This window comes from Humulus lupulus, chromosome X (assembly GCF_963169125.1).
Source record: "Humulus lupulus chromosome X, drHumLupu1.1, whole genome shotgun sequence".
Taxonomy (NCBI): Eukaryota; Viridiplantae; Streptophyta; class Magnoliopsida; order Rosales; family Cannabaceae; genus Humulus; species Humulus lupulus.
In genome coordinates, this window is record NC_084802.1 from 198,417,221 (window position 1) to 198,489,022 (window position 71,802).

At 37.7% G+C, this 71,802-nt stretch overlaps 4 protein-coding genes across 7 annotated transcripts; 3 read left to right on the forward strand and 1 right to left on the reverse strand.

The window, feature by feature from the left end:
- The first annotated feature begins 2,497 nt into the window (after window positions 1–2,497).
- LOC133803884 (uncharacterized) lies at window positions 2,498–5,676 on the forward strand. Of its 2 annotated transcripts, XM_062242026.1 has the most exons (9): window positions 2,498–2,521; window positions 2,815–2,926; window positions 3,036–3,080; window positions 3,947–4,088; window positions 4,225–4,372; window positions 4,449–4,524; window positions 4,608–4,737; window positions 4,821–4,912; window positions 4,990–5,676. In XM_062242026.1, the coding sequence occupies exons 3-9, from the start codon at window positions 3,048–3,050 to the stop codon at window positions 5,032–5,034; spliced, it is 666 nt and encodes a 221-aa protein (XP_062098010.1). In that variant the 5' UTR covers window positions 2,498–2,521; window positions 2,815–2,926; window positions 3,036–3,047; the 3' UTR covers window positions 5,035–5,676. The 2 variants fall into 2 exon arrangements, with proteins under 2 accessions (XP_062098010.1, XP_062098011.1); XM_062242027.1 differs by lacking the exon at window positions 2,498–2,521 and having other exon boundaries at window positions 4,608–4,719.
- A 4,897-nt stretch (window positions 5,677–10,573) lies between these two features.
- On the forward strand, window positions 10,574–36,108 carry LOC133805130 (probable GTP-binding protein OBGC2). Of its 3 annotated transcripts, none has more exons than XM_062243227.1 (10): window positions 10,574–10,763; window positions 11,176–11,651; window positions 11,798–11,889; window positions 12,249–12,332; window positions 12,723–12,800; window positions 13,419–13,619; window positions 13,695–13,802; window positions 13,882–13,956; window positions 14,073–14,293; window positions 32,197–32,660. In XM_062243227.1, the coding sequence occupies exons 1-10, from the start codon at window positions 10,678–10,680 to the stop codon at window positions 32,225–32,227; spliced, it is 1,452 nt and encodes a 483-aa protein (XP_062099211.1). In that variant the 5' UTR covers window positions 10,574–10,677; the 3' UTR covers window positions 32,228–32,660. The 3 variants fall into 3 exon arrangements, with proteins under 3 accessions (XP_062099211.1, XP_062099212.1, XP_062099210.1); XM_062243226.1 differs by lacking the exon at window positions 32,197–32,660 and adding an exon at window positions 35,553–36,108 and having other exon boundaries at window positions 10,576–10,763; XM_062243228.1 differs by lacking the exons at window positions 12,723–12,800; window positions 32,197–32,660 and adding an exon at window positions 35,553–36,108 and having other exon boundaries at window positions 10,575–10,763.
- A 940-nt stretch (window positions 36,109–37,048) lies between these two features.
- On the forward strand, window positions 37,049–39,179 carry LOC133805132 (dehydration-responsive element-binding protein 2D-like). The gene is made up of 2 exons (XM_062243231.1): window positions 37,049–37,837; window positions 38,121–39,179. Exons 1-2 carry the CDS (start codon window positions 37,796–37,798, stop codon window positions 38,811–38,813), a joined length of 735 nt encoding a protein of 244 aa, XP_062099215.1. The 5' UTR covers window positions 37,049–37,795; the 3' UTR covers window positions 38,814–39,179.
- A 363-nt stretch (window positions 39,180–39,542) lies between these two features.
- LOC133805131 (purple acid phosphatase 2-like) lies at window positions 39,543–42,366 on the reverse strand. Its single transcript, XM_062243230.1, has 8 exons — window positions 42,020–42,366; window positions 41,673–41,873; window positions 41,466–41,577; window positions 41,115–41,344; window positions 40,874–41,012; window positions 40,334–40,554; window positions 40,116–40,237; window positions 39,543–39,966 (listed from the first exon to the last, which is right to left on the reverse strand). The coding sequence occupies exons 1-8, from the start codon at window positions 42,209–42,211 to the stop codon at window positions 39,765–39,767; spliced, it is 1,419 nt and encodes a 472-aa protein (XP_062099214.1). The 5' UTR covers window positions 42,212–42,366; the 3' UTR covers window positions 39,543–39,764.
- Between the last annotated feature and the right edge of the window lie 29,436 nt (window positions 42,367–71,802).

Here is a 71,802-nt window from a genome sequence, read left to right on the forward strand (position 1 = left end):
ATATGATGCCCTTCGTGTCTTCGGTTGTCTTTATTTTGTTAAGAATCAACCTCGTATAAAGGATAAGTTTGGCACTCGCTCTCGTCGATGTGCGTTTGTGGGGTATCCATCTGGTAAAAAGGGATGGCATTTGTATGACTTAGAGAAAAAGGTGTTTTTTTATCTCTCGCGATGTTATTTTTTGTGAACAACAATTTCCTTTTTCTAGTGAAGTCTCTTTGCATAATACTGATGATGTGTTCCAAAATAAGGAGTATTATGACCTTGTGACTCCGTTTGAGGATACTCCTTTACCAAGGGGGTGTGAGGAGCATTCAGTTGTAGTAGATGATATTGATGATAATGGGATTGAACAACCCATCACACCACCTGCGGGTGCTGGTAGTGAGGATGTGATTCGTAAACTTCGGCTACTGGGGAGGTTGTGATTAATGAAGAAATTGTTCCGCAATAAACTGGGCGTGGTCATCGAATAAAGAAACCTTCTAGTAAACTCAAGGACTTCATCACCAACATAGTTCGGGTTATAAACCCTGTCACATCACCTACCAATGCTCCATCAAAGTCCTCAGGTACTCCTTTTCCCATTGCTTATTATGTAAATTGTGATAAGTTTTCTATGAGACACACCCAGTTTTTGGCAGCAATTACTGTAGGCACTGAACCCACCTTCTTTAAAGAGGTTGTTAAGGATCCTGGTTGGCAGAAAGCAATGTAGGAAGAAATAGATGCACTTTAGAGAAACAAAACTTGGACTTTATAGGACCTACCTCCTGGGAAGATAACGATCGGGTGTAAGTGGGTCTATAAAGTTAAGTATCGATTTGATGGTACAGTTGAATGATTAAAGGGGCGCCTAGTCATGTACGGGATTCGACAAGTTGTCGGTATTGACTTCAATGAAACATTTTCCCCTGTAGCTAAAACGCTCACAGTACTCACATTTTTTGCTATAACAGTGGCACGAAAGTGGGAACTACACCTGATGGATGTGCATAATGCCTTTCTACATGGTGATCCTGATGAGGAAGTACACATGCAACTTCCTCCTGGTTTTAACTCTATAACTTCGGGTAAGGTGTGTTGATTATGTAAGTCATTGTATGGACTTCGACAAGCACCTCAGAATTGGTTTGCTAAGCTTTCAAATGCTTTGAAGAATATTGGTTTTCAACAATCTTATGTTGATTACTCATTGTTTAGCTATTCCAAGGGAGATGTTGCTTTACATGTTCTTGTGTATGTGGACGACATTATAATCACTGGTTCTTCTTCTTTGGCAATCAGGAAACTCAAGCAACAAATCAGTGAGATATTTCATATGAAAGACTTAGGCATTCTCAAGTATTTTCTCGGCATCGAAGTGGCACGTGGGAATGATGGTTTGTTTCTTTCACAACGCAAATACATTCTTGACATTATAAGTGAGGCTGGTTTACTTGGAGCTCGCCCTGTTTCTACACCCATGGAATAGAACCACCATCTTGCCACCATCAATGGCGTTGTCTTTGAGGATCCAGAGAAGTATCAGCGCTTTGTTGGGCGTCAAATCTACTCAACGATTACACGACCTGAATTGTATTACTCTGTACATATCTTAGCTCAGTTTATGCGAGATCCTCGTGTTGAACATTGGGACGCAACTTTGAGAGTTTTGCAGTATTTAAAAGGTTGTATTGGACAAGATATTCTGCTACTCGGGGATAGTGATTTTCAACTCTATGCCTTTTGTGATAGAGATTGGGCAAGTTGTCTTCTGACTCGAAAATCATTTACTGGTTACTTTGTTTTATTAGGTTTTTTTCTATCTCTTAGAAAACAAAAAAAACAGCCAATCGTTTCTCAATCTTTAGCGGAGGCCGAGTATCTGCCTATGGCCACTACTACATGTGAGTTAAAATGGTTGAAATCCCTTTTGGCTTGTTTTGGGATACAACATGTGCGTCCCATGCGATTGTTTTGTGATAGTCAAGCTGTTCTTTATATAGCGGCTAATCCAGTTTTCCATGAAAGAACGAAACATATAGAAATGGATTATCACTTTGTTCGTGATACTTTGCAAGATGGAACGATTTCTACATCTCATATTCAGACTGGTGCACAACTAGCTGATATTTTAACCAAAGCTCTCGGTACAACACAATTTTCTTTACTTCTTCACAAGTTGGGCATTTGCAATCTTCATGCTCCAACTTAAGGGGGAATATTAGTGGCATATCTCTTTAATTACTCCGTAATATTCTCTAGGCCTTGACCTCTCCAACTTAGCTTATTTATTTTCTAGATTAACTCTGTCATTTATGTAATTATTCTTGATGTACAAAGAATGATAGAATTAGTTTCTGTATAAATCTGAGGCTATACGGCCATATTCAATAACAGAATATACTTTCCACAAATCTCTATGGAGCGTTTGATGGCTTTTTCGTTAAAAGGTGTTTTTACACCAAGAGCATAAATCTTGGCTCTTTCCTTCAACCTGCTTTGAGCTCCTGATCTTAATATAGAAAGTGATGTTAAGGTAATAGTGTTTTTAGTTCTGTCACAGCACTTTGTATTTTCTTGATGAATTTTTTTTTGAAGATATATTTTTGAGACTTATTAGTTATCCTTCCATGTGTTGCTCTTGTTCATGCTTGTATTATTGTGACAATGTTGTTCACATAGACTAGCAAAACACACATTTACATAGAGATTGAGTTTACAAAGTCACTATGTATTTTGTGTACTTTCCTGTTTTTTTTTTACTTAATACTATTAATAGCAAATGCACATTTATACGAGAGAAGTAAGTACACTTTTTTTTTCATCAAGATATGGGGGGATAAAGAATACTCCAGGTGACGTGTACGACAATCACAGAAACAGCTGCGGTTACAATTCGAGACAGATCCCAAACTACCCACAACTCCATTTTCGATTACAGGTAAGAAATTTCAAAATCCCATCCCCAAACCCTAGAATCCTTCCACTTTTCAGTCTCATAATTACTTTTCGTTCATTTCTTCTTCTTCTTCTTCTTCTTCTTCTTCTAGTGGTGCTGAATCATGGACGTCGATCCTCGTCACTACGATCACGTTGTGAGTTTTGATAATTCTCTTTCTCAATTGCTAATTGATTAAGTATTTCTTAGGGTATAGCAATAGTACACATTGTATGAACTTGTTGACTTTTTTTTTTTGATGTAATTATTATCAGTCATTACAGCCCTAATTCAATTTTGCCATTTTTTTTTATTTCATTGTGAATTATTATGTATTGTTGGTTTCGATTCTCATTGTGGTTTCTGGACATCATTTATGGTTGTGAAATGCATCCCATTATCTTCAATTTAGGTAACAGAGAATACTAATTAGTAATTTCAAGTGTCAGTTTGGGGAACAAGTTTAGTTGACCTGATATTGAACTAAACCATGCCAGAAAATTGGGCTGTATTTTGAAGAATTAATTGTTTATCAGTTGACATGTCAATGCAATTTGTACTCGTGGTGATAATTGGGCTGTATTTTGAAGAATTAATTGGTTTTATATAAAGGTGAACAGATTACTCGGATTTGCTCAGTCTACTTGATGTAGGAAGATTATCTAGTTATTTGTTATTTACTTGCTATTTGGTTGGTTGTTATTGTCTTGTTGTTTGGTTTTTTCTTTGTTGTGATAAAATTTTAGTCTGTGTGCGTCTGGCTGTATAAGCCTAAGAAAGAGAATGTAATGGGAGAGACTTGGATATTGAAGAGAGACAGAGATTGTCTGTCTCTCCCAATCTTCTACTTCATTATTACACTCAAGTTTTCCTGGTCGTGTTTAGCCAATATTATTAATCAATATGTTTACGAGTTATTTATTATGTGTCTAGACCTCACATTAGAAGACGAAGACCATTCATTTCAATTTTATTTTTTTTAATGCTCCAAGTCCAGTTGGATTGATAATGTGTTATTAACAGGTAATCAGTGAAAATGATATTCACAACATTGTTATATCATACCTTGTTCATAACTGCCACAAAGAAACTGCAGAGTCATTTATTGCTTGCACCGGGATGAAGCAGTCTCCTGATTACATTGAGGACATGGAGAAAAGAAAAAGTAGGCATTAGTTGTAATCCGAAGAACTATAGTTTATCTAACAGCTCATTTTCATATTTCATTGTAGCTTAACTTGACGTATATGGTTAATTGCCTGTGCTTATTGATTGCCTTTTTTTCTTTTTTTTTTCCTCAGGAATTATAAATTTTATAATGGAGGGTGATGCACTCAAGGCCATTGAACTGACAGAACAGTATGCCCATGACTTACTGGAGAAGAATATTGAGTTGCATTTTGATCTTTTGAGCCTTCATTTTGTTAATCTTGTAATCTCTAGAAAATGGTGAGCAATATAAACATGACATCTCTAGAAGCATGTTGTATGCATTTCCTATTTTAAATTCTTTCTTTTTTGGCAGCACAGAAGCTTTGGAATTTGCTCAGACTAAGTTGACCCCCTTCGGAAAGATGGAAAAATATGTTAACAAGCTTGAAGTATGCTTCAAGTTCTTGTGCTTTGTCACACTCCATACATCTTGTTCTCTATCAATATCAAACACAATTTTTCTGTGATGCAGGATTTTCTTGCTCTGCTTGCTTATGATGAACCGGAAAAATCTCCAATGTTTCATTTTCTCAACCCCGAGTATCGACAGGAAGTTGCAGATAGCTTAAACCAGGCAATTCTTGGTTTGTTTGCTGACTCAGGTCCCTGTTTTATATTAACTGTCATTTAGATATTTGTATTGTTAAATTTGTTCCTTATTTTTTCTGTTCCTAATGATTGTCAGCACATGCAAATCTTCCTAGCTATACTGCAATGGAGAGGCTCATAAAGCAAACAACAGTTGTCAGGCAGTGCATAAGTCCAGAGACTGAAAAGGTTATTTGCACTCTGTTGTCCACTAATATTTACTCTGTCGGGCAGTGGTCCTTATTATTCACTTGTTGGTTTTATAGGATGGGCTTCCACCATTTTCTTTGAAAGATTTTCTAAGAAGCTAATGGAGGAAATGTATGCAAGTATTACTGGCATTGGGCAGTTGTGGCGTTGGTACGTAACGTAGTAGTCATTGTGCTTGGTCACCAGTAAAAGTTGCTGAGATTACCTTCTCATGTATCTCAGTTGTCCTTGCTTCTTTTGCTTTGTGATACAGAACTGTAAATGTGATTGGCTCAAACTCCATGCTAATTGGTTTAGCCTATATGGTTTTTGATTCAATTCCAGTCCAAGGGTTGTATATGTTGCCTGCTTAAACTCTATGCTAATTAATCGTTCTATGAAACTCTCATCCATCTGTTGTTCTACGTTCCCTTTGCTCTCCCCATTCTGTTGAAAAGTTAGCATGCCAAAATGGGGAAAAATAAAAATTCCCAACAATTTGTGCTATTCGGATTTCTTAATGAGAGACACAAGGACTTCGGATGGCTAGTGTTCGAAAGGTTCCCAACTATGTAGTCTCTGGTTTTTGGTCTACTTTGGTGTGTTTATATGGTTGGTTTTTATATGTTTATTTGACAATTGCTGTAATAAGTATTTGATAAATTAATTTCGACTTATCTTTATAAAATTAGAACTAATTACAAGTCGTACTTGTATTGTAACCTTCGGTCTTAGAGAAAGAACTTTCATCAAGGTCACTTTGATATAGCCGTTACTTTAATACTTTGGTAAGAAACTGTATGTGTTTGGTAAATTATAATTTAAAAATGTTGTGAGAAGCAAAATTAATATTATTATAGTATTTTGTTGATATATATTACTAAAATAAAAAAAAATTATAAAAAATAAATAAGTAAATACATAAAATAATTATAGGTACTTTATTGCACTAAAATTTTAAGTTGAGTTGTTCTAAGTTTAGATTCTAGTTTTAGATTTTGTAAATTCTTTAATAAGTTTCATTCTATTTGTTTAGCAAACAATTTTAGGGGAATTTTCCTATTGGAGTTTAACTTTAAGCCTTACCGGTAGGGTTTTCAGTCTTTACAACTCGTGAATAGTTTTCAGCGCGATTTTTTTTATGACCGTGCATATTGTAGCTATTTAGAGCATCCTGCAAATTTTCAGAAAATTCTGAATAGTTTACAGTACCGAAAACTAGGTTCAAACATGTTGCACACGTGATTAATTTTTTTTATGTGAGTGGAAAACATGTTTGAATCTAGATTTCGGTACTGTAAACTATTCGAAATTTCCTGAAAATTTGCAGGATGCTTTAAATAGCTACAATATATACGGTCATTAAAAAAAGTCACGCTGAAAACTGTTCATAGGTCGAGAAACATTGAAAGCTCTACCGGTAGGGCTTAAAGTGAAGCCCCTATAGAAGAATTGTCCAACAATTTTATTGTAGAACTTTTTCCAAAAGTAACCTTAAACTTTTTTAAAAGTTGTAATTAAATTTAGCCAACTTTATTTGATTAGCATTTAAAGTTTATTAGACTATTTCAAAATATTTTTTTTGTCAGGAATAACTTTATTATTATTCAGACTAGAAAGATAAAATGTACAAATTGGAGGAGGATAATCCTCTAACCAACATAAACTCTTCCTCTAGCCAAATAGCATGTAAAAATACTCTAAAAAATTTAGACAAAGAAGTTTACATATGGTAATCAAACATAACTGTTTTAGAGCAACTGCAAAAATTGATTTAAACTAAAGGCAACATAAAAAGTAATCTCAATCATCTGCCCTGATAATACCAATGCTTCAATTTGGAAGGTCATTAAAGTACATCCATCACAAAAATAAACGAAAGATAAGAAAATATTAATGAAATCAAGTTGAGAATTCTTTTGGGGATTGTTTATCCAGTCAAATGACCAAACCTAAGAATAGACCTGAATAAAATTTTCTCTGTAATTGAATTCTAAATTGTTTAGAGAGAATTATAACACGACACAAAGAGGGGGAGAAATTTCCTCAAACCAACAAATCTCGTCATCTAGCCCTAGGTCGTGCTTAGCCAATTTATGAGCTGCAGTATTAAACTGACGACTAATATGAGAAATAGTAGCCCTTAGAAAATAGGCAATAAGACTCTAATATCAGCAAAGATAAAGCCTAGTTATTGTTTAAGGACATAACAAGTGAAAGAGAGTCAAAAGAAACTACAACAAGAGAAAGGCCAAGTCTTTGAGCCTAATCCAGTCCCACTAGTAATGCTAGTGCTTCGGATTGAAATGCTGATAATGCCCCTACAAATAAACCAACCAATATTAATTAAAGAATTAAAATTAAATTAATAATTATATAAAAGTGATTAGAAAATGATTCTTATATTTATATAAGAATTAGATACAAGCATTGTACAATGCATGTTTGCTTAGTTTTATTTATATAATTTATTAAATTTTTATCATTGTCAAATAAATTTTAAATAAATAAATAATATTATATGTAAAAAATGGCATAAACATATTACTTGAAGAATTAAACCAAAACATTGTTTATAATTTTTTTAATTTATAACATTTGAATTTAAATTTATATTAATATAATTATTATATGTGTAATCTTATATTAAATATTATTATGATAATGATATTTTATAATATTTGAATCATATTAATATAATTGATAAATATATAGTCTTAAGTTAGTTTTATTGGTATATTTAATTAAATATTTAGAATATTTCATTAAAGTTAACAAAACAAACTGTTAAAATTAAGAATTTTCGTTATCAATACACTTTTTATATGGAAGAGATATGTGTATTTCTTATTTATATTTATATATATATTATTTAAAATGATTGTGCATTTATTTTTTTATTTTTGATAATTATAATGAGAAATTACATAGCATTATTAATTGTTTTTTATATTTTTCCAAAACTTAAAAAAGAGTGCCTTAAGTAAATTTTATATGAAAAGAAGAGGTTCCAAGTTTTTCCTCTTCCAAGTTCAAATTGCCATTAAGTCTAAAAAAGAAGAAAAAGAAATTTGTTCAAACAACAGCAAAATTAATAAGATTCTAATTTATCTCTTTTATAAACAAAATGTGTAGATATTTTAACGTAATATTCTACATATTTAACGAAAGAATATACTTTTAAAACAAATTAAAAAAATATATTGATTAATTATAATAATATAAATTCAAATATTATAAAATATCATTATTATAACTAAATATTTATTAATTATATTAATATAAATTTAAATGTTATAAAATATCATTATTATAATAATATATAATACAAAACTAAATATTTAATAATTATATTAATATAAATTCAAATGTTATAAATATTATTATTATTATAATAATATAACATCTAATATATAATCTTAATTTTTATAAAATTTTGCTAGAATAAATATTTAGTAATTATAATAATATAAAATTAAATATTATAAAATATCATTATTATAATGGTTTTTTTCTCCAGCAGTCTTTATTATTTATATTTTGTAACACTTAGGTTCTAAAAATTTATTTTGTATTAGTTAGGTCCCCAATTTTTTCAAATCGTATCATTTAGGTCCATAAATGCTATTTTTATTTATTTTTTCTTTCAAAATACATAAATAAAATATAAAAAAGTGAAATAGTCTTAAAAAAAATTAGACCAGTTAATTTTTGACAATACCAAATATGACATTGAAAAAAAATATATTTTCACGACATTTAAAAAAATATTTAATAGTTTTAAAAATTAAATTAATTTTTTTTAATATTAATAACTAAACTATCACGAGATTATCAATATTTATCATGTACATATTTATTTTTATTTTGTAATTTTTTTTCTATAATGCAACTTATAACAAATCATATATATATATATATATATGCACATAAATAATTTTATATACACTATTAAGTTTAAAAAAATGTATGAAATAAACAAGCATAAACATAATAAAAATTGATAATATCAATATAATATAGCTATTAGTATTAATTATATAAACAACAATGTAGGTAATAATATTTTTTTAATGAAACATTAATTTAATTTAAAAAAATATTATGTATTTTTCTAAAATGTCATGAAAATATTTTTTTTCTCATGTTATGTTTATTATTATCATAAATTAAATGTCAAAATATTTTAAGAATAATTCACCATTTATTTTGTATTTTTTAATGTATTTTAAAAGAAAAAATAAATAAAAATAGCATTTAGGTACCTAGATGATACAAATTGAAAAACTTGAGGACCTAATTGATACAAAATCAACTTTTGAGACCTAAGTGTTACAATGTGTAAAGAATGATGACTGCAGCTGAAAAAAAACTCTTATTATAATAATTTTTACTATAAAACTAAATATTTAATAATTATCTTCTATAAAAAATAAACAAGTTTCTTCTCCAATCTTTGCTATGTGATTTGAATAATATCATGAATGTTATATACCTTAAATAGAGTAGTTTGTGATCTAAAAAGTTATCATATTATTTATAAAAAAAACATAAATAATTTTTTGGTTTAATTTTTCTTTTAATATGTTTATGTCATTCTTTTGGTTTAATTTTTCTTTTAATTTTTTATGTCATTCTTTTGTATATAATATTGTTTATTTATTTAAAATTTATATTATAATCACAAAAACTTAATAAAAATAATTAGTAATTTTTTTAAATAAAACTAAATAAACGTACATTGCGCGCTATTTGCACTTAATATTTATAAATGCTCAAAAACCATATATCCGTATATATTTTAAATAGGATTGGTTTTTAGTCCTTTACCTCCCATTTATTTTCTATCAACAACAAAATTAAAAGTTTTGTATATCTCCCATTTATTTCACATTTATTTATGATGTGATAATTTTTTTCTTCAATTAATCAAATTTATTTAAAATAAGAGTTTTTATATATATTTATATATTTTTACATTATATTTTAATTAATACTTATAAAATATTATTAAGAGTAGTTCCAATTGGTGATCTAAAATAACTAAATAGGTAAAATTATATCAAAATGTACCAAAATGAGTCTCCAATGGATGCTTTATCCTTAAAAGAAAATTTACTTTCATCTATAGTACATAACTATATTTGTAACACACTATTTATCTATATAAAAATATAATATTAATTTTTCATATTCTCTAAAATCACACACACAAATATATATATATGCTCTTTTTTTTATTTTCTCTTTTTATATATTTTTATATATATAGTTATATACTTAGTAAATGATTTTTATTTATATTTTATAATATTATTATATTTCATTTTTTATAAAATTTTTATTGTTAGTTTTTTATGGGTAGTATTTTAATATAATTACGTGATATGATATATGAGTAGATTTTATAAATGTTAAAAGATACTATGATATTATTGATAATTAAAGAAAATATTTAAAAATATAGTATTTAAATGATAATGAGAAAAAAAATAGAAAAAGTATAATGTAAAAGTTATATGTAAAATAAAATAAAATGTATTTTTTTTTTGGATTGGTATTTCAAAGAATGTGCTATACTATTTATTTTATGTTGTATGATTGCAGCTTTAAGCTGGGCCGGCTCTATAAATAGTCCACTTTGAGTAAAGACTGATCCAGACCCAATCAGATCAGATTAGGGCTGGGTCTTTGGATAGGACTCGTCAAACCCGCCCAACCCAAGCGAGCTCCTTTCCTTGCTCACTACTTTTCGGTATTCGGATATGGCGTCCCTCCTCTCATTGCCGCCATTAACTTCGTATTTTTCCCGTGATCATTCCTTCTTCTCCACCGTCTTCATCCACAAAAGGTACCTGCTTGGTTCATGAGAAAACTTAAAACCACTATATTGTTTTGGTTTCCGTTGCTCAAACCTTTCTCTCTTTCTGCTATTTGTCTCCCCAATTTCTGCGAGCCTTTGCAGTTATGTTGTTCCTTCCTTTTTTTTTTCTTGACATAGAACAAAATATATAACTTAATTAATTTGGTTAGAATTTTCCTGCGACTTCCCTTGCATTTTTCTCATCTTGATAAAACTTGCAATTTAGAAGTGAATAAATACACTGATAATGCAGATTTCTTAGTCTAATTGTGAGAAATACACATGAGGATTGACTTCATAATTAGTCACTGTGTTGTTGACATGAATATTTGGGTAAATTTTCTCGTTTGCCATTGTTATTTCACTTCATATTTCAGTAACATTCCATATGTCTCTTTAGGTGTGACAAACTGTCAAGGAATTGCGAAAATGTTCGATACTACACGATCAAGTGCAGACTTGCTCGAGCCAAAGAGCCTTCTTCTTCGAAACCAGACATGGTGATAAGAGAACCTCACAAGTATTTTGATCAAGTCATAATTACAGTTCGTTCAGGAGATGGAGGCCATGGTGCTGTCCTCAATATGCCCAACCAGCAGGGAGGTGGTAAGTCGCAAGGAAAACGCGACAAGGAAAATGCCAGAAAGAAAGGTTCGTACAAAAGGGACTTTGATGGGTCTCTTATCCTTCCTGCGGGCGGGCATGGAGGAGATGTAGTAATTTATGCAGACGAGGGTAAAGATTCATTGTTGGAACTTCATATGAAAAGCCGGTCTAATGCAAAACGTGGCGGAAATGTCAATGCCATGGGTGTTTTGAACTCACAATTGCGGGATGGACTCCCTGCGCCTACTTTGCGGATTCCTGTGCCTGTAGGTTTGTATGTCAGTTATGTCTTCATTATCTTTTTACGACGTCTATGTTTTATGTAAAGAGTTTTAGGAATCAATAAAGTACTAAAATGCAATTTCAATTCCGGTCTGCCCTTTTGCCTTATTATTTTTTGTTGATAAACTTGACAGGCACAGTAGTGAAGCATAAACGAGGGAAGTTGTTAGCTGATCTAGCTCGTCCGGGTGATGAAATCCTCGTGGCAAGGGGTGGACAAGGAGGGGTGAGACACAAAACATTGCATTTTAATTGTAGTGGAATTTTAGTGAAGATTGGTTTAGTTTGTTTTTATAATTTTCTCAATGTAGGTAATTGTGAGGGCTTACTTATTTAATCTCGCTTCTTCTATTGTATAGTCTCATGTTTTCATCAGATTTTTGGTCGTAATGAGTGAACACAACTGATTGAACACTCAAAGCAATACAATTGACAAATGCCCTTTAATATAATTAATGAACACATAAATGTATAAACATGAAAAATGTGTGATTAGTAATTTTTGCCTGTTCAATAGCATGTTTTGGTATTATTTGGTCATTATCATTTTGCAATTCAGATATAAGTTTTGTTGGTTTGTGGCAGATTAGCTTGTTAGACATGCCTCAACATAGAAAGCAGAAGATGATGGCTTTAACCACAAATGTGATGAGAGATGATAGTGACAAGGTAAAGTTTGTCCCCTTTTTTTCCCTTCTAGTTGGTGAACAAGTATTTTCTGGTAAAATGTCCATGAAGATTCAAGGCAAAGTTAAAGCCCAAAGTGAATGTAATATTGATACAAAATGGGTTTATTTGCCATACCTCTTTCTTTCAGATATCAATAATCATGATTCACGATGCTTACATTGAGGTGACAATTGTCATTATTATTATTTTCATAATGTTTTTGAAGTCAAATCATGTAATTTGATTGATGATTCCTTGTCTAATTACATAATTAGATTTTGCACACTCCAAAAATGCATGGTACAGGCATTTACTAGCTTACTATCTGTTCTTAGTTTATAAATGTTTTTTTAATATATATAAATATATATTTATTATACTTTATTATAGATTTTAGTTCTTGGTCAACCTGGAGAAGAGGTTAGTTTGGAGTTGATTCTACGAGTTGTCGCTGATGTTGGTTTGGTTGTAAGTATCACTTTACTTTTCATTATTAAAGCTTTTTTTTTTTTTAAATAAATAAATAAACTTCATGGGGATTTTTTTTGAATCTTGGTCGGGATCAAAGAATTGATCTTTAGGTTTCATTAATTACAAATTACAAAATTTTAATAATGTCATAAAAGAATGTTTGAGGTAATATGAGATACCTGGATACACCTGCTTGGTCACATTCTAGACTCTGTTCCATTTTCATGTTAATTTGCCGACTTGGTTTCATTTCTTCATAAACCTAATAGGGACTCCTTCCTGTAGATAGTATAACAATTTTGTGGCTAGTTGCCTATGGTGATAAGTAAAATCTAATCTGATACTTTTCGTAGAAGTCTTGCCATTTAGAATTTGTGTTCCATGAAAGTAAAAGGTTTGAACCTGTTGAAAAAGATAAACGAGACAATTATATACATAAATACTGTTGATTCAGTTTTGACTGATTATTTGTTTTTAATGCAATCTTGCAGATTTTGTTTATTAAATCTGTCTTTCTGTGAGTGTGATTTTCAAACTTCCTTAATAGATCTTAACTCTGAATAAGGTAATATTGAGATATTAGATGCTGAAGTTTTCTACTTTTTATTACTTTAGGGTCTTCCAAATGCTGGGAAGTCAACTCTTTTGGCAGCCATAACACTTGCAAAGCCAGATATTGCTGATTATCCCTTCACAACCTTAATGCCAAACCTTGGACATCTTGATGGTGACCCAAGTTTAGGGGCAGATATGTATTCTTCTGAAGCAACGTTGGCAGATTTACCTGGTCTTATAGAAGGTGCTCATCTTGGAAAGGTAATTTCCGATTATTATCTTGCTTGCTTGCTAATTAAAATTCCACAAGTTGCTTTATAATCGTGTTACCTTCAGGGTCTTGGTCGCAATTTTTTAAGGCACTTGAGGAGAACTCGAGTATTAGTGCATGTTGTTGATGCAGCAACTGAAGATCCTGTACAAGATTACAGAACTGTTAAAGAAGTATGTATATAATAACTTTTGCTATTTATATATTTGTCGCTAAAAGCTGTGCTAAAATTGTTGTTTGTATAATTTTCAGGAATTGCGAATGTACAATCCAAATTATCTTGAGCGACCATACATTGTAGTTTTGAATAAAATTGACCTTCCTGAGGTTTGTTCCACTATTTGTTTCCCCATCTTTTTTCTTGTTATACAAGTTCTTTGTTTGCCCCAACTTCTATTTTTCGGTTGCTGGAATTCTCATTTTGCCAATAAATATATACTTAGGCAAGGGACAGGCTTTCCTCTTTGACTGAAGAAATATTGAGAATTGGATGTGAGAGGACAACATCTAAACTGGAGTTAATATCTGAAAACACATTCAAACCTTCGTCCCCTGAAGGTGAAAATGATGCTTTGTCTTTGTCGGCTGTTCATAATGAAGAGAGAAAAGAGAAACAACTTGAGGATTATCCAAGGCCCCTTGCTGTTGTGGGAGTTAGTGTTCTGTAAGTTCATTATTGTTCTTTTGAGTTCTCTTTGATTAATTAGTTTTGCCAGTTTCATTCTTTGTTAAGTGATAAAAATTGATGCGGAAAACCCAATGGAAACGACAAAGCAAAACTCTCACAAACAAATAATTAAACACCATGAATGCCCTTCATAACCCTGTAAAACTCAAACCAGAAAATTCACACTAACAACCTTCACAACACAACAATAACAATGCAAGAAAGAAAAGATCACAACAATAGGATTTACGAGGTTTGGCCAAGATGGTCTATGACCTCGGGAGAGCAGCCACTCTTGTTCTTCAATCAACAATGGTTACAACAATTGAGGTTTTCTCCTCAACCTTTCTCAAGAAAAATGCCCTCTATCACAAGCACTTTATTTTTCTCTCAAGTGTCATCAAGTTATTCTCTTGATGATAAGTCACTTGCTTTAAATATCATAGCAAAAGTGCCCTTGCAATACAAGAGAACTAATAAAAATGAAGTTAGAACCCCCCCTTAACTAACCAAACTGATTTTCCTACCAAACGACATCATTTCTTGAAAATACTCTTGGGCGTCGTTAGTCACAAGGACAATGTTGTGACACCTAAGATCTAAGATGACAATTTGGGCTTAAGGACTCGTGGGTGTTGCGACGCATAAAAATACTGTCACAATGCTAGCAGCATTCAACGTCGATGTTGTGGCGCCAAAGTCTTGACTCACATTCTTCATATCTTTAGCGAACAACAACGCGTCGTACATGCACCAACATCATGATGTATAAGACCAGCCCATAAATTCATAGCATTGTTTGAAAAGGTGTTTTTGAGGATCGTTTCAAAATAAGGCTGTTAAAATTCGGGGAGGTGTACATCTCCCTCAATTTTCTAATAATTGGGCTTTTATTTATTAAAGCACACTTGGGCCTCTCAATTTTTAAGGCTTGTTAGCTGTATATTAGTTGTCTAATTAGCTTAATTCTAGTTCCTAATTATACACTTTCCTAAGATAGACTCCTAGTTGTGTATATATATGTGTATTACTTTTCAATGAAAATTATGAGAATACAATTCATTTTTCACCTTTGATAACATGGTATCAAGCCTTATTTTGGGATTGTGATTCGAAATTTAAAATTAGGGTTTATCACAAATTGGGGTTTGATTTTTCTTTCATTTTTAGGGTTCTTTTTTCGGCAACCCTATTTGGAGGACTCTTTTGTTCTCATCGCCGGCACAGGAAGACTGCCCAGCTGCTGACCAACAAATCCCCGCCGTTCGAAGTCCAGAATCGCTGTGAGTCGGCCCCCACGCGCCATTGTCTCCTGCTGCATTGTCCCCCACGCGCCGGCGCGTGTGGGCGCGTGCACCGAGCTTTCGCCGTGCTTTTGACTCCGGTTGGTCCCCACGTCTTTCTCGACACTTTTCTGCCCTGTTTGTGCTCTTCTCCGGTCACTCTCATCTCTATTTTTGTTCAGATCTTGTGTTTGGGGTTCCCCTTTGTCTTGGCTTTGTTTACTTGTTTTCTCCATTTTTGTTTTTGAGATTATGGTTGAGACAAAATCAGCGGGGTCTGATGTGGTTCCTGTGATGTCTAAAATCACATATCATAAATTGAATGGTTCGAACTAATTGGATTGGAGTAAGACTATTCGACTTTATCTACGAAGTTTCGACAAAGATGATCATTTGACTAGAGATCCTCCTAAAAACGATTCAAAGAAGAAAGATGATTTGACATGGCTCAAAGAGGATGCTCATTTGTTCCTTCAGATTTGTAATTCTATTGATAGTGAGGTAATTGGTTTGATCAATAACTTTGAATTTGTTAAGGAACTAATGGATTATTTGGAATTTTTGTACTCTGGCAAAGGTAATCTCTCCTGCATGTATGAAGTTTGCAAAGCCTTTTACCGTGCGAAAAACAAGATCAGTTGCTTATAAACTATTTTATGGCATTCAAACAGACGTATGAAGATTGCTGCCTTTTAGCCCTGATGTGAAGGTTCAACAAAGCCAACGGGAGAAGATAGCTATCATGAGTTTTCTAGCTTGCCTTTCTTCTGATTTTGAGTCGGCTAAGTCACAAATTCTCTTTGGGTTTGAAATCTCCTCTTTAAAAGACGTCTTTAGTCGTGTTCTACGCACAAAAAGTCCTCCATCTGTCCAGGTTAGTGGTACTTTGGTCGGTCAGAATAATAATTATGTCCCTAGGAGATCAACTAATCATAGTGGAAACGAGGGCGGTGGCTCACAAGGATTTGAAACTCGAATGCCAGATTCTAGAGGCATTATGTGCAACTACTGTAAAAAGGCAGGCCATACAAAATTTGAGTGCAGAAAGCTTCAGTACAAAAATCAGCAAAAATACTCTACCAATGTTGCACCTACTAATGATGCCTTTGATAAATCAGTTCTTATTTCTGTCGATGAATTTGCGAAGTTCTCACAATATCAGGAGTCACTCAAGTCTTTATCTTCTTCTGCCACTGCTATTGCTGACTCAGGTAAATCCAGTACGCGTCTTCTTTCTTCATCCTCCAAATGGGTCATTGATTCTGGTGCCACAAATCATATGATAGGTAATTCTCATCTCTTTTCAACTTTTCAATCACACTTCCACTCATATCGTTACTATAGCTGATTGGTCGCCATCTTGTGTTCGTGGGTCTGGCACTATCAATCCTACCCCTTTGCTTCCTTTGTCATCTGTCTTACATTTACCTAATTTATCCTTTAATTTGCTCTCTGTCAGTCAACTCACTCGTAATCTTAATTGTTGCATCTTATTTTTTCCTGATCATTGTTTATTTCGGGATCTTATGACGAAGAAGATTATTAGTAAAGGACACGAGTCTAGAGGCCTCTACGTTTTTGATACACTGCCTCCAACTTCTATTGCTTGTTCGAGTCACTTCAGCTTTTGAGGCTCATTGTCGGTTGGGCCACCCATCTCTTTCATTGCTCAAGAAGCTTTACCCACAATATAGTAAGGTGTCTTCATTAGATTGTGAGTCGTGTCAATTTGCCAAACACCATCGTCTTAGTTAGAGTCCTAGAGTCAATAGACGTTCCTTTTGAATTAGTTCTTTATGATGTTTGGGGTCCAACTATTTTGTCTAATCCTGGATTCAGGTATTTTGTTACTTTTGTGGATGATTATTCTCGTGTAACGTGGCCATTTTTAATGAAAAATCGTTCTGAGTTGTTTTCTATATTTTGTGCTGATATTAAAAATCAATTTAATGTTTCCATTCATACTTTGCGAAGTGATAATGCCAAAGAATATACATCTGCTTTATTTCACTCGTATATGGCTCAAAATGACATACTTCATGAAACTTCTTGTGATGATAATGCATTCCAAAATGGTGTAGCAGAATGTAAAAACAAACATCTTCTTGAAATTGCACAAGTGCTCTTGTTTCAAATGCATGTTCCAAAACCTTTTTGGGTCGATGCAGTTTCTACAACATGTTTTCTCATTAATAGCATGCCATCCTTTTTTCTTAATGGTCAGATTCCCTTTAAATCCCTTTTTCCCGACAAGTTATTGTTTTCGGTTAATCCAAGGATATTTGGTAGTACTTGTTTTGTTCGAGATGTTCGTCCACATGTCACTAAATTAGATTCCAAATCATTGAAGTGTGTTTTTCTTGGTTATTCTTGTCTTTAGAAAGGATATAGATATTATTGTCCTAGTCTTAATAAATATCCTGTCTCAGTTGATGTTACCTTCATGGAAGACATACCATACTTTCTGTCCTCACCTGTTCTTACTAGTCAGGGGGAGGATAATCATCATCCTCCCCCTTTCTCTGCATCTATCCTATCACCAGCTTTTGCTAAGCCTCCTATTATTCAAGTCTACTCCAGGCGTCCAACTTCTGATTCATGTCCTGCACCTGCTCTTTCGTCATCAGATCCAGTCCCGAGCGATGATCTTCCTATTGTATTGCGCAAAGGTAAGAGCCAGTGTACTTATTCGATTTCTTCTTTTATTTCGTATAACGGATTGTCGTCTTCCTCTTGTTCTTTTATTGCTTCCCTTGATTCTATATCCATTCCTAAAATTGTTTGTAAAACCATCTCTCATCCTGGTTGGCATAATGCAATGATAGAGGAGATGAATGCTTTAGATGGCAGTGGTACTTGGGACTTGGTGGATTTACCTTCATGGAAACGGACTATTGGATGCAAATTGGTGTTTGCAGTTAATGTCAACCCAGATGGATCAGTGGCTTGATTGAAGGCTGGTCCTGTCGCTAAAGGCTATGCTCAAAACTATGGCGTGGACTATTAAGATATTTTTTATCCTGTTGCGAAATTGACATCTGTTCGGTTGTTTATTTCGATGGAAGCTACTCATAGCTGACTTTTGCATCAATTTGACATTAAGCTGGATTTGTTGCTCAGGGGGAGTATGGACGGGTTTGTTGTCTTCGAAAATCTTTATATGGTTTGAAATAGAGTTCTCGTGCTTGGTTTGGAAAATTTAGTCAGGCTGTTGAAAAGTTTGGTATGATGAAAAAAGCAAGTCTGACCATTCGGTGTTCTACAAACAATCAGAGGTTGGTATTATTTTGTTAGTTGTGTATGTGTTAGCTATATATTAGTTGTCTAATTAGAGCAGTATATTAGTTGTCTAATTAGCTTAATTCTAGGTTCTTAATTATTTAGTTTCCTAAGATAGATTCCTAGTTGTGTATATATATGTGTATTACTTTTCAATGAAAATTATGAGAATACAATTCATTTTTCAGCTTTGATAATAAGGCCGAAGTGACATAAAGTAAACTAAGAAAAACCTAGATTTGATTTTGAAAAATAAAAGAAAAAGAAAAAGAAAAAGAAAAAAAAGAAACTGTAACTCTTAATTTTAGAACCATGCCCACTCTTTTTTTCTTTCGACAAACACTCCCCTCTTAGCGTAAAGTGTTGAGGCAAAGGTGTGAGCACAACCTTTGAAACCTTCATCCCAAATCTTGGAAGAACTTTATGCAAATACCCTTCTTATGTAAAGTATACCATCTTGTTGAGTGCTACTTGCATTTTTTTGTCTAGCAATCCCCCCATTTTTGCAATACTTGTTAAACTCATTAGCACAATATTGAAGACCATAGTCAGTTCTCAACCTTTTAATTTTTCTACCGGCCTGGTTTCCAATCAAGACTTTCCAAAGTTTAAACTTCTCAAGCACGTAGAAAAGTGTATTATTTGATATCTTTGTCAGTACATACAATATTCTATATATAAGATGTAAGCCAATTAGCTATGTAAGTTGTACTAATTAGATTAAATTTGATAGCTACCTAGGTCAACTATTTTAAGCCTAGAATCAAATGATATTTATAGATAAAGGAAAGTATTGTTACTAATATTAATGTACAATATTTCTACACCCTCCCTCTAGCTAGAGCATACTGATCCCACATGCCCAGCTTGCACACTTGCTCATCAAAACTCTCATTTGATAACCCTTAAGTCAACAAATTTGTAGCTTGTTGTTTGCTTTGCACATCAATAACACATAGCTCATTTTCTTCAATCTTTTCTTTTGTGAAATGACGACCCACCTTCACATGCTTGGTTCTATTATGTTGGACCAGATTATGTGCTATATTGATTGCTGATTTGTTATCACTGCATAGTTTTGAAGGACTTGTCCTTTGAAGTTGTAGTTCTTCAAGGACACGTTTAATCCAGATCAATTCACATACTCCTTGAGCAAGAGCTCTCAGCTCAGCTTCTGCACTACTTCTTGCCACAACGAATTGCTTTTTGCTCCTCCAAGTAACCAAATTCCCTCATACCTTGGTACAATATCTAGATGTTGATCTTCTGTCCTCAATGGATCTTGCTCAATCTGCATCTGTGAAAACTTCTACACCCATTTCTTCATTCTTTCCGAATAATAAACCTTTTCCTGGTGTCTTCTTCAGGTATCGCAATATCACGTAGATTGCCTCGAAGTGTTCTTCTAGAGGTCTGCTCATATATTGACTAACCAAGCTTACTGCAAAAAGCAATATCAGGTCTTGTGTGGGATAAGTATATCAACTTTCCCACTAGTCGTTGATACATCCCCTTGTCCACTGTCATTTTCTTGTACTTCCCTTTGGGTTCCGCTGGTGTTGCAATTAGTTTACAGCCAAGCATTCCCGTCTCTTTAAGCAAATCCATGACATATTTACGTTGAGAGATTGAAATCCCCTGTTTGGTCCTTGCAATCTCCATATCTAGAAGTATCTCATTTGACCAAGATCCTTCACCTCAAATTATTGAGCTAACAATCTTTTGGGATTCTCCAACTCATTCTGATCATTTCCAGTTAGAATCATGTCGTCCACATAGACAATAAGAAGAGCAACTTTACCATCTTTCGAATGTTTAAAAATAACGAATGATTTGTCTGACCTTGTTTGTACCTGTGTTTCTTAATCACTTGATTGAATTGCTCAAAACATGCACTTGTTGATTGCTTTAGGCCATAAAGATATTTCTTCAGATAACACATTTTCTCTTCCATATCTTTCATCAAAAGCAGGAGGGATCTTCATCTACACCTCTTCTAAATCTCCGTTTAAGAATGCGTTCTTGACATCAAGTTGCTGTAGAGGCCAGTCAAGATTAGCAGCTATTGATAATAGAATTCTTACTGTATTTAGTTTTGCCACTTGTGCGAAAGTTTCTGTGTAGTCAACCCCATATGTTTGAGTAAACCCATTTGCAACCAGTCTTGCCTTGTATCTGTCTACAGTACCATCAGCCTTGTATTTGCACCCTACCAAATGATGATTCCTTGGCTTAGAAACATCCTTCCAAGTCATGCTTTTCTCCAGTGCTCCTATTTCTTCATTAATGACTTTCTTCCATTCAGGGGCTAAGAGCTTCTTCAATATTCTTTGGAATGATTAATTCTTCAATTTTGGCAGCAAGGGCTTTGAACTTTGGTTTGAGCCAACTACATACTTGGATATAGGATGTTGAGTGCAACTCCTAACTCCTTTTCTTTTGCAATAGGCAGATCTGTCTCAATTACACTTGAATTCTCCATATTAGAATTAGAATAAAGTGAAATGGGATTCAAAAAGTTACTTACAGCAGGAGTTGTCACCGATTTAGACTCATGAGAGGCAGTGTCTGTAGCTGGTTGTATTATTTGTGTTTTGCCCCGTTGCCTTGTATAAACCAACTACTCTCTTTCAGGGTTGATTGTTTCAGAAATAGGCTTTGGGTTAGAAAGGGTGGAAATAAGATCAATGGGAAACAAGTATCCCAACAGTGAGCATCACTCACTGTCCCTCACTGAAGCGTAGAGTTGGGATAGAAATGTTCTTCTTCATCAAAGGTGACATCCAGAGAGATGTACATGCATTGGTTGATAGGATTATAACATTTGTAACTTTTTTTGTAGAGGAATAATCGAGAAACAGACAGTTGATGGAACGAGGGTCTAGTTTAGTATTGTTAGGACCTAATACATGAACATAGGAGGTACAACCAAATGTCTTGAGTGGTATGTCAGAGATGAGATGATTTTGAGGATAGGCTTTTTGGAGTAATGAGATTGGAGTTTGATGTTGTAAAACTCAAGAAGGCATTCTATTTATGAGATATGCTTCTGTTAAAACAACTTCCCCCAAAAACTTTGAGGAACAGAGGTAGTAAACATAAGAGCCCTAGCAACCTCTAACATGTCTGTTGTTTTTTCTTTCTGTAATCCCAATTTGTTGGGGAGTGCTGACACATGAGCTTTTATGGATTATACCATTAGAGAGAAGATAATCACCCAAGATGGAAATAAAATATTTTGTGCCATTATCAGTGTGTAAAACCTAAAGATTATCCTGAAATTGATTTTTAAGCATGGAGTGAATTTTTTTGAAAGTGGTAGCAGCATCAGAATTATCCTTTCAAAGAAACACCCAAGTTAAGTAGTGTATGGTCATCAATAAATGAAATAAACCATATGGTATTAGAAATATTTTTAACCCGAGAGGGACCCCACATATCACTATGAATAAGAGTAAATGGTTTAGATGCTTGATATAGGCGAGAGCGAAAAATAGAACGAGTATGCTTAACAAATTGACACACTTCACTTTTAAACATGCTCATGTTTTATTCCGAAACATATTAGGAAATAAATGTTTAAGATATGGAAAGCTTTGATGGACTAAACGATAATGCCACATAATAATATAAAAAGCACTAGATACAGTACAGCCAAAATACAAACTTTTATTCACTACATTCCCTCGCACTCCCAATAGTCTTCCCCGAGGACATTTTCTGAAAAATACAATATATGGGAGTGAATTTAGCAAGGCAGCCATGATCAAGGTTAAGTTAGCTAATGAAAAAGAGATTACAAGATAGATTTGGCACATGAAGAACATTTAAGTGTAAGAGAGGGGGATATATAAATGGATCCTTTACTAGCCCCCGTGGAGATAGAACCATCAACAATTTTTATCTTAATAGTACCTGGGCAAGGATTATAAGTGCTAAACTAGTGGGATTGACCAGTCATGTGATCAGACGCGCCATAATCAACAATCCAAGGGGTTGTTTGGGTAGTACTGGCTGCGGAAGTATCTGGGGCGGAAGTGATTTGCTCAGATGCAGATGTAGAGGTAAGGAGCTAGTGGAGTTGGGCAATCTGATCAAAAGTGAAGGGAAATGATTGAGATTGGGATGCAGAAAAAGCACGCCCATCAGAATGAGTACTAGTAGCATTTTTGGGCTTCCAATTAGCTGGTTTACCATGTATTTTCCAGCAAGTAGCTTTTGTGTGACCGAGCTTGTTGCAATGTTCACACCATGGGCATTAACGGCACCGTCCACAGGGTTCAGCAGCAGAGGTGGGTGCCGGGCAGCAAGGGCAGAATAATCTGCTTCCGCAGTCGGGAGATGTCCCATCATGACCCGCTTGCGGCTTTCCTCGTCGAACTTCAGCAAAGGCTTCACGAATCGAGGGAAGCGGAGACTTTCCGAGGAGGCGACCTTGAACTTCATCTAGGTCACAATTCAGGCCATGTAAAAAATCAAATAAATGCTCACAATCAAGCATCTTCTTGTAGGAAGGAGCATCATCAGAGCACTTCCATTCTGGGACAAAATTGTTCAATTTCTTGCCAAAGATTATACAAAATACTATAATATTGAGTTACAGAAAGAGCCTACTATTTTTGGTTTCGAAGTTTGGACTTGAGTTCAAATACTTGTGCAAAAAGAAGGCTTATTTGACAACTTCCCACACTTCTTTGGCAATCGAGAGAAATATGTAAGTTTGACCAATTTCAACTTCCATGGAGTTGACGAGCCAAGAGATGGTAAGAGAATTTTCGGAATCCCATTTGGCGAAGGATGGATCAGTGGGTGTAGGTGTAGCAATGTTGCCGGTGAGATAGCCGAGGCAACCACGACCAGTGAGATATAAAGTCATAGATCGTGACCATTGGAGGAAATTCTGACCATTCAGTTTATGAATGGTTATTTGGAGATTAGGTTGGTCATATTGGTGGGGAATAGGTTCAGATGGTGTTTTGGAAATTTTAGATATGGCAAAGGTTTCTTTTGTGTTTTTTAGATCAATGGGAGTGACCATGGCTGATTGTTACCGAGTTTGGAGAAGATACACGTGAGGAAGAAAGGTAGGTCTCAGAAAAGATGGTCTGATACCATGTAGAAAAGTGTATTATTTGATATCTTTTTCTGTACATACAATATCCTATATATAAAATGTAAGCCAATCAGCTATGTAAGCTGTACAAATCAAATGAAATCTGATAGCTACCTAGGTCGACTATTTTAAGCCTAGAATGAAATAATATATACAGAAAAAGGAAAGTATTGATATTGAAATTAATGTACAATATTTCTATAGTTTCAAAATGAAAACCCACAACTTTCTAGAAAAATCATCAACTATAGTTAAGAAATACATTGAACCTAAGTGTGATGGAACTCTTGAAGGCCCCCACAAGTCAGAATGAATACAATCTAGTGTCCCGTTGGTTTGTTGTTCTCCTGTACCAAACTTGACTCTACAAGCCTTGCCATAGACACAATATTCACAGAAATCTAAGCTGTTCAAGTTGTCCCCACATAACAATCTGATAAGTCTCCCATCACTTACGTGTATTCAAGAAGAAGCAAAGGAGGATAAGTGGGAGCCAAGTCAACAATAGAGGGTAAGGCAAGTGCCATGGCAGCAACTGATGCTGAGGTAGTTAAGGGTTGGTTATGTGGGGAGTGCTATAGTGTAAGAAGGTGTAGATTGTGGGGTTGTACACCCGAGTAGTAGAATAAGAGTTGGGGGTTATTATTTTTAGCCTTGTTGAGTATTTTGTTGGATGTAGCCTTTTGTGAGAGACCAGGCTTTCTAACTCCAGACACCTATCAATATACACGGATTTCTACTCTCCATTTTGGGTTATTTCTCTATTTACTAACCTTTCTGCAAGGGATTTCCTACCAAAGTGGTACCAGAGCCATCGATTTCATATGGGACCTAAGAAGGATAGTCAATTGGAAGTGTGGGATGTACACCTTGAAACTTTTCAGTCGGACCTTAGGCGTGAATTGATTGAAGTCAGATCTGAATTTCAGCTCATTCCAAAGGAGTTGGAATTGCTGAAATCAGATATTCAAAGAATTCCAGGGATAGAGAAGCATCTAGAATTTGTGGTGGGGCATATCACACAATTGTTTCAGGCGCGGGCTCGACCAGTTCAGAGGGCACGACTGCAAGTGCCAATTGACAACGCAAGGTTGTGGAAGGGGCACTTACACTGTCGCTGGCATCTCCATCTACGGTAAATCCGACATCTCCCCTTGTGTTTGAGCAGACTGAATCCCACTCAGTTTTCGATGCATCTGTATGGTTGTGATTATCGCCCACCATGAATGGAACTTCCTCTGTTGTTTGAAGTTCAAGGGTCGCTTGGTTCTCCCGTCGACTTCCCCCTTCATTCCCATGTTACTGCAGGAGTATCATAACAGCAAAGTGGGAGGCCATTCTGGCGTATTCAAAACATTTCAACGACTAGCTTCTGATTTGTTTGGCAAGGTATGCGGAAAGAAGTTCAAATATTTGTATCAGAATGTGCTCTTTGTCAGCAAAGCAAGTACGTGGCTCAATCTCCGACGGGTTTGCTCGAACCATTACTCATGCCAGAGTATGTTTGGGAAGATATCTCTATGGATTTCATTGAAGGACGACCACTATCTAATGGTTTCGATACACTTTTTGAGGTATTAGATTGTTCGAGTAAATATGGCCATTTTATTCCACTTCGTCATCCTTTTTCAGCGACTACAGTGGCTGCAATGTTTGTGCGAGAGGTGGTCAAGCTCCATGGGATTCCTAGGTCCATTGTTTCTGACAGAGAAAAGATTTTCCTTGGTCTTTTTTGGAAAGAACTTTTTCATTTACAAGGCACGTCACTCAAGCGCAACACAACTTACCACCCGCAATCTGATGGCCAAACCTAAGTCGTCAATTGTTGTTTGGAGACATATCTCAGATGCTTTGTGAGTTCCCACCCAAACTAGTGGGCTAAATGGATCTTTTGGGCTGAATATTGGTATAACACTTCATTTCACTCTTCGACTGGCATGACACCATTCAAGGCTCTGTATCATAGAGACTTGCTGCCTTTGATTCGCTTTGAAACAGCCAACACTCAGGTGTTAGCAGTAGAATAGAATCTCCAAGCACGGGATGAGATCATTGACGTCTTGGAAGCCAACCTGTTACGTGCTCAGCAAAAGATGAAGGCACAAGCAGACAACAAGAGAAGGGAAGTATAGTTTACTGTGGGGGACTTGGTTTATCTGAAATTGAGGCCATTATCGACAAATGTCAGTTGCAAAAAGGAAGAATGAGAAGCTGACACCACAGTATTTTGGACCATTTCCTGTTGTAGCTCGCATTGGGGCAGCGACATACTGTCTGAAATTACCTCTTGATTCTCGCATCCATCCAGTTTTTCATGTTTCACTGTTGAGGGCAGCTTTGGGACCAAATCAGGAAGCTACGCCTCTTCATCCTGATATGTAAGCTGAGTTTGAATGGAAGTTAGAGCTGGAAAGGGTGCTGGATGTGCGTCTAAGTACTCAAAAGGGGTCTCCATAAGCTCTTATCAAATGGGTCAACCTGCCAGCTTATGAAGCAACTTGGGATGATTTTTTAGTCATCCAAGAGAAATTCCCATACTTCCACCTTGAGGACAAGGTGCATCTTTGGGCCTGGGGTATTGATAAGCCTCCTCTCACTTACGTGTATTCAAGAAGAAACAAAGGAGGACAGGTGGGAGCCAAGTCAGCAATGGAGGGTAAGGCAAGTGCCATGGCAGCAACTGATGCTGAGATAGTTAAGGGTTAGTTATGTGGGGAGTGCTATAATGTAAGGTGTGGGGTTGTACACTCGAGTAGTAGAATAAGAGATGAGGAATATTAGTTTTAGCCTTGTTGAGTAATTTGTTGGCTGTAGCCTTTTGGGAGAGAGACCAGACTCTCGAACTCCTGGCACCTATCAATATACACATGTTTCTACTCTCCATTTTGGGTTATTTCTCTGTGTACTAACCTTTATGCAGGGAATTTCCTACCACAATCCTTGTTTGCTCAAATTCAATCAAACCTCTCACTCCCATGTCCAAGCCTCTCGTGCCTAAGAGTCGTCTCTTATTTTTCTTCTTGGAAATACTTGTTGCACTACTAAGGGTATTGCCATTAAGTGAATAGATCTCGTTCTTAATTCCTCTTATAACAACAAGAGAGCCTTTAGTTACCTTCATGATGCTCTTCTCTACTTTGACAATAAAGCCTTCATCATCCAACATTGCAATAGTGATCAAATTCCGTTTTATTGGCACATATCTAACATTCCTCAACACCCTTTCCATCCTATCATGAAGTCAAGTCTCACAATTCCAATTTCAACCATCTTGCATGGTATGTTGTCTCTAAGTAACACCAAACTGCATTGTTCTTTGAATTCTTTAAATCATGATTTGTTTGGAGTCATATGAATGAGCATCCTAAGTCTAATTTCTATATCTAATGTGAACCTGATGATGACACTAGCAAGGCATCTGAAGACTCATAACCATCACTTGCTACAACAATGTCAATCATGTTCTCTAGACTTCTCAGCGCTTGGCTCAAGTCTATTTGGACACATCCTTTGAATATGCCCATCTTTGTGATCATAACACTTTATTATCTTTCTTCTTGTCGATCTCAATCTTGACCTTCTAGATCTCCCATTTTTATTATCTCTCTTGTGGAATCTACTTCTAGCAATTAGAACATCTCCATTATTACTTGCTTTGGTTCACTTCTCGTATTTAATTTCTTTGAGTTTAAGGTTGCTTGAACTGCATCCATCGACAAGGATTCTCTACCCCAAGAGTGTCCTTAAAGTTTGTATAAGATTTTGGCAAAGAACTTAACAGAAGTAAGGTTTGATCTTTGTCTTTTCTCATAATTTTATTGAAAAGTGAGCCATATTTATGTACAAACCTAGGGAACTATCTTAGGAAACTATACATAATTGCGCAACTAGAATTAAGCTAATTGACAACCATACATATTAATATACAACTAACACTCCCCCTCAAGTAGGAGCGTAAATATTAATCATGCCCAACTTGTTAAAAAGATAATCAACCAGAATCCCATTTAGAGCTTTCGTGAAGATGTCCCCTAATTGTTCTCTAGTCTTCACATATCTTGTTGAAATCAAGCCTTGTTGAATTTTCTCACGAACAAAATGACAATCAAAATGTTCTTAGTTCGCTCATGATACACAAGATTCAATGCAATATGAAGAGCAACTTGGTTATTACACCACAATTTTAATTTTTCTAGTAATGAAGTTTTAAGTCCTACTTCAGCCAAGAGTTGATATATCCACATTATCTCACACACAAACTGTGCCATAGCCCATGTTCTGACTCTGCAATGGATCTTGACACAACATTCTCCTTCTTACTCTTACTCTTCCACGAGACCAAATTTCGTCCAACGAAAACACTAACTTGAGATGGTTTTCCATCCATTTTGAATCCTACCCAATCTGCGTTTGAAAAACATTCAATATGAACGTGTCCATGATTTGCTTATAAAATACCATGTCCAGGTGCTCCTTTTAAGTAACACCAAATTTGCTCTAACGCTACTTGGTGATGAACTATACATAAATTGATTGAATATGCAATATTTGGACGAGTCACGGTATGATAATTCAACTTTCCAACCAACTTTCAATATCTCTCAGGATCTTCAAATAGTTCCCTATCTCCTGTAAGGTGCACGTTCGGAGTCATTGGAGCACTACAAGGCTTTGCTCTCTATTTTTCTATCTCAATTAATAAGTCAATGACATATTTTCTCTGAGATAGAAATATATATATATATTCTATTCCTTGTGACTTCAATACCCAAGATATACTTTGGCATCCCCAAGTCCTTCGTGTGAAACTCAATAGGAAGGAAAGACTAGAGATGAGATGCCCGTAGTATTACTTCCTGTAATAACAATATCATCCACATACACAACTAATAGAATGATACCAGCTTTTGTTCGTTTGTAGAACACAGAATGGCCTGACTTTTCAACATACCAAATTTTGGATAGCCTGGCTAAATTTTCTAGACCAAGCATGAGGACTCTGTTTCAAACCATATAGAGATTTTCAAAGATGACAAACTTTGCCAGACTCCCTCTAAGCAATAAACCTAGGAGGTTGCTCCATATACACCTCCTTCTAAAGATCATCATGAAGAAATTCATTCTTTATATCAAGTTGATGCAAATGCCAATGATGAGTAGCTGCCATTGAATTAAACAACCTAATAGAGGTCAATTTAGCAACAGGAGAAAACGTGTCAGAATAGTCCACGCCATAAATTTGAGCATAGCCCATAGTGGCAAGACAGACTTTCAATCGGGCAATTGACCCATCTGAATAGACCTTAATTGCAAACACCCATTTGCATCCTATTGCTCGTTTTTCTAAAAGTAAATTGACTAAGCCCTAAGTACCATTGTCATCTAAATCATTCATCTCCTCTATCATTGCATTATGTCAACTGGGATGAGATACGACTTCACAAACAGTTTTAGGAATAGATAGAGGATCAAGGGAGGCAATAAAAGAACAAGAGGAAGATGACACAGCGGTATAAGAAACAAGAGAAGAAATATGATAGGTATATTGGCGCTTACCTTTGCGTAACGCAATAGGAAGATCATCGCTTGGAACTAGATCTGATAACGAAGGAGCAGGTGCAGGACATGACTCACTGGGTTGCCTCTTGGAATATACATGAGTAATAGGCAGCTTGGCAAGAGCTGATTTCGAGACAGGGGCGGAGGATGTGATAGAATAGACCAACAAATCATCATCCTCCCCCTGCCGAATGGGAATAGGTGAAGACAGAAAACAAGGTGTCTTCCATAAATGTAACATCAATTGAGACAAGATATTTGTTACGAGTGAGATAATAACACCTATAACCTTTCTGAAGACGAGAATAACCAAGGAAGATACACTTCAAAGACTTGGGATCTAATTCAGTGACATGCAGACAAACATCCCGAACAAAACAAGTGCTACCAAATATCCTAGAGTCAATAGAAAACAACAATTTATTGGGAAAAAGAACTGTATAAGAGATCTCACCATGAAGAATAAAGGATGGCATGCGGTTAATGAGAAAACAATGTTGTAGAAATTGCATTGGCCTAAAAAGGTTTAGGAACATTCATTTGAAATAAAATGGCTCGTGCAGTTTTAAGATGTTTGTTTTTACGTTCTGCTACACCATTTTGGGATGAAGTATCAACATGAGGTTTCATTAAGTATGTCATTTTGACCTATATAAGATTGAAATAAAACAGATATATGCTCTTTGGCATTATCAATTTGCAAAGTATGCATGGAAACATTAAATTGAGTTTTATTCTCAACACAAAACGCACAAAACAGAGAAAATAACTTAGAACGACTTTTCATTAAATATAACCAAGTTACACGAAAATAATCATTCACAAAAATAACGAAATACTGAAATTGAGGTTTTGACAAAATAGGACAAGGACCCCAAACATCATAATGAACTAATTGAAAAGGAACATTTGCACATTTATTAACTCTAGGATTCGAATTAAGACGGTGTTGTTTTGCAAATTGACACGACTCACAATCTAATGAAGACACCTTACTATATTGCGAAGAAAGCTTCGTGAGCAAACAGAGAGATGGATGACCCAACCTACAATGAGCCTCGAAAGGAGAAGTGACACTAGAGCAAGCAATAGAATTTGAGACCGGTGTGTCAAGAATGTAAAGGCCTTCAGACTCATGTCTTTTACCAATAATCTTCTTCGTCATAAGATCTTAAAATAAACAATGACTAGGAAAAATGAGTTGCAACAATTAAGATTACGAGTGAGTGGGACTAATAAAAAACAAATTAAATGATAAATTAGGTAAATGTTAGATAGAGGTTAGAGGAAGGAAAATAGTAGGATTGATAGTGCCAGACCCACGAACACAAGATGGAGGCCCATTAGCTAAAGTAATGGTAGAAGTGGAAGCATTGGACTGAAAAGTAGAAAAAATAGACTAGAATTACCTGTCGTATGATTTGTGGCACTAGAATCAATGACCCATTTGGAGTATGAGGAAAGAAGACACGCGTTGTGTAACGCCCTACTTCCTTAGAGCCGTTACTAAGTGAGTTTAAAACGTGCCATTAACTCGCTAATCGAGGTTTTAGGTTAAAAGTGTAGCTAAATTGTGTTGAAGGTTGTTTAAAGGCATTTAATATCAAAATGGTGTCATTCATTGAAAATAAAAAGAGTTTAACATTCGGGATCCCAAAATATTGTTTAGAAAATACTTTACATCTCAAAATACATTTAGGGTCGACTAAGAGACAAATTCAATTCTGTACATTTCATTTTCCAAAAAAAAAAAAACCCCCTGGCCCTGGCCGTGGCAGCCAGGTAGACCGAACATGTACCTGTCGCTCTACGCTCTTCGTACTCATGGTTGGTCGACTTTTCCCTTGTCTTTACCTGCACCATAGAGCGCCCGTGAGCCGAAGCCCAGCAAGAAAACTCAACATAAACAATTAACATATGCATATCTATTAACAGCATATGACAAAGCAGCCAACAGGCTAAACACTTAACGGCCATGCCGTCCCAGGCACTTTGCCAGGCCCTGGGTTCGCGGTCTTCACCGAGAGGATGACTCCAGCATCCTAGGAGGGTCTCGCCCTGACGACTTGTACTCTGCGTGCTTAATGCCGTTCTTGGCCCCTTGCCGTACTTGGCTCTCTGCCGTTCATTCATAAATATGCATTACATAGTATAAAATCAACAAATATTTAAACATGTATTAAACATAGACAATAGGGCTATGTCCTTCAATTCAATCAATAGGGTCGTGCCTTGCAATACAAGCAATAGGGCCACGCCCTGCTCTACAGGTACAACAGTTTCCTTACCTTTTACACAAGCACTAGATTCAAGAGGCGGCCCCCCGAGTACGATCCTGTCCCAAAGCCCAAGCGGTCACCTAGTCACAAACCATAAGTAGCACCCTCATTATAATTCGATTCCATAAACCAATTCCGGGACCAATCCCAAAAAAATATCAAATACCATATTTGTGACTCTCGGCTAATACAGTGGGACAGGATCTCTCATGCCGGAAACACCGCACAAAGTTCAAAATCATACCCTCAACGGGTTCAAATTACAAATATGCCCCTAATAGCCAAATGTGGCCCACATGTATATTTAATTCACCTAAATATGCATTTCTAATCACATAGTTATTAAATTTACATAATAACATAATTAAATCAATTATTGCCCTCCAGGCACGCTAATCAAGGACCTATGCCTTATTAGCAAATTTGGGACGCTACACGTTGGGTTTACTTAATTCAGCAGTGACAGACGAAGATGAAGACTTGGGTGATTCTTGATATTGCGAGAACTTGGAAAATTCATTAGCGGAGATAATGGTTGATTTGTTACGAGACATCATTAGTAAACGCAACATTAGCAGAGTGTTTTTGCTGATTTTTGAACTGTAGCTTTCTACACTCAAACTAGGTGTTACCCGACTTTTTACTGTAGGTGCAATTAATGCTTCCAGAATTTGGCGTTCGAGTTTCAAATCCTTGTGAGCCACCGCTAGTGGAGTAATCTTCGCGTGGAGAGCACGACTAAAGACGTCTTATAAAGAGGAGATATCAAACCTAGAAAGAACTTGTGCCTTAGTAGAATCAAATTCAAGAGAGAGCCCTGCTAGAAAACTCATGATAGCCATTTGCTCTTGTTGGAGTTGTTGAACTTTCACATCAAGGCTAAATGGCAGCAACATATTAAGCTTCTTATATGTCATCTTAAACGCTGTAAAATAGTTGATAAATGACCGAACTTGTTTTTACACACGGTAAACTGCTTTGCAAATCTCATACATGCAAAAGAGATTCCCTTTTTCAGGGTACAAGAATTCTAATTAATCCTTTAGATTTTTAACAAATTCACAATGATTAATCAAACCAATTACCTCACCATCAATAGAATTCTGAATCTGAAGGAACAAGCGAGCATCCTCTCTAAGCCATGTCTACTTCGAATATCTTTTTTCGCTGAATCATTTTAGAAGGATCATCAGTCAAATGATCATTCTTATCAATACTTTGTAGATAAAGGCGAACAATCTTACTCCAATCCAAATCATTCGAACTATTTAGCTTATGGTCTTTTAGACATCACAGGCACCACATCTGTCAGAATAGAAGATTTATTTTTAGCCATAAGACCTTGAAACGTAGAGAAATAGCGGAAGGCAAAATAGAGCAAACACAATAGAATAGACAACACACCAAATCAAATAAGAGAAAAAAGTCGAAGGAAGATTCAAACAAACTAGACACAAACAAACTCATGGGGTCTTGAGAAGGCGGATGGCGGAAATGGGTGTCAAATTCTGGCAAGATGCGCCCGTATGCGACGGCGCGTGGAGGACGTGGCGGACAAGTGTGGCGGCTTGTGAGGCTTGCGCATGGTTTTTGGCAGCCAAACTTCGGCGACGGCAGATTGGTAGCTGGGCAGTGTGGCTGGACAGAAGGTGAGAACCAAAGCTTCCTCCAAACGGTGTTGTCGAAAAGAGCCCTAAAGCACTCAAACCCTAATTTGTGTGTTTATGTGAAAGACCCAAAATAAAACCTCAATCTTGGAACAAAATCCTAATTTCGAATTTATAATTCTATGATACCATGATATCTTAGATGACGAGAATTCTTTTTAAATTATTCAAAAGTGAAGCATATTTATATACAATTCTAGGAAACTATCTTAGGAAACTATACACAATTAGGCAACTAGAATTAAGCTAATTGACAACTATACATATTAATATATAGCTAAAAATCTTCAATTGACAAGATCTAGGATCAACTTGTTGAAATAATCTGTCTTCTACTGATTTTTCCTCCACCATCTTGAAGGATTAAAAGCTTGCTTCAAACTCAACCGATTTACCAAGGGCTTTGTCATGTACAAGCCTTCAAGCTTCAACCATACCCAAATCTTCCTCAAAACCTGAACTCCATGATGATTCAAGATAATTGCCCGATGAGTCTTGTCAAGTAGTTTTTTTGGGGACGTTTGACATAGTTTTTATTTTTACCTTTTGACAGTAAAAGAAGAAAAGTAAAATTTTTTTAGTTATTGTTTGAATATTATAATTTAAAAGAACTTTTTAAATAATAAAAAAAATCTTTTAGTATATTTAATTCTTTTTTATTAATTATAATAAAATAAAATAAGAAATTTATTCTTGGAATATAAAAAAAAAAAGAAATATACAATTTCATTTAAACTCCAATAATTTTTTTTATTTTTTTATTTTTAAAAGAGTTTCCTAGAGAATCAGGTAGTGCTCTTAAACAAACACTTTCAAAAGTAGCTTTAGGCTCTGGAAGAGCTTTGAAAAGTCATGCATGTTAACAAGCCCTTTCTTATCTGTCTCAGACATAGATTCCGGCAAACCCTTTTTCTCCCTTCAAATCTTCAATAGCCCTCATCTTCGTTCTTCATAACCCAAAATGTTGTTGCCTTGTAAACTTCTCAACATCATATTTTGTCATTGCCATTTCCAAGAACCTTATTATGATATCAATTTGATGTGAAAACCCAATGGAAATGACACAGCAAAACTCTCACAAACAATCAATCAAACACTTTAAATGCCTTTCACAACCCTATCAAACAAACCAGATAATTCACGATGAAAACATTCATAGCCAAATAATAACAATGCAAGAAAAAAAGATCACGTGTCGCTTGTATAGTCTATTGGTATTACACATTTCCTCAAAAATAAAAGATCTCAAGTTCAAATCCTCACCCGTGTCCAAAGAAAACAAAATTCACAATAGGATTTACGAGGTTTGACCAAGGTGGTCTATGTCCTCAGGAGAGTAGCCAATCATATTCTTCAATCAACAACGGAGGTTTTTTCTTCCTCAACCTCTCAAGAAAAATACCCTCCATCACAAGCACACTATTTTTCTCGCAAGTGTTACTCACAAATTGTTCGCTCAATGAACCAAGTCACTACAGCAAAAGTGGCCTTACGGTACAAAAAAAGAAAAAGAAAAGTGTAGATAGAACCCCCTTAAGTAACCAAACTGATTTTCCTACCAAAAGACATACTTTCTTGGAAATACGTGGGGGCATTGCGACTCACATGGATAGTGTAGTGACACCTACGTGTGAGATGGAAAATTGGGCTTCAGGACTCATGGGTGTCGTGATGTAGAGAAACACCGTCGTAACACTAGTAGCCTTTCGGGTTGGTGCTGCAATCATAAGCCTTGACTCACATTCTTCATATCTTTAGCGAACAGTGTCGTGACGTACAAGCACCAACGTCGCGGCGCATAAGACCAGCCATAAATTTATACTGAAAGAAAGCTAGAATTATGTGACCCAATAACCAACAAAAATGACCACACCAGTTCTTCTGTCTAACATCAACTTTCTTGTTCAATTTCTCCTTGGCAGATTTGGCTCCACAGGAGACATGTTTAATTTATATACTTTTAGTCTTTGACCATTTTAATTCTCATTCATATTTACTGCATATGACAATAGAATTTCTAGGAAGATTTTCCCTGCAAATTCGTAATTTTTATTTCATTTTTACTTCTTTTTGCAGGAAAGGCATCAAGGTAAAAGAAATGTTGAAAGAGATAAGGGTAGCTCTAAGGAAGTGCAAAGATTCTATTGAACCATTGGAGTGCAGTGGGAGACAATGAGACTGACATTAGAAGAGCCTTCTTTTACGTGGCCTGTATACAGTGGTAGATAATTAGGTCTGTATCATTTGTATAATTGCTTTGGGCGTTTATAAATGGACTATCGTCCTCTGTTGCCTGTCCTAACTTCATTGCAGAAATCACTGGCTTAGAGCTGCACAGATACTGGTGTCAGCCCAGTATGTGCACACGCTTGTGCATATGGGAACGAGTTGAATTTTGAGCTTGTCAGGTTTGAATTTTATGATTATCTTGAAATGGATAATATTTTCGAATATACATATTAATATATATTCTTTTGATAGATATTTGTTGGATAATCGACTTACATTATTTTGTACTGTGTTATCATTCAAGTTTTTACTCGGTGTTTTACATTTGTATGCCCTGGTGAGGCAGAAAATAGAGACACTGAATTGTTATTTCAAGCAAAAGAAAAGAAACGTTGAATTGTTATTTGCTTGGTCATTTATGGAGGTTGGATTATAATACTAATACGTTTATATATGTATATATATATATTTATATATACACTTTAGTTGGTCTTAGTACATATTTTTGTTCGAAAATCATTTCATTAAATTGTTTTAGTACAAAATGTGAATCCGAAGTCCTAGTAGGCCACTCATATTCTATGCTGAAGATTTTTAGTATAATTTTGCTTAATTCTTTTTCTAAAATACAATCAAAACTTGACTATCAATATTTTAGAGGTCGGGTGTTTAAATTTCGTTACCCCAACTTGTTACAAGTATGAGCAGTAAAGACTGTTTAGGTAGCTGGAATGAGTGGAAGAAAGCAGCAGGTGAAAGATTAGTGGATGAATTAGGGAGAGTGGTCCTTTGGTAGCTGGGAAAAGTTGGACAATAAAATTTTAATTTCTCAATGTTAAAATTGGAGAGTAGTTTTAATGGGATTTTTTTAAAAACTACCACGTTTTATTGTTAAATTAACCACAAATAGTTTACATTTTTAGAAACGTGGTTTTGTAAGCTTGTGGTTTACATTTATGAACGTGTAGTTTACATTTTTGGTCTGTGATTTGCATTTTAGAGCTTTACACTTTGGGTATTGTGGTTTACATTTCAAGGCTTGTAGGTGTTTGATTTACCTTCGTGTGATTTGTAATTTTGGCTTATAATTTATATTTTCGAGCTTGGGGTTTACATTTTGAGGAGTGTAGTTTACATTTTGTAAGGATATAATGGACAATTTGTTAAAAAATAGGTATGAAATTTAACATTTCAAAATACTAGTAGAAATTAAAGGAGCTTTCTAAAACTGGGTATATGGTCTAATCTCCTCGATTTTAATGGATTGGCCAACTAGTCCTTAGAGCACTTTTTAATGGCTTCTCTGAAAACACAGCATATATATATATCAATTTTTTATTTTTTATTTTTATGATGGGTAGTAATTCATAAATATATATTAAAAAAATACCATTGCAATATTTAAAAAAAAATATATGTAAAATAGAAAATAGGATAGATAAGTACTCTTCTTATCTTATATATTTTATATAATCTATTGTGAGGGTTGTTCCTTTATTTATTTATTTATTTTTTTTTGCTTTCCCTATAATATACATCTCTCTCTCTATCTGCCTACCGCCAAACATAGTATAAAGAATCTATAGAAAAATAAATTTGAAATGTTTAATAATGATGTGCAAAGATTCTGAATACATCTCGAGCCGATCTTTTTGGGAATACTAAAGTATAGAGTGTGAATGAGTTGAATGGAATGGTCTGTCACTGACTCCAAAGCCCCCACCAGTTCATGGGACGTGGGTAGCCCCACGTATTAGTTAACGTTGCTATTTGTCATGTGCTTGTTTTGGAATTACCGCATGGGCTTATCTCTAACCGTTCGTCAATCGTCACCGCTACCAATACAAAAATGGCTATTATCCAACTCCTACTTCCCTCAAATCCAGAATCCCATAAAAATAATTTATATTTTTACATTTTTATTTATTTATTTACGAGTATAGACTCGTATATATTATTAAGTCAAGACCCTGTTTGCTCTTCCTGAGTTTGCCACCTGAGCCTCCTGATGCAAACAAGGGGGTTCGCCAAGTGTGTCTAAGAGAATTGAACAGTAAGGTTGGCCATGGACACGAACTGTCCGGTTCATCATGCCAAGTATCAGCTCAACCCCACCACCAGCCACGTTTCAGGTGCGCGTCTCTCATCACTCTTTTTCTTTCTTGCTCTTATTTGTCATCTATAAATAAGCGCCTCCCTTTGAGCCAAGTCTCCTATTCCTATGACTTGTAATCTTAAATCTAATATTATCTCCTTCTGTATGTATACAATATACAATATATCATCATCATCCTCATCGTTATCTTTTTTTATATATATAACTTGATACTATACTCTCAATTGAATTCAAATCTCTCTCTCTCTCTCTCTCTCTCTCTCCTTATATATCTCCTTTTCAACTTAACAATGTTGAAGTCAAGCATTGGTTTTGGAGAGAGAAAACAGGTGAAGAGACCAGCTCAGGCCAGTTCCAGAAAAGGGTGCATGCGAGGCAAGGGTGGACCCGAGAACGCCACTTGTACTTATAAGGGCGTTCGCCAGAGGACTTGGGGGAAATGGGTGGCCGAGATCCGGGAGCCAAACCGCGGTGCCCGTCTCTGGTTGGGAACTTTCGACACGTCCCATGAAGCCGCCATGGCTTACGACGCCGCCGCTCGTAAACTCTACGGATCCGAAGCTAAACTCAATCTCCCGGAAGTACTACTGTCCTCCCCCTCCTCGTCATCTCACAACAAAAATCATATTTGTTCTCAGATGTCTGATCAGAAGGGGTTAACAGCGATCCTGGACCAACCTGAGTTTCTGAATCAGAAAAAAATTGATAGTATATCAGGTACTTCTAGAAATGCTCCTGTCACGGCCGCTGTGGACAGCGTTATTCCGCTGTGTGACGAGCGCTTTACGAACATGGAGAGTGATCAAGTGGAAAGAGTAGATGGGCTGTGGGGGAGTGTGAACCCCAGCTTGCCTGAGTTTGATGATGATGCAATATGGGCGGAGGCTGAGATGTCTCTCGACTTTCCAATCATGGAAAATCAAAGCATTTTCGGCGCCAACATTGCTGATGGAGCTGGCTGGGAAACTCTACGGTCCCCGTGGTGCATGTAAAAAAAAAAGAAAAAAGAAAGCTGCTTTCTCCTGATTGCGCTCCAAATAACTATAATAGGCTTAATTTAGATATAAGCATACGTATTATATTATTAATAATCAATTATGTGTCAGATAATAAGATATATACTTAAATGAATTATAAATATAGGTATAAAGTAGACTACATATAAGAAGTAGGCAGTAGTTAGTAAGTAGTAGTAGCAGTAGCATGGGTCTTTGGGATATTCATTATATGCGCTTATTTGTATGTATATAAATTTCTGTTTCTTTTTTTTTGGTGTGTTCTTCGGGTTTGGGGAGTGAGTACTGTTGTTATGTATAAAATCTCTAGCTGGCAAGCGTTGGTGTGCTCATTTTATGAAACCTATAGTTTTGTTTGGTTGGTAATTGGTATGTGCTCATTTTTCACTCATTCTCTGTTGATTATATGTCCCCCTATGTAGAATAACTTTCTCTTCGCTTGGTTTTGAACACAATGTGACACGATTGAGGGTTTCTTTCTTCTGAATGATCAGTAGAGTAGATATAATTGACAGTCTGGGTCTGGCGTAGTAGCTAGGAAAGCTGTTTTGGATTCTTGTACAGGTTTAGCCGCCTCCTCCTTATCCTTTTCACATTCTCCTCTCCCTATTTAACTTTTTCTTGTATCTTATTGTGACTGCTACTTTCCGAGGAGTTAGCTGATTTGTCGTTATGCATTCTACATTTCCAATACTAGACATGATGTTATTCCACTTAGTTTAGTTAACTGGAACAAACTATTCCAAGGTTTTCACTAAATACTACAAATGAGATAATTATCAACGGTTCGTCCCAATAGCAAACTTTCTAAGATTTGCTAAACAATTTCTATCTTCCATGTTACACCAAGATCAAGGGTCCATGACATGGTTCAGTGAAAAGCTTGTTCCTGGACTAATAATAAATAGTAGGCTCTTTTTATTATTACTATAACGCAGCTATGGATGATTCTTCTGGTGCAGGGTTCCAGTATCTGTTGTGCAGCCATGTGGAATCGGATTCTACAGCATAGCCGTCCTGATTTCGATGCCAACTGTAGAAGGCATGACTCCTGTTCTTTATATCAAATATCCCATGACCAAAGCTAGCTTCACGATAAGCAGAGTAGCTTGGCTGTGGCTCTGTCATCCTGCAGCCCACAGTCACACCCCAAAAAATATTAATAATAATAAAAAAAGAACACTGAAAATGATTGATGAGAAACTTTATTCAGTGTAACAGGCTATTAATAAATTACAAATATCGCAAGGAGAGATAAAGTAATACTGGTAGACATACTCTGTGACCAATCCTTTAAGATTTCCACCATCTCCAATTGTTATGTAAACTGGTGCTGATTGGTCACTTTTGGGTGTGCAAAGCCCATTTACAATTCTATATGCGACATTTGATATGCGTTCCTGGTATTTAAAGATGTGAAACATGATTGTTAACACATATAAAGTATGGTTTGATTTAATTGATACTAAATTTGAATAGAAAGTAAAAGGGCTTACAGATCTTTCATAGGCATGAACATGGCCTGAGAAAACAACATCAACTTTGTAATTCACGAACCATGGTTCAAAAACCACTCTCATGGGTTCCCCCTCCATGAAATGATCCACATAACTATTGTATAGTGGGCAATGAACCAGAACAATAAGCCACGGTGTCTCTGTTCTGTCCACTTTTGGTAGCTCTTCAACAAGCCATTTGTATTGAGGGGTTGATTTACCTACAAATACACACACATACGCATACAGAGAAAAAGGGTCAAAGAAACACAATAAATCCTGGTTTTCTTGAAACTAAAACTTTTTATTTCAATAAATACAACAAAAAGAATCAACAAAGCTCCAAAGTTGTGGGGTTGCTTCATCAATACAACTCCTACGAATTTTTATGTGATCTGCGAGTGGTTTCTTGTTTTTGGAGCTATTTGTCTCTTCAAACATCAGAGAGCTTAAATCGTAGTGATCCTATTAAGCTATCAAACTAAAATAGCAACGACAAGAATAAAACAGACACCCAGACAAGAGGTGGAGAGATATTACCAAATGCTGAATAAGAAGACAACACTATGATGTGTGCTGAAGCTCGTTTGATGGAATACCAAAGAGGGGATGTACTTTGGGACGCTCGGTAAGGTACATGAAAACGGCTCGTATAAGGTTTGAAAGGTTCACTCTCACCCTGCAAGGGAACTATTTAATCAAATTATGCTTAAAGACAAGCGCCAAGTTTTCTTGCACAAATGAAAAGTCAAAATAGACCCTGAGAGAAAATGATCCATACAAGCTCAGGAGCAAATTCAACTTCATGATTCCCGACAGTCCAAATCCAAGGTTGATAAGCAGCATTTCTCTCTACAAACCTTCCCCAAGTGTCCCATCTAGTACCATCATGAAAAGGATAGTCGTTTGCGTAAGAAAGGTCCCCTAGAAACAATACGGTCTGCCCTTTTACAGGGTTTAGTTCATAATGTGTAAGTGTTCTGTTTGAATCGTGAGATTGGCCCATATCTCCTGCAAATGATCAAATAAAGTAAGGTCAAGGCAACTACTCTCTTTTTTCCAATTTTATATTGAAGATCAAACGCTAAAATGAAATCGTACAAATTGAATCAAATATAAGAAGTATGGTTACCAATAAGGCCAAAAGTGTAGGGAACATCCGGGCCAAGACTTGGAGCAGTAATAAACCAAAATTTCCTTGTGGTATTACCAATCCCGACCTCATAGAAATATTTGGTGTCAAACTGCAGTTGGTGAATTGCAAGCACAAAATAATATCATATGGATCTCAAAATAATGACGTGGGATTGGTGTTTAACTACCAGATAGTACTACTCACCTCCAAATTGTCAATGGTGCAGTGATGGAGGTAACCAGAAGTGTAGTTGAAGTAGCTGTAAGTAAGAACAGAGCCCTCAGCACTGTACTTCAGGTGTCTCTTTTCTGACCAGTAAAGTACTGTACTTGAACCAGGTTCATCTGTAGTAACCCAAGAGACAATCACACCCTTCCCAACATGATCTCCTTGTGTAATATGAACCTTGAATTAAAAAATAAAGAACATGAGCACCCACTTGATATTATTCAAACCCTAAAAGTCAAAGATAATCTCAAAAGTCAATGAATAAGAGCAACCAACCAGGGAGGAACAGGGTCATTGATTTGAGATGAGATTGAAAAATTCACCTGTTGGGGAGCATTATAACCGGAGGGTACTCTGAAAACATCACTGTCAGTTGGCATATCTCTCGAGAAATCAATACTTCTAACATAACCACTTGTTATTCCACCATCGCTTAACATTAATCCCCAGAAACAAATAATAATAATCAAAATACTATTACATCCCCACCTCAATTCCATGCTTAGCTTTAACATAGATTATATCTTATCGATCTAGCAGTATCAGTTTTACCAAACATTACAGAGAAGGTGACCCTTTTATATACTCGAATGATTTCTCTATTTATATACATATATTTGTAAAAATGTCTCTTATCATCTCAAAAAGCAGCCAATGGCCATAATGGGTTGTTGTTAGACGGCTTGTTCACTGCAAATACAAAAACAATTAACAAAAGTAGAAATGCTTATTATTAAAATAAGCTTTTTTTAATTGCCATTATGGTCATTATTTATTTATTTATTAGAGAGCGAGGAACTCTCGTGGAGTTTCGGAAACTTGGACAATGATTACTAGACTAGAACGTTCAAGTTAAACGCACGAGTATCCCTCTAAAAATTATCCTCCTTTAAATTTAATTAATATTCTATTATATATATTCAAATTATTCTCCTGCTTTTTGCTTTATACTTTTTTTTTTTTTTCATTTTGTGGGAGTTATAATAAATCGACTATGGAATTTATTTTTATTTAAAAAAAATAGCATCAATACAAGTTTATTGGTAATTTTTATACCAAGTTTCGAACATCATGTGAAGAATAAAGTATTTGATTCAATCCAAAATGAGAGTGGCGTTGTTCATTATTGGGAGAGTATATATGTTGTTTTTAATTGCCTTGGCCAGATGCGCACAGTGTATCTGTTTGTGAACTCTAGGACGAGCTCACTAACTAATTAATTGCCACTGGTCCAATATATTACTATTTAATTAAAGAAAGAAAAAAGGCGTGCAAACAAGTAATCTCAGCTCCAAAAACTCCATAGTCCACGCAAGATATTTGTATTAAGAGTAACATGTGCACCCAAAGATTATGTGTCACTGGTCCCACTTAATAAATGTGATTGGCTTCAATAACGTCACCTGCCGGTTGGTGAACATATTTTTCTTTTCATAAAAAGTTTATATTTTTTGTTTGACATGTGTTTTGTCTCATTAATTGTTTGAATATTGTGTTTTAATAAATTATTTTCTGGATCTTATGTTTTGTAAAATAGTTAAAATAGAACCCTAAACTCAATTTTGATGAAGAAAAAATTGAATATAACAACACCGTTTTTAAGCAGAATGATTTTATTTTTATTCTAAATTGTTAGTTTGGTAAATTATTTGTAATTTTAGTTGAGAAAACATTGACCAAAATTGAGTTTAGAGTTCTATTTTAACCATTTTACAAAACATAAAATCTAAAAAATAATTCGTCAAAACACAAAGTCTAAATAAATAATGAAAAAAAACACAAGTCGAAAAATGTTTAAACCCTAATTTTTATTAAGTATATAAGCAATCACGTGCGATCAAATGGAGTAGAGTGAGTAACGAGTCATGTCATATACATCAATGTATTTAGAGAACATAACGTGTTATCACCACAGAAGTACTCATTAGAGTTGCCCATACTCAACTAAAGTTTCTCTATGTGTCTTATACTCTACCAAAGTTTCTCTATGTGTCTTTGTACCACATAAACTTATTGATCTCTCTGTTGTCTACCATATCACCTCTCATTTGTATTTTATTCTGAAAAGGAAAAATATTAATAGAAATAATGGAAAGCATAGTGTTGTCTAGTGTGAATAATTAAAGTAAAAAGGACAAAAAGGTTTGGCCTTTGTCGACTGCGAACATGGAGTAGCAGAACTTTTGGATACTGCCTAGTATAGTGTCCACTGGCTATATTGCCTAATCCTGCTACCTCGTTTTATTCAATAATCAATATTTAGGTCTAACAAAGTACATTTAATTAAATAAGAAGACTTCTATCAAGAAAACAAATAATGGGGTTATAGTGGGAATATTCTTTTTTCGGTCAATGTAGGTGGAGTGTTGCTATTTGTCATTTTAAAGTGCCCAACATCACACGAGGTGACACCCCACGATTGGTTAGCGATACCTCATAATAATTATATATAGGACTCAATATTGAATTGTACCAATGACGATATACCACCTTTTGGGTACCAGTAGTGCTCCTTAACAATTCTCATATAGGTGTGACTAAAAGGAATTTTGATGAGACCACTAATTCTTCTCTCGCTCATGAAGGTGGTGTTTGGTTCATAGTAATGGACATGAGAATGAAATTGATATTCCTAAACTAAATCCATTCGGTTGTTTGGTTTGCATTTTGAAAAAGGATTCCTTAGTAATTGTCATTCATATATATAATTGAATCATTTTTTAAAAAAAAAACTAAACCATAGGAAAATCTATTCATTTCCATGCTTTCTAACACCTTTTTAAATTATACCTTATTTTCCTTTTTCTTCAAACAATTAAGCACACACAAAATTTAAAATTACATAATATTCAACACTTTTTATATAGTAAAAAAAATGATTAAAGAAAAAATGACAAGGACATGACCCAAAATTATAAAACCAACTTATATATATTAGTTAATTGTTAATGTTAACATAGAATCATATATTTTTTTAATAACCATATACTCTCGAATAATCTGAAAAAGCATATAATAATAATAATAAGATGACATTTTATGTTTTATGAAAAATTTACATTTAATTTATTACATTTTTATAAGTATTAATGATATCTTAATATATTTTGATGTTCAAAGTGTTAATCTGTAATATATTATTTATTTATTTATATGGTAATATACTATTGATTTGATTTAAAAAATATATAATTATGTATATATAAAAAAAGTTAATATACAAGGACAATGATAATTTAATTAAATATATTTTTTTTATAAAAATAAAAGTTATTTGGTCAAAATAATATTAATTTCATTACATTTCATAATATACCAAACACAATATTCTTAATTCCGTCATCGATTCCAATGTATCTACCAAACAAAGTAATGAAAATCTTATTCTATTCTATTCCTACTCTTATTCCATTCCTATTACCATTATCATTACTATTCTAATTTTGTTTTGCAGTCAAACGCTACCTAATCGTGCTAACTAGCTTAAAGTAATTTCTTCCATTTTTAGATTTTTTTTTTCTTTATTTTTATTTTTACTGTGACAACAATAATTTATAATCTTTTTTTTTTTTTTTTTTTTTGAAAGAGAATAATTTATAATCTTTGGTTATACTTTTTTTTTTTTGTGAGAAGGGTAACAATGGATATTAATCATTATGCACAATGTTACAACCATGAGGAAGGCAACCATTAAAGCCATTCCAAATTACCTCATCATCAACCCCTAAAGCCTCATTAGCTAATTGATGAGCCATATTGTTGGCCTGTCTAGGTACATAAGAAATAGTAGTCGAAGGGAACAAAGACAACGACGTTCTAATTAATATCTTGAACTAGATCATTTATATGTGACAAAAATCAGACCAAGAGGAGTTGACTCTATTAACCACAGTAAGTGAATCAGATTCAATTTCGGTAATGAGAAGTTTAATATGATGGCATCATAATATGTTGCAGTGAAGAGCTTGAGCTTCCATTACCAAGGAGTTGAAATTTCCCATTGCAGGAGTCATAAGGCCAGCAACAATAGAACCGCTACTATCTTGAACTACAACACCATAGCCAATTTTGTTGCTGGATTTGTCAATGGCAGCATCCATATTAAGTTTGACTCCTCCAGCTGGTGGCAGCTTCCACGAATCTAAGTCCTGGGGATTTTAGAGGTCGAAGTTTGGCTGATGGATGTGTTTGGTAAGAGCCTCCTTATCTTCTGTTAGATAAGAACCAGCCCAATCTGCAACCTGCATGTGATGAATAACTGGTTTCCTAAATAAAACCGCATTCCTGTTATTTCACATTGTCCAATTGATACATGTCATCAACTCAAACTGGTTAGGAGACAAATAATCATAGGCACATAGAATGTAATTTTTTTATATCTAAGTTCTTGTGCTGAAAAAAGAAATCTCACAAGGGTGAGTGTTTCCAAACCTTTTGAGCCCTGGAACATTGCAGGATGGCATGTGAAACGTCTTATAATCATGAGGGCAAGAGGAACAGGCTGGGGAAGGAATTACTTTCCTCTTATAAAGATTAGAAGTTGTGGGAAGGGAGTGATGGTACAATCTCCCAATGAAGTGTTTAATTTTTGGAGGGATTTTAAGTCTCCAAAGATTGGACCACCATTGATTGATTTGAGCCATATTTGAAGAGGAAGCTAGGGAGATTTCTGAGGAGTAGGTGATAGGTTGATTTGACAGTGAATACTATTGAGGCTGTATGTCCCCAAATAAGGTGATCGGGTTTAGGAGAATGCGGAAGGGGAATGGTGATTATGGTCTGGATAGTTTCAGGGGAAAATGAGGCATTAATTTTATGATTGTGCCAAGAGGGGGAAATAAAATCAGAGACCATAGTTGGTTGGGATTGAGAGTGATAGACATAATTATGATGTCTAGCATTAGGAATTCAATGGTCTTCAAAGGCTTGAACAGAATTTCCATTTCCAATTTTCCAAATCAAGCCCCGTCGAAGCAAGTCTCTTCCCCAAAGTAAGCTTTGTGAAGAGAAAGAAGGTGAATGGCCTTTGTTAGCTTGAAGAAAATCAGTGGTTGAAAAATATTTGGCTTTTAACAGTTTGTGTATCATTGAGTGTGGGTTATTGAGAATTCACCAGGCTTGTTTGACAAGCAAGGCATGGTTAAAGGATATTAATGAAAGAAATCCCAAACCTCCAAAGAACTTAGAAGAACACAGTTAGGACCACTTTTTCTAGTGAATCTTTTGTTTGTTTCCCATCGATCCGCACCAAAATTTAGACACAAGGGACTCAATTTTATGACAGAGGCTAGCAGGAGGTCTAACACAAGACATAGCATAGGAAGGTATTGCTTGGATAACCGATTTTAAAATAACCTCTTTACCTGCTCTAGAGAAGGTTTTTTTATTCCAGGTGTTAAGAGTTAAGTTGACTCTGTCTAGAATGAAACTAAAAACTTCACGTTTAGAATGACCTACACATTGGGGAAGGCTAAGGTATTTGGTAATGAAAGGCTTGTTGTTTACCCAAAAATGACTCCAGATGACGTGGCAAGAATTTCTTACACGTGAATGACATGTGGCAGTTCTGAGTAAAGGGATCCTGTTTGATCATCGACCAGATAATTATTGATTCGTCAAGTCTCACGTTTAGGTGCGACCAGTCTGGTCGCATACTTTCATTTACTTCCTTTGGGATACACAATCTTGTAATAATTACATTTATTATGTTTCCTTTTATTACCTTGATACGCTGATCTTAATTATTATTAAAGCCCATTGGCCCATTTAACCCCCATGAGCCTATAAATAAGAAGAAGAGGGCTTAAGGAAGAGACTTTTGAATATTTGATTTTAGTATTCATAGAAGAGAGCATAGTGTGATTATCCACCAAAATTTTAATCCTCCCAAGGCTTGTGAAACTCAAGAACCCTAGTTCTTTGATCACAATATTGGGATTCAATATCAATAAGAACACTAAGTGGACGTAGGTCATTACCATCTTATTGGGGCCGAACCACTATAAATCGCTTGTGTCATTTTCTTTCCATTTGATTCTCTTCTTGATTTCCTTTTCGTTCTTTGTCGTTTATTTGACTCCGTGTCGATGGCCAAATCAAGGGTCAAAATTTTGGTGCTTTCATTGAGAGATTAATCAAAAAACTTCAAGAAGATCAAATGGCGAAGACATCCAAGAGAGCTGGGCAGACTTCTGGCATTGCATCCACTCAGCCTCCTCCTCTAAATGTGGCTGAAAATGAGCCGCACTTGAATTTTGAGGAGGAAGAAATGGATTCTGAAACACTGAGGACAACACTGAGTGTGTTGTAAGACGAGTTGGCCAATCAAGAGAATGCGGCGGAGACCTTGGCGCTACAACAGAGGGAGATCAAGCGTCAGCGTCAGGAACTGAATGAGCAGCAAGCAGACATGAACCGTCAGCAGAGAGATGCCACAGCCACTTTAGAAGCAGTCATTCAGTTGGCTCGGGGACAAGCTGCGCCGAATTCTCAACCGGATCAGCCACCAAATGTACCATGGCAACAGGCCCCAAATCTGAGTCCTCCGCTTCAGCCAGCAAGCCCTCAAAGGCTGGAGCAACTGCTTGTTGCTCAGCAGGATATCCCAGTTCAGGATCCTGAGCCGCAGCCACCTTCTCAAGCTGGTCGAGGCAATCCCCAGCGCCAGAGGCAGAATAGGGCCGGGCAGCCTCCTCGAAGCCCTAGACGCCCAGTGGTCGATGAGCCAAATCCACCGAGCAGGGGGCAACGTCCTTCTGCTAACAGAAGGTACAACGAGTCAGGCTCTGCGGTCAGGGGCCCCCCACGACATAATAATGCACGGGGACCCACCGACCAACGCAGGCCTCCCCTTGACGCTCAGGAGATGCCAGCTAGAGGAGGAAACTGTGTGACCAGCCGGTCGCGCTATAGTCGGTCGCAGTTTAGGGACGACCATGACTATAATGAGGCTGATTCCGGCAGAAGGAATGCTGGTCGAGGGCATGAGGAAAGAGGTGGAGATAGGAACCCCCCACCGAGAGAAAATAGGCCTACGAGCTAGAACGCTGGGGGGCAGCCTAGACAACATAACGTCTTTGATCGACTGGGCACTAGCGAGCAAAGGCACAGAGATGATGACCAGAGGGACGTGCTCAACGACAGGCGCGAGAGGCACGATGAGTACGCTCCTTCGGCACCAGTCGCCCCAGTGATCCCCGACGCTATACAGGCCCAAATTGATGCTCTAAATCAGGCGGTACAGTAGCTGGTGGGGAGCCGGAAATCCTACATTGAGTACGATCGGAGGAGAGGCACTCCGTTTGTACAGAGGATTATTGTAGCAGAAACTCCCAGCAAGTTCAAGATGCCAGTATTGCCAAACTTCGATGGGTACGGGGACCCAGTATCTCATGTAAACAAGTTTGAGATATAGATGGACATCCAGAAGGTGTCGGACGATGCCCGCTGCAGGATCTTCCCCGCCACCCTATCTGACACTGCTTCTTTAAATTCCCTCCTGCTAGTATAATATCATGGGAAATGTTCGTGAAGGAATTTTACAGACAATTCTACGCTGGTCGTGTACACCCCACTAAGGCCAACCAGCTGGTTGAGATACGCCAGAAGGAGGGAGAGCCCTTAAAGGAATACGTCTAGCGTTTTATGCGAGCAACTGCTGGAGCTAAAATAGTGGGCGACAAGGGAAAAATGATGTCCCTAACTACTGGGGTAAGGCGTCATTCTCCCCTCTGGAACAACCTGAGAAAGAATGGGGTTTCTTGATCGAGCTGATCGATACATCAAGCTGGAGGATGCGATTGCCAGCGAGGGGAAATCGCCTGCGAAAGACAAGGGACCAAAGGAAGATCCCGTCAAAGCCGCCAACGGGTCGAATAAACCCAATGGCAACGACAAAGGCAACGAGAACGGGAATGGTAAAAATGGTGGAAAAAGGGCGAACAATGAGCCATCAACGTCCGAAAATAAGCGCCCCAAAGGCAATAGGTACGAGCGGAGATTCACCAACTATACGACCCTTGTCGAGAGCAGGGCGGAGGTCTACCAGGCGACAAACTCCAATGTCCCTTATAAGCGACCAACACCTATAAGGAAGGATATCTCCAAGAAAGATACAACAAAATTCTGTCGTTTTCATAATGACTATGGTCATGACACCAATGAGTGTAACCAGCTGAAGGACGAGATTGAGTTCTTTATCAGACAGGGACACCTAAGGAGGTACGTACGAGTTGCAGGAGGGTCTCAGCGAGAGGCTCAAGGAGGCAACGAGCAGGCACCTGCACGCCAACGCTCACCACCTTTACAACCACCTCATGTGGCAGGTGTGTTACTCACCATCTGTGGCGGCCCACACCTTCCAGGAGATAGAGGGAAAGCAAGGGAGTGGTATGCTCGGACCTTACGCCACGACCAGGACATCGAGATGATGAGTGTGAAGGATCGAGCATCTAAAAAAGCTCGAACAGAGGAGGAGTTGATAACCTTCTCTGAAGACGATGCTTAGCACATACGATTCCCATATTCGGATCTGCTGGTTGTTGACGTCCAAATTGCCAACATGATGGTTAAGAGGGTGTTGGTTGACACAGAGAGCTCAGTCAACATCTTGTATAAGTCTTCACTGGAGAGGATGAAGTTGTCCGTCAAGGATTTGGAGCCGTGCAACCAAACCATATATGGTTTTTCTGGCGAAGGGCTCATGCCAACAGGGTCGATTAGGCACCCAGTTACAGTAGGAACTGCACCCGCGAATAGGACATTACTCACTACTTTCATAGTATTTAATTGTCCTTCTACGTACAATGTTGTAATTGGAAGACCTATTCTAGTCGACCTACGCGCTGTTACCTCGGTTTGGCATTGTAATGCCCCAAATTTCCTAATAAGGTTTAGGACCTTGATTAGGAGGCCGAAAGGGCCATAATTGATTTATTATTCTATTTAATGATAATATGCATGTTTAGGCGTATTAAATATGCATGTGAACCCATTTCTGATTAATTGGGTGATTTTCATATTTTGGCCATTTCGGGCATACTTGGCATATATGTGATATGTGTGTGGTGCTTCATTATTATTTGGTTATGCTAGGGTTACTCAGCACGAGACTATCCTAGGAGGTAAGCTAGTGGGAAAGTCACAACGAGATTTATTCTTGACTTGGAGTGAGTCAAGGGGTATTTAGCACATTACCGGGTTATTGGGTAATGGGAATAAGTATTTGATGATAAATTGGGAGTTAGTAAGATCAGGGGGAAATTCTGGAGGTTTTGACTATTTTTCCCCCGGGGATGTTTTCGGGACCCCGAGCGTTAGGATTTGTTTGAGGCTACTTAAGCTTGAAGTAATCTGTTAAGAAATAAAAAGAACGTTCAGTAAGTTCTCTCTCCCTCAAAGTTCCATTTTTGTCTCCCGATTGCATTTTCGAAGGAAACTAGAGTTCTAGGACTCGAATTCAAGCAAGGATCGAGGCATGGCGATCCTAGGGAAGATTAGAAGCTTATTAGCCGGAGGATTTAGTTGGGAAACAACTCAATTGGAGGTAATTCAAGTTTTAAGTTTTAAGTTTTTAAGCTTGAATTGGATTTTGTATTGTGATGAGTTTTTGATTGAATTGAAGCTTGGGTTTTGATGGTTTTGGATGATGGGGATGTTTGTGAACTTTGATTTTTGAGTTTGGAGATGTTTGGATAGGTTTTTGGAAGGTTTTAAAATGGAAAAATGGCTGGTTCGTGGTTGGGTCGCGGCCGTATTCTTGGGCGCCGCAACCCAGGCTCGATGAAGAAGGTGAAGGTTGCTGATGGGCTGTTAGGACCGCGACGTAAGGTGGAGCGTCATGGCGCTAGGCTCAGGCAGAGAAGGGTTATGCCTCTGTTTGGAGGCAGGCCGCGATGCTTGGGAGGTAGGGCCGCGATGCTTGAGGCCATTTGTGGCCAAAATGATGTTTTGATCATGGGAACTCAAACCTTAGGCCTCAGGATCGTTCCTACAACCTGGTTTACTGGGATTCGATGTCCCGGAGGCTAGGTCTTGGTTCCAGGATTGGTTTTAGAACTTGAACTCATTGGATCACCGTTTATGGTTGTGACTAGGTTATCGCTAGGGGCTTGGAATCAGGATCGTGCTTGTGGCTTGTTTATTGGTAACCTGTGCTTGGACCAAAGGCAAGAAAATTGCACCCAGTATGTGATGCACGAGAAACATGTGATTAGGGCATGCCATGAATGTTGAATATGAGATTGATCAGAGCTTGAGTCTCTGTGTTTGTGCATGATCATAATTATGCTAGCAACTGTTAAGTAAGCATGCTGAATGCCCTACATTTGGATATTTGACATATGATATATGCCTGGTAGCATTGCTTACTTGTGCGTGGCACTGACTAACTAGTCAGAATTGGCAATGGTGTCAATATTAACTGTGAAGCTGTGACCTACTTGTCAAGTTCAGCAGTAGTACTGAGCACTGGTCACCTGGTATTGACTAAAAAGTCAAGAACGAACTTAGTGTGTTTAATGCAAGCTGATAAAGATTAGATCTAATTGGCATCTGCATTGAATGACTCCAATGAGCATTAATGCCGGACCGACCTCAAGTTCGATGAAAACTAAAAGTGCTTGTCTAGCCAAAGGCTAGTCACTTAGAGCCAAGGCCAGAGAGCCCCAGTGACTGTTTAGTCACATGGCTATGGGTGTTGAGCCTGAGTGACTTACCTAGCAGTCACTCATTTGATTGGAGCAAGGGCTAGAAGGTCCAAGTGACTGTTTAGTCACATGGCTATGGGTGCTGAGCCCAGGTGACTATTTTGTTACACGACTGTGGGTGCCGAGCCCCGTAGTGACTTGTTCGTTAGTCACTCATCTGATTAGAGCCATTGCCAGAAATCCCAGGTGACGGTTTCGTCACACGGCTATGGGTGCTGAGCCCCGTGGTGACTTACTTGTCAGTCACTCATTATGGTTAATGGAACCACCAGTGTTAAATCACTCATCTGATTAGGATTGATTTGATAGTCATACAATTAGGAGGGCAGGATTTCTTATCCTAGATTTCCCAGCATTATCTGAATTTATTTGCATGCTTGAATAGAACTATATTTCCTAGGCATTCCAGATTTGACTTGATGACATGATATGACTGTTCATGAGCATATTGAGTTTTCTTGTTGGACTTCGGCTCACGGGTGCTATGTGGTGCAGGTAAAGGAAAAAGAAAGCTGGACCATCCTTGAGTTGGAGAGCTTAGGTGATGATGTGTACATATGCGGCTGCTTGACCGCCACGGCCGAGGGTTGAAAGAGGAACTAGGGTTAAACCCTGTTTTGCCGCTTAGATCGGCTGGTTGTAAATATTTTCTTGTAATAGACCTTTAAATTATATTTTTGCGATCCTAATGTATACAGTAAACGTTTTAGTTAAACGTTATATCTTAACCAAAAAATTTAATCCTAAACCGCTAATCATACTTAGTTACATGATTATGGCCAAATGACTCGGTTAGCGAGTTTAGCACTGTTCAAATTGCACACCGTAACGGTCCCTGGAGTTTAGGGTGTTGCAACTTGGTATCAGAGCGAGCCAAGGTTTATGGTTCCTGAAGACAAGTTGGGCATGTACACTCATCACTGAAGATAGCTTCACTCAGGGAATGGTAACTATTTCTGTAGTTATGTGCTTAACTGCTTAAATAGAATGTAAATGCTTTACCTGGACATTGTATTAGGGAGCATGAGATTCTGATAGAGCCTGGCTCTTGGTTATATGATTACATGCTCCGTGAATATATAAATATATATATATATATATGAATGTGATCATATGATTACTTGCTCCATGAACATATATAATTGTGATATTTGCATGCTGGAGTTGGAGGCATGGTGCGAATGTTGGAAGAGTAGGGATTATGATTGATGTATGAATGCCATGGGCATGTTTATAGCACTGCAGTGATTTGTGAATGTGGTATGGTAAGATTTCTCCCGTGGGGAAAGCTCTTGATATGCTCATTATGATTAATGGGTCAAGTTATTGACTGTAGATTCAATCAGCATGTTTATATCCAAGGCAGATAATGAGGCATGGTGGTGGCTATACAGAGGCTGGGAGTTTCAGCCAGGGGTTGAGTTCTTCATCTGCCCCTCAGAGTTTCCAGCAAATGCTTACAGATGTGCAATTAAGATTGCAGAGACAGGAGGAAGAGATCAGGTGTTTGAAGCAACAACAGAACCTGTTGGGGAGCACCTCTTCCTTTGTTGTGCCAGGAGTGGCACCAGCTTTGGCTCAGCCTAGGGTTGAGAGCAGATGGGAATTTCTCTATGGAAGATTCTAGGAGTATTACCCTCCAGTCTTTGAGGGAGGCCTAGATCCATTCAGAGCTGAGCAATGGATGTGCATGATCAGTTTCATTCTTGACAATATGGGGCTGGTAGGTCACGATAGGGTGATTTGTGCTACATATGTATTGCGTGATGATGCCCAGATGTGGTGGGAAGTAGTATCCCAGACACGAGACACAACTGTGATGGACTAGAAGGAGTTTAGGCAGCTGTTTAATGAAAAGTATTACTGTGATGCAGCCAAGACTGCTAAGATGAATGGGTTTCTGAATCTTGTTCAGGGAAAGGCATCAGTAATCGAGTATGTTAACAAATTTGATGGGTTGGACAATTTTTATTTTGATATGGTACCCATAGATGTAGCTCGGAAGGAAAGGTTTATTCAGGGGTTGAATTCCAAAATAGCTCAGGGCATTAGAGTTGCTCCAGTGCATGAAATCTCTACCTACACTCAGGTGGTAGGAAAGACTCTTGCTGTTGAGAGCGCAGGAAATCAGGTTGGGCAGGAGAGTGCTGGAGAGCACGGAGCTCAAGCAGTGATGTCTCCATTTATTGGAGCAAGTAAGAATAAAAACTGGAAGACTCGTCCCGTATGTGCTCGGTGCACAAGGCGTCATCTGGGAGAATGCCGAGCAAAAGCATATTTCTTATGTGACATGGTTGGGTATTTCAAGAAGGATTGCCCAAGGATAAGAAAGGATGAGAAAAAGGGGGTGGACAGCTCGACTCTAGCTCGAGTGTTCATTTTGAGGCAGTCAGAGTCGGAGACTGAGACTGAGACTGAGGGTGGTTCCTCAGGGATGGCAGGTCAGCTTTCTAGTTCTGATTTCGTATTATGCTGACTGGTTTTGGTGCTCTGCTGTTCCTTTGATTGTTGCATTTAGAGAGGCATAACGATGCTATGCAGATCACATGGTTATGTTATGATGGGAAAGTAATAATGTATTGGTGATTTAAGAGATGAGTTGGATTATGGTAAAAAGGACTCATCAATTGATATGATAAGGTTGGTTATGATTGATTTTGAGATGATCCTGGATTTGGATTGGTTAGTCAAGTGTGGGGCAATGCTAAATTGTAAGGAATGATAGTAACTCTTGGGCTTGAAAGTGGAAAGCCTTGTGACAGTTGGCAATGTGCATGGATTTTGTATGCTTATGACGTTTGTATTGAGAGCTAGAGTTTTATGGCAGGGGGATGCATAGAACTCTTAGCTAGTGTGGGGATACCACTTAGATTGTGCCAGGAGAATTAGGATAGACTGGAGTAGTCTGTGAGTTTCTGGATGTATTTCCAGGGGATTTGTCAGGATTACATTTACAAAGATAACAGAATGGTGATTGGATTAGTGACATGAATGGAATCAGATCTAGGGCACTGTTTTGAACGACTTCAGCAAAATTGTAAGACCCAAGGGATTCAGTTATTGGATAAGATGGTATTCTCCAAGGGGGAAATCTTTGATCTGGTTAGTACCAGCCAGAGATCAGGGAAAAGAATTTGCAGAAGTCTGCTGTTATATCAGTAAGGGCACTGGGAGTGCTGAGTTATGATTTGATAGTTTAATTAACATTGAGTTATCTTGATGAATTAGATGGACAGAGCATTCAAAGGATTATTTGAATGGGATTTATGATCGTCTTGGATGATAGTATTGTGATGTATTTCTTGTGGAGATTTGCCAAGGTCAACGAATGCCTCGGTAGGCAAGAGTTTCCTTGGATGGGTAGGATATTATATGTACCTTGGGAAAAGGTTCTGAATCTTCTTGCAGATCAGAACCAGTTAGGAGGTTGTTATAACACCTCAGTGACCGAGAAAAGTGATTGCCTATGCAACATGTTGGTTAAAGGATCTGACCAGAACTAGAGTAGAGTTTCTGGTGGGCCGGGTGACCAATTTTATGCTTGAGATTACTATCTCCGAGAAGATCAAAAGGAAAACAATTAAGTGAACCACGTATAGGAAAGATTGAGTGGAAAGTCTTAGCTGGATTAGCTAAGGATTAAACAGTGTCAGGTATGAATTTATTGAGGTACAATGATCGGATTAGGAATCCGATGGACACTGAGATTAAATGGGAGATTCTGGATGAATCTCATGCTACTCTCTTATTCTCTTCATTCATGCATCATGACGGTGTACCAAAGTTTGAAAGATTTTTATTGATGGCCTGAGATGGAGAGAGACATAATGGAATACATGGTAAAGTTTTTAACCTGTTAGCAGGTCAAATCAGGGCATTTGAAATTAGTGGGGCCATTGTAGCCTTTGAGTATTTCATAGTGGAAATAAGAAAGCATCGCGATGGGTTTCGCGGTGGGGTTGCTCAGGATAGTGGGCCAGTATGAGTTGGCATTGGGTCATTATGGACCAGTATTCCAAGTGAGTTTATTTCTATCAGTGAGAAAAAGTAATACAGCTGATCAGTTTTCAGATCTCTATGTGAGAGAAATAATGCGCTTTCATGGAATTCAAGGTCTATCTTATCAGATGAAGACTCTATTATTATCTCCAAGTCTTGGAGGGGTTAAGGATGGCGATGAGTATATAGATGGAATTCAATACAGTTTATTATTCCCAGACTGATGGTAAATCAGAGAGAGTTATCTAGTATTGGAAATGTACCTTATGAGATGAGGTATGTTTGAGAATGTTTATCACCCGTTCATTGATTAGGAGGTGGGTGAGGTGTTGATTTTGGATCCTGAGGTAGTTCAGGGGACCATTGAGATTATTAGAGGTTAGAGCTTGGATGCTCACTTCTCAGAGTAAATGGAAAAGTTTTACTGAATTGAAAAGTAGGAACATGGAATTCCAAGTAGAAGGTTGTATCTTCCTTAAAACTATCACCATGGAAAGGGGTGAGGAGATAGAGGCAAGTTGATCCCTAGAATAGTATAACAGTTTGAGTCTTGGATAGGACTAGTCAGGTTGAATTTGGATCGACCTTATCTTTGGCACTGTCAGTTGTATACAGTGTATTATGTATTTCCATGCTGAGGACATGGGTTAAAAGAAACTCATGAGTTGAGTTATGAGAATCTGGGGCTAAGTTATCATGTAAGGAATAGCTAGTCCAGATATGAGACATAAAGAATAAGGTTCTGAGGAACAAAGTTATACCTTGAGTCAAGGTATGTTACATGAATAGTGAGTCAAGGGAACGACCTAGGAAACTGGAATCAGTTATGCGGAATTCTTATTCCGGGCAGTTCAGATAAATTTCGAGAACGAAATTTCTGCAAGGAGAAGATAGTTGTAATACTCCAAATTTCCTAATAAGGTTTAGGACCTTGATTAGGAGGTCGGGAGGGCCATAATTGATTTATTATGCTATTTAATGATAATATGCATGTTTAGGTGTATTAAATATGCATGTGAACCCATTTATGATTAATTGGGTGATTTTCATATTTTGGCCATTTCAGGCATACTTGGCATATATGTGATATGTGTGTGGTGCTTCATTATTATTTGGTTATGCTAGGGTTACTCAGCACGAGACGATCCTAGGAGGTAAGCTAGTGGGGAAGTCACAATGGGATTTATTCTTGACTCAGAGTGAGTCAAGGGGTATTTAGTACATTACCAGGTTATTGGGTAATGGGAATAAGTATTTGATGATAAATTGAGAGTTAGTAAGATCAAGGGGAAATTCTGGAGGTTTTGACTATTTTTCCCCTGGGGTCGTTTTCGAGACCTCGAGCGTTAGGATTTGTTTGAGGCTACTTAAGCTTGAAGTAATCTGTTAAGAAATAAAAAGAACGTTCAGTAAGTTCTCTCTCCCTCAAAGTTCCATTTTTGTCTCCCGATTGCATTTTCGAAGGAAACTAGAGTTCTAGGACTCGAATTCAAGCAAGGATCGAGGCATAGCGATCCTAGGGAAGATTAGAAGCTTATTAGCCGGAGGATTTAGTTGGGAAACAACTCAATTAGAGGTAATTCAAGTTTTAAGTTCTAAGTTTTTAAGCTTGAATTGGATTTTGTATTGTGATGAGTTTTTGATTGAATTGAAGCTTGGGTTTTGATGGTTTTGGATGATGGGGATGTTTGGGAAATTTTATTTTTGAGTTTGGAGATGTTTGGATAGGTTTTTGGAAGGTTTTAAAATGGTAAAATCGAGGAAAAATGGTTGGTTCGTGGTTGGGCCGCAGCCCTGTTCTTGGGCGCCGCGGCCCAGGCTTGATGAAGAAGGTGAAGGTTGCTGATGGGCTGTTAGGGCCGCGATGCAAGGTGGAGCGCCGCGGTGTAAGGTGGAGCACCGTGGCGCTAGGCTCAGGTAGAGAAGGGTTCTGCCTCAGTTTGGAGGCGGGTCGCGGTGCTTGGGAGGTAGGGCCGCGGCGCTTGAGGCCATTTGTGGAAAAAATAATGTTTTGATCATGGGAACCCAAACCTTAGGCCTCAGGATCGTTCCTACTACCTGGTTTACTGGGATTCGATGTCCCGGAGGCTAGGTCTTGGTTCCGGGATTGGTTTTAGAACTTGAACTCATTGGATCACCGTTTATTGATGTGACTAGGTTATCGCTAGGGTCTTGGAATCAGGATCGTGCTTGTGGCTCGTTTATTGGTAACCTGTGCTTGGACCAAAGGCAAGAAAACTGCACCCAATATGTGATGCATGTGATGCACGAGAAACATGTGATTAGGGCATGCCATGAATGTTGAATATGAGATTGATCAGAGCTTGAGTCTCTGTGTTTGTGCATGATCATAATTATGCTAGCAACTGTTAAGTAAGCATGTTGAATGCCCTACATTTGGATATTTGACATATGATATATGCCTGGTAGCATTGCTTACTTGTGCGTGGCACTGACTAACTAGTCAGAATTGGAAATGGTGTCAGTATTAACTGTGAAGCTGTGACCTACTTGTCAAGTTCGGCAGTAGTACTGAGCACTGGTCACCTGGTATTGACTAAAAAGTCAAGAACGGACTTAGCGTGTTTAACGCAAGCCGATAAAGATTAGATCTAATTGGCATCTGCATTGAATGACTCAAATGAGCATTAATGCTAGACCGACCTCAAGTTCAATGAAAACTAAAAGCGCTTGTCTAGCCAGAGGCTAGTCACTTAGAGCCAGGGCTAGAGAGCCCCAGTGATTGTTTATCACATGGCTATGGGTGTTGAGCCCGAGTGACTTACCTAGCAGTCATTCATTTGATTGGAGCAAGGGCCAGAAGGTCCAAGTGACTGTTTAGTCACATGGCTATGGGTGCTGAGCCCAGGTGACTATTTTGTCACACGACTGTGGGTGCCGAGCCCCGTACTGACTTGTTCGTCAGTCACTCATCTGATTAGAGCCATTGCCAAAAAGCCCAGGTGATGGTTTCATCACACGGCTATGGGTGCTGAGCCCCGTGGTGACTTGCTTGTTAGTCACTCATTATGGTTAATGGAACCACCAGTGTTAAATCTCTCATTTGATTAGGATTGATTTGATAGTCATCCAATCAGGAGGGCAGGATTTCTTATCCTAGATTCCCCAACATTATCTGAATTTATTTGCATGCTTGAATAGAACTATATTTGCTAGGCATGCCAAATATGATTTGATGACATTATATGACTGTTCATTAGCATATTGAGTTTCCTTGCTGGGCTTCAGGTCACGGGTACTATGTGGTGCAGGTAAAGGCAAAAGAAAGCTAGACCATCCTTGAGTTGGAGAGCTTAGGTGACGATGTGTACATATGCGGCTGCTCGACCGCCACGACCGAGGGTTGAAAGAGGAACTAGGGTTAAACTTTGGTTTGCCGCTTAGATCGGCTGGTTGTAAATATTTTCTTGTAGTAGACCTTTAAATTATATTTTTGGGATCCCAATGTATACAATAAACATTTTAGTGAAACGTTATATCTTAACCAAAATTTTTAATCCTAAACCTCTAATCATACTTAGTTACACGATTATGGCCAAATGACTCGGTTAGCGAGTTTAGCACTGTTCAAATTGCACACTGTAACGGTCCCTAAAGTTTAGGGTGTTACATGCACCTTGCCATGAAATTCCCAACTGACGTAGGTGTAGGATGCGTATTGGGAAACCAGCGAGAAGTGACGGAGTGCTACAACTCATCGATATCTAAGGTGAAGAAAGGTGGATTGAGGGAAACCGTCGGAAGAGAGTTGCAGATTGCCAATGAAGTACAAGCCCAATCAGGTGATTGTGTCACTAAATAGGGTGTTGCCCAAAGGGAGGATAGGGATTTGGATCCTCGCTTTGGGGATTTTGATGAAGAAGCAGGACCCATCGAGGACCTCGAAGAGGTCCAACTCGATGAAGCAGATCCAACCAGGGTTATGAAAGTCGGTAAAAACTTAGAGACAACAACAAAACAAAAATTGGTGGAATTTTTGAAGAAGAACCAGGAAGTCTTTGCTTGGTCGCATAAAGACATGGTTGGAATAGACCCAGCATTTATCAGCCATGTCCTGAACACAGACAAAAGTTTTCCACCAATACAAAAAAAAAAAGAAGGCTGCTCGACAAAGATAGATCAAAAGCTTTAAAGGAAGAAGTAGAGAAGCTAAATGAGAAAAAAATCATTAGGGTAGCGTTTTATCCATCGTGGGTCTCTAATCCCGTACTAGTACCCAAGCCGAATGGAAAATGGAGAACATTCGTGGATTTCACAGACCTTAATAAAGGCTGCTCGAAAGATTGTTTCTGACTCCCAAGAATCGACCAGCTGGTCGATGGCACTTCAGGGCACGAGATCCTATCATTTATGGATGCATACTCTAGGTACAATCAAATCAATATGCACCCACCTGATGAGGATCACATTAGCTTTCAAATCGATACAAGGCTTTACTGTTACAAAGTAATGCTCTTTGGTTTGAAAAATGCTGGTGCGACTTACCAGCGACTAGTCAATCACATGTTCAAGGAGCTGATTGGTACAAACATGGAAGTATATGTTGATGACATGCTGGTTAAGTCGAAAAGGGTAGAAGGACATGTAGGGGACTTGCAAGAGTGCTTCAACGTCTTGAATAAATATCAGATGAAGCTGAATCCCTTTAAGTGTTCCTTCGGAGTTGGATCAGGGAAATTCTTGGGATTTATAGTAAACTCATGAGGAATTGAGGCCAATCTCGAGAAGATCAAAGCCCTAATCGATATGAAATCGCCAACAAAAATCAAAGATATTCAAAGTTTAACCTGAAGGATCGCTGCTCTAAGTAGATTTATCTCCAAATCGACACACAAGTGCGTCCCGTTTTTTAATCTACTTAGAGGCAACAAGAAATTCGAGTGGACGGAGGAGTGCGAACATGCTTTCCAGGCTTTAAAGTCTCACATGTCGCAACCACTGATTCTATCTAAGCCAGTCAAAAAAGAAACTTTGTTCATCTACTTGGCGATCACAAAATATGCTGCTAGTGCTGTTCTAGTAAGAGAGGAGGAAAATGTACAAAAAGTCATTTATTATGTAAGCAAACGGCTAATAGGAGCGGAACTGCAGTATCCGCCTATTTAAATATTAGCCTACTGCTTGATCTTAGCCTCCAGAAAGCTGCGGCCATACTTCCAAGCTCACCCAATCACAGTTTTAACTGACCAGCCTCTATAGCAAGTTCTACAGAAGCCAGAAGCCACAGGCCGATTATTGAAATGGGCGGTGGAACTTGGGCAGTTTGAAATCTCTTACTTACCACGAGCAACGGTAAAAGGACAAGCTCTAGCCGACTTCGTCGCAGAGCTCACTGGGCTTCCAGACTGCGAGCAGACAGAAGAGCCTGACCCTCAAAGCCAAACTCCCTCTTGGAAGTTGTTTATAGATGGTTCTTCTAATGAGCACCATGCTGGAGCCGGAGTGATTTTTGTAACGCCTGAAGGGCATCGATTTCACTGCGCGATTATATTCGACTTCACTGCGTCTAACAACGAAGCCGAGTATGAAGCGCTGCTCGTAGGTTTACGGTTAGCCAAGGACATGAACATAAAGTCACTTGAAATCTACAGTGACTCCCAGTTGGTGGTTAATCAAATCATTGGAGAATACCAAGCCAGGAGCCTAAAGATGGTTGCTTACTTAAACAAAGCAAATGATCTATTGGCACAATTTGAAAAGTATACTCTCCAGCAAGTACCTCGCGACCAAAACCGAACGCTGATGTGTTGGAAAAGTTAGCGAGTACTAAGGATGCTGACACCCTGAATATAGTACCTATTGAACGGTTGTCCGCACCAAGTATCAGCACAGAAGAAAATTCTCTGGTAATTCGGACAACAGATACGTGGATGACACCTTTCATAGAGTACCTGACGCATGGAGTGTTTCCTACGGACAGAAACAAAGCAAGGACCCTCCAGAGACAAGCTGCTCGGTTTATCCTGGTCGATGGAATTCTATACCAAAGGGGGTACTCGATGCCAATCCTAAGGTGTGTCTCAAAGGAAAAGGCAGCAGAATTGATGTGAGAGGTCCATGAAAGTTTCTGCGGAGATCACATTGTGTATCGCTATGGATTGCCAAGAAAAATTGTCTCAGACAATGGCACGCAGTTCGATAGTGATCTATTCACTGATTTTTGCGAGCAACATGGAATTATCAAAAGCTTTTCTTCAGTTGCTCACCCTCAGGCAAACGGACAAGTCGAGGCAGTCAATAAGATGTTAAAAGATACTCTAAAGAAAAGGCTTGAAGAAGCAAATGGGGCATGGCCGGAGCGATTGCCTGAAGTCCTCTGGTCGTACAGAACATCCCATTGAACAACAACAGGCCTTACTCCATTTTCCTTAGCTTATGGATATAAGGCTATGTTTTCTGTTGAATTAGATCCACCATCGCATCGGAGGATGACATACGATCAAGGCTCTAATAGCTAGTTATTAATGGAATCTTTGGATTCAGTCGATGAAAAGCGCGAGCAAGCCCAACTCCGAGTAGCAGCTTACCAGCAAAAGGTCGCCCGGTATTTCAATTCTAAAGTACGTGAAAGGAAATTTAATGTGGGAGATCTAGTACTTAGAAGTGTTTTCCTCAACACCCGCGATCAGGCCGCTGGAGTACTCGAACCTAATTGGAAAGGACCGTACCAAATCGAAGAAGTCCTCCATCCAGGCACTTACAAACTTTCTCGCTTAAATGGAGATCTCATTCCTCGCTATTGGAATGGAGAACACCTACTATCAATAAACAATTCTTCTTAAAGAATTGGCTTGTATTAATTTTACTTTTTACAAGTTTATGAACAAGGGTTAGTCATTTTTGTGAATGATCGCTTATAAGTGTAAGATCATATTCTTGATCACTTGTACAGACACAATTGTCCATCTATTATGAGAAATAGAAGGGACTGTGCGCAGTCAGTCAATCTTGCCAAACTATTGTATTTATTACAAGTATTTTCTCATTACATGTGTTGTTTTGCTATATTATCATTTTAAAATCTCTACTACGAGCAGAAATGTTCGAACAGGTTTTGGTCAAGGCAAGTGACCGACGACCTAAAGCTCCTCAATCACTTAGGGGGCATATAAGGTATCTAGTAAGCAAAGTATATCAACAGGTATGTAAACACACGAGCAAAATAAGTGAAAGCATGCTACGGTACTTAGAGTATTTTTCAAAATTTTGTTATTTTGTTAAATCAAACCAAAGTGCTATGCTAAGTTCGGTTAGGCGAACAGATGTTATAATATAATGCAAATATTATAATATAAAAAATGAAATCCTTTACACCGTGAGCAGTTACTGCTCGGATGTAATTGTCTATTAAAAGGAAAAAGTTGCCCGTGCAACAATAAAAGTATAAATTGTCTTTACATCATGAATTATAGGTCGTGTATCTCAAAATAAAATTTAAAGCTAAAACAGATAAAGTTACGAAGCGACCGGAGGATCCTGCTGAGGCTCTTGTGGCTGCTGGTCGACGGTAACCCCAACGTCTTCCTGGACACCCTCAATGCCTGATGTTAGAGAGATCTCGGGAGACCCTTGAGCCTTCTCTTCCTCTAAGCGTGCCACGCACCTTGCTAGCTCAACCTCCCTTATATGATCTGGTAGATAGGAATAGTTGGTGTTGGGATTGCATTTCCAGAACATATAGAAACACTCAAACGCCGCCCCCTCGTAGTTTTTGAGGTTGTGGGCGTTCGCCTCCTCCAGGTCAGCAGTCTCCTTGCGACTTCTCTCCAGCTCTGCTAGAAGCTTGTGGGCTTCCCAATAGTTTATAAGCGAGGCCTCTTTATACTGCTCCTTGGAAGCAATGATCTTGGCAATTGATGCTTCCTTCTTCTTCAGCTCCTCTTTGAGGGAGGCAAGTTTGGACTTAGCCGTTTGCAACGCCTAGGTGTGCTTTGCCTCGACCTCCTTAAGCGCCTTGGTATGCTTCGCTTCAACTTCCTTGATCTGCTTGGAGTGTTTAGCTTCGATTGTTTTAAGCTGCTCAGCATGTTGGGCCTCGGCTATGCCAAGTTGATCGCTAGGCCTTTTTTCAAACTAAGCAGCCAGTGCCCTCGAACTCCGCCAGCCGGAGCTCATGGTGAGAACTCCATGTGAACAGAAAAAGATAAAGTTGTTAGTAGGAATAAATTTACTAAGAAAATTAGTAAAGTATGGTAAAAACGGCGACTTACGCTAAGCACTTCGTTCAGTGCACGGTTGAAGACCTGATCGAACGCCATGGAGCCAGTCACTTGGATGGCCTCTCGGCTGCGATGGTGCTTTGTTATCTTGGTCAGCCTATCTTTGGCTGAATTGAGCACCACGCTCGTAAGATCTTCTCTTGAAGCTTCTTCTGGGCGACCAGCAGGCGTCTGGTCAGTGGAAGCTAGAGGAGTGAGGTCAGCAGGAGATGCAGGAGGAGTTTGTTCGATTAGAGCTGAAGGATTTTGATTGACAAGAGTTGGTGGAGGAGTTGTCTCTTTGGTAGGAGTTGGCGCAGGAGGATCCCCTGTTCGAGCCTCTTTTGCAGAGGGGTTGCTACTGCCCTCCCCAGGATGACACTTGCTAGATTTTTTCTTGCTCGCCGAAGTGGCGTACAAGTCAAAAGCTCTCTCAGCAGGCATATCTGCAAGGAAGAAAGCATACGAACATTCAGGAAATATAATAAAGGGATCTTGCCAAGTTAAGGAACTACGAGCAAAGAAATTAAAAGTATAATACCCGAGCTATAATTACTGGTCGCTACACTATTTACTGTACTAATGTTACACTCACTCTCTGGCCTGAAGAAGTCTGAATTTAAAGTAAGGGTGTATATAAAGTTGCCGTCCCCGTCAAATAAGTGACAGGGAATAGGCAGATTATCTAAAAGCGAAAAGTCAGTACCGTTCTCATCTAATGATTCAAGAATAGGCTTGGGGTGTTCAGAAACCTTCTTCTTGCCCTTCCCTAAAGGGACCGGAGTAGAGGCAGTTCGTGGGGCACCGAAAGGTTCGTTGATTTTCACTCCCGTTGCCCTCCTCATCGAGGGTTGTGACACATATTGATGTTGCTCGGGGACTTCTCTGTCAGTGGCACTCCCTGTTGTGGATTCCCTCACGTCCTGGTGAGGTGCCAGAAGGCCGACCAGCCTCAGATTGGCCTATGTAACCAGCTCTTTGATGCTCTTTTCTACATCGGTCATACTGGCCAAAGATGCCGCTCGTATCTCCATCTCTGGAGTAGGAGCTGGTCGTAGCCATGGACTCGAACGACATAAAAGTTATAATAAACGCGTGGGAAAGCTAAAGGAATTTAAGCGACCAGTGAATAAAGAATTTACGTCCTTCAGTGAAGGCCAAGTTGTTGGCGACTAGGTCTGTGGTTAAAAAGTACTCCTGGAAGTACTTTCCTACGTTGGATTTGTAGGTAGTCTCACTCAGGAAGGTGCGAGTCGATTCTTGCTGGAAAAAATGAAAAAACCCCGTGTTGTTTTGATTGGGGTTGGACTTGAGATCGAACAGATAGTTGATCTCATGTGGCATGGGAACATGCCACTTTTTATGGCTATAAAGGATATAGAGAGCAGAAAGCATGCTATACCCATTTGGAGTTATTTGAAAGGGAGCAACCCCGAAATAATTGGCCGCTCCCTGGTAAAAAGGATGGAGAGGCAAGATTGCTCCTGCCTCAATGTGGTATCTCGACCAGGCGCTAAAAGCGCCGCCAGGCAGGTTTGCCCGCTGGTCGATGGTGGGTTTGAATAAAGTTACCTCAGGAAGTCCGTACTTCTTGAGGTAATTGGTCAGCATCCTAGCAGTAATGTTGCTGGGAGGAGCAACGTACCACTCGACGTCTGGTCGAAGGACGTCCCGTGGTTGGGCTTGTGTTTGGATTCCTGGCTCAGGGGTGTTTTCAGCTCGTCCGCTTGTCGAAAGAATTTCAGCCGGAGGAGCAGGCTGATTTATTGGAGGTTTGGTTGGTTTCTTTTTCTGGGCGGTGGATTTTACTCTACCCATGTTTGAGGGCTATTTGAAGGTCTGTTGGATGGGGTATAGGAAGGAATCTCCGGAATGAGTAACAACGACTATTCTTCGTCCTCGAGCAACTGGGTGAGCAGGTCATCGTCGATTGGTCTTAAACCTCCCCACGGACCGTGCATGAAAATCTGCGAACAGAGAAGGGGAGATGAGAATCTACAACCCAAAATACCAAGAGGTGTAAAGAGTTGGAATAATGTTACCCGTGTATAAAATTTAAGCTTTTATACGACCAGCATCATTCTAACAAAAACATTAGGTTCTATGCAAACAATTTGGAAAATGGATCAAAAAGCATAAGTGAAAAGTTTTTCAGGAAAAACTTTTTCGACTTTGAAGGGGCGGGAAAAACCCAGTTTTTCTATAAGCTTAAAAATTGAATTTTTACTTCGATTTTACGCCCTAAATTCATAATCCTAACTACCAACCTGATCCTTAACCCCTGAAAAGTATTATTTCAAGCTCAAATCTACGTGCCCTTTTTACCCCGAAATAATTTTTTCCAGAATAGTAAAAAACATTCAAGAACTCAGAATCTAAAATGGAGATAAAACAGATATTGCATGGCATCTCAACAACTGAAAAGTTTGAGAAACTTACTTGTATAGAGGTTGGAGTAGAGTTCTGTGACACTAAGTCGATCTGGCTGGGTAGGAACTTCGTGGATCGTCAAAGACCGTCTGAGTTTCTGAAGATTTTGTGCCTTATTCTTCGGTGTTCTTGAGGATAAAGGTAAAACGTAAAAAATGAAAATTGATTCTAAGGGGTTATTTATATTAATCGAGGAGCAGTTACCAAGGTAATCATGAGGGGTAACTTTCCAAGGCATGGGTAAGTGCAATAGACATTAGAACACTTTTGGGAAACCTAAGAGACATGATTAGTTGCCTTTTTTGAGAAGGCATGGACGACTCGGACAGCTTTGATGGGGCATGCGAAAGGTCGGTCATCTAAGTTTACTTTATGTTGGTCACAGTAAAATAAACTTGGGGGGGGGGGGGGGGGGCAAATGTTTACCCAAAAATGGCTCCAGATGACGTGGCAAGAATTTATTACACGAGACTAGCACGTGGCAGTTCTGAGTAAAGGGATCATGTTCGATCATCGACCAGATAATTATTGATTCGTTAAGTCTCGCGTTTAGGTGCGACCAGTCTAGTCGCATACTTTCATTTCTTCCTTTGAGATACACAATCTTGTAATAATTATATTTATTATGTTTCCTTTTATTACCTTGATACGCTGATCTTAATTGTAATTAAGGCCCATCAGTCCATGTAACCCCCTTGAGCCTATAAATAAGAAGAAGAGGGCTCAAGGAAAGGACTTTTGAATCTTTGATTTTAGTATTCATAGAAGAGAGCATAGTGTGATTATCCACCGAAATTGTAATCCTCCCAAGGCTTGTGAAACTCAAGAAACCTAGTTCTTTGATCACAATATTAGGATTCAATATCAATAAGAACATTAAGTGGACGTAGGTCATTGCCATCTTATTGGGGCCGAACCACTATAAATCGCTTGTGTCATTTTCTTTCCATTTGATTCTCTTCTTGATTTCCTTTTCGTTCTTTGTCGTTTATTTGACTCCGTGTCGTTGGCCAAATCAAGGGTCAACACTTGTCTTCCAGGCCTAAGGTTTGCATGAGGAATTTTGAGTCACGGCGAAGGGTGTTGGGGGAGATGAGAGCTGAAGATTTGGAAAAGTTAACTAATTGCCTAGTTTCCCTATGGTAAATTTGGAGTGCATCATTGATAGCCAACACAGATTGGGTGTCAATTGTGGTGAAAAGAAGACTATCGTCTGCAAATAAAAGGTGTGAGATTGGAGGGGCATTCCTACAAATTCTTAGCCCATGGAGCTTATTTTGGTTTTCTTTGCTCCTAATTATTGATGTCAGGCCTTCAGAGCAGAGAAGAAAGAGGTAAGGGGAGAGTGGATCACCTTGTCGTATACCTCTAGAAGGATGAATTTGGCCAGTGATTTGCCCATTGATAAGACACCTAATGGAGACTGAGGTCAGGTAGTGCATTACTTGGTTGATGAAACGAGATGGAAAGTTAAGTTTATGCATAATATCCTCTATGAAAGGCCACTCCACTTTGTCAAAGGCTTTGGTCATGTCTAGTTTCAAAGTAGCCCACCCCATCGAACCTGATCTACGGTGACCAGTGGCATGGGTAACTCTTGGACAACTAAGATGTTGTCAAAGATAAGCCTATCAGATAGAAAAGAACTTTGGGAGTCAGAGATCAAAGAAATAAGAATGGGTTTCAGCCTATTGACCAACATTCTAGAGATGATTTTGAAAAGGGTAGAGCAAAGGCTGATCGGCCTAAAATCACTCAGTCTGACAGCATTTGGTGTTTTAGGGATAAGGACCAGGAGGGTAGTGTTGATGGCCTCTATGTCTACACCATGATTCAAGCAAGCAAGGATATCAACAGACTGATCTTTCCCTAAAGAGGTCCAATTCTTTTGATAAAAATAAGCATTATAACCATCCATACCTGGAGCCTTATCACCCAAGAGTTGAAAAAGTGATGTTCTCACTTCTTCCTCAGTGAATGCAGCTTCTAAGGATATTTACTGCTCTGTAGTTATTCTTCTAGTGATCCCTGACATCACGATATCAACATCCTCGTTAGAGACACCCAAAGAAGCAAACAGAAAAGAGTAAAAGTTAGTTATTGTTGTACTTATTTGATGGAACGAAGAGGTGTAAGAGCCATCTTCTAGCATTAGTTTATGCATGACAATAATTATATCCCTAGTAGAAGTAGTTCTATGGAAAAACTTAGTGTTCTTATCACGAGCATGTAACCAATTTACTCTAGACCCTTGCTTCTAATAAAGTTCCTCTTTGTAAAGAAGGGCATTCAATTGGGAATTAAGAATGTTAAGTTGGGATATATCAGTTGTTGCCAAGGAGGTTTTTTTGCTCAAAATGGCAATATCTTTATGAATTTGAGACAACTTTGTTTTAAACAAGTGAAAATGATCATTGCTCCAGGTTTTAAGAGCATCAGTGCAAAAGTTTTGTTTTTCCAGAAAGAAGTCCAACTGATTATTATGTGAAGCTTGACTGTTGGTAAACCAAACTCTTTTGACAGTTTCAAAAAAATATTGCTCAGTTAACCAATTACTTTCAAACATAAATCTACTTTTTCTAGCTCGAGAAAAACCTAGAAGATTATCATCAAGAGTGATTTTTATTGCTCTATGATTCGAACCAAAATAGTCTAGGTGAAAAAGTGTAGCGAAAGGAAATAAATCACACCAATCCTCATTAGCTATTCCCCTATCTAATTTCTCAAAAGTTCTATGGTTATTCTAGGTGTATTTATAGACAACAAAAGAAAGGGGAAACAAGTTAAATTTTTGAATAAAATCATTAAAGTCATGCATGGAGTTTGCAGAGGATTGTGAATGCTACTTGGTAGCAACTTGTAATTTTTGACGAATGTGAATGCTACTTGCAATTTTCAATAATAGTGCGATAGTTGCTTGTACTTTTCAATGATGATAAGGGATAATACTTGCAACTGCTTTCTTATTGGTTATAGAGAGAGAGAGAGAGAGAGAGAGAGAGAGAGAGAGAGAGAGAACTTACTTTAAATTTATTTCATTTTAAAATACAGATTTTTTTTAAGAAGAAAAAAACTAATGGTGTTGACTGCCTTTTTCGCTATCAACTTAACCTGAGAGTTTAGAGAAAGTAAATCCAAAGAACACAATGGGTTTTTACGTGGTTCAGGCTATAAAAGAGCCCTAGTCCACGAGTCTCATGTATTAGTGAGCTTGAAGCTTGTTTGAGCAAGTTTCAATGGTGTTTTCTCATGCAGCGTATTATATTGCACTGAGTACAGGGTTTCTCTCTCTAAAATCTGGACCCTTTACAAGGATACTCCCAACCCTATTTATAGAGGTTGGAGTCATTATTGCCAATAATTTACAATTAATATAGATTCCCCTGTTATTGGGGTATTAATGCTGAATTAATACATGTGGTATGCACTAATTGGAGACTACGGCTCAGGCGGTTTATGCGGGGCCCATTGCGGAAAGTTGTTTACTAACTTTATGGTTAACATGCCCCTGGCTATGTCAAGGTGTGCTGCAAGTTTCTCCATCTTAGGTGGCGTAGTGGAAATACGAATTGTCGAGTGTACGACTTGACTAAGTATGATTAGCGGTTTAGGGTTAAATTTTTTGGTTAAGATACAACGTTTCACTAAAACGTTTATTGTATACATTGGGATCCCAAAAATATAATTTAAAGGTTAATTACAACAAAAGATTTACAACCAGCCAACCTAAGCGGCAAAATAGGGTTTAACCCTAGTTCCTCTTTAAACCCTCGGCCGTGGCGGTCGAGCAGCCGCATATGTACACATCGTCACCTAAGCTCTCCAACTTAAGAATGATCCAACATTCTTTTGCCTTTACCTGCACCACATAGCACCCGTGAGCCGAAGCTCAGCAAGAAAACTCAATATGCTCATGAACAGTAATAACATGTTACCAAATCATAACTGGCATGCCTAGCAATAATAGCCCTATTCATGCATGCAAATAAGTCCAAATAATGATGATTGTGGGCCCTGCCCTCCTATATGGATGACTATCAAGTCAATCCTAAACAAATGAGTGATTGACACTTTGAGATTCTGATAATCATGTTAGGGGCATGTAGCCCTAATCAGATGAGTGACTGATGAGTAAGTCACTAACATAGGCTCAACACCCATAGCCATGTGACGATGCAGTCACCTGAGCCTTTTGGCCCTAGCTCTAAGTAACTAGCCTTTAGACTAGACAAGCGCTTTTATTTTTCATCAAACTTGAGGTCGGTCAAGCATTAATGTTCATGATGATTCATTCAATGCTTATGTCGATTAGATCTAATATTTTCGGCTTGCGTTAAACACGCTAATACCGTTCTTGACTCGTGAGTCAATACCATACGACCATTGCTCAGTACTACTGCCGAACTTGACTAATGAGTCAGCTTCACAGTTAATACTGACACCATTGCCAATTCTGACTAATGAGTCAGTGCCATTCGCAAGTAAGCAATGCAACCAGGCATATATCATATGTCAAATATCCAATTGTAGGGCATTCAACATGCTTACTCAACAATCACTAGCATAATTATGATCATGCACAATTACAGAGACTCAAGCTTTGATCAATCTCATATTCAATATTCATGTCATGCCCTAATCACATGTATCTCATGCATCACATACTGGGTGCAGTTTTCTTACCTCTGGTTCAAGCGAGAAATAATAAAAGAACGACCTTTGAGAACGATCAGTCCTTTGAGTTCCTTAGCA

Excerpts from the sequence above, each read along its gene's own strand:
- LOC133803884 (XM_062242026.1), top strand. The coding sequence starts at position 3,048 with ATGGACGTCGATCCTCGTCACTACGATCACGTT. Across the intron at positions 4,525-4,607 it reads AATATGTTAACAAGCTTGAA|GATTTTCTTGCTCTGCTTGC; the intron begins GTATGCTTCAAG and ends TCTGTGATGCAG. Across the intron at positions 4,738-4,820 it reads TGGTTTGTTTGCTGACTCAG|CACATGCAAATCTTCCTAGC; the intron begins GTCCCTGTTTTA and ends AATGATTGTCAG.
- LOC133805130 (XM_062243226.1), top strand. The coding sequence starts at position 10,678 with ATGGCGTCCCTCCTCTCATTGCCGCCATTAACTTCGTATTTTTCCCGT. Across the intron at positions 12,333-12,722 it reads TGAGAGATGATAGTGACAAG|ATTTTAGTTCTTGGTCAACC; the intron begins GTAAAGTTTGTC and ends ACTTTATTATAG. Across the intron at positions 14,294-35,552 it reads GTTGTGGGAGTTAGTGTTCT|GAAAGGCATCAAGGTAAAAG; the intron begins GTAAGTTCATTA and ends TTCTTTTTGCAG.
- LOC133805132 (XM_062243231.1), top strand. The coding sequence starts at position 37,796 with ATGCCAAGTATCAGCTCAACCCCACCACCAGCCACGTTTCAG. Across the intron at positions 37,838-38,120 it reads CACCACCAGCCACGTTTCAG|TCAAGCATTGGTTTTGGAGA; the intron begins GTGCGCGTCTCT and ends ACAATGTTGAAG.
- LOC133805131 (XM_062243230.1), bottom strand. The coding sequence starts at position 42,211 with ATGTTAAAGCTAAGCATGGAATTGAGGTGGGGATGTAATAGTATTTTG. Across the intron at positions 40,555-40,873 it reads GTCTTCTTATTCAGCATTTG|GTAAATCAACCCCTCAATAC; the intron begins GTAATATCTCTC and ends GTGTATTTGTAG. Across the intron at positions 40,238-40,333 it reads TTCATGCCTATGAAAGATCT|GAACGCATATCAAATGTCGC; the intron begins GTAAGCCCTTTT and ends TTTAAATACCAG.